Source organism: Chinchilla lanigera, unplaced genomic scaffold (genome assembly GCF_000276665.1).
Source record: "Chinchilla lanigera isolate Chin_1 unplaced genomic scaffold, ChiLan1.0 scaffold00026, whole genome shotgun sequence".
Lineage (NCBI taxonomy): Eukaryota > Metazoa > Chordata > Mammalia > Rodentia > Chinchillidae > Chinchilla > Chinchilla lanigera.
In genome coordinates this window covers 12,915,357-12,983,195 of record NW_004955427.1, presented here as the reverse complement: position 1 = coordinate 12,983,195, position 67,839 = coordinate 12,915,357, and the positions used below count along the sequence as shown (strand labels likewise).

Here is a 67,839-nt window from a genome sequence, read left to right as displayed (position 1 = left end):
AAAAAATCACTGTGCTACATCCTAGTGAGACAGTCCTTGCCTTCAAATTGTCAAGTGTTCCAGGTAGAGGGACAGACTGAAAATGGTGTGCATTGAACACTGGAACCCACAGGTTTTTATAGAAGTGCAGAGAAAGATACCAGTTTTAGTCTTTTGGGGGGAAGGCACATAAAGTTCTTCCAAGTGTTATGACATGACATTTGAGTAGAGTCCTGAAGAGTGAATAAGAATCAGGCAAGCAGACTCACAGTGAAGGGATGAGGCCTTCCAGACGGAACGAATGCTGTAATCATTGATGTCAAGGAATGAGAAAGGAAAATATTCTGTCCCAGCAATGGTGAGAGCTGGTCTGCTGATTAAGCCTGCCAGGCATGGGGAAGCAGAGTGCATGTGGAACAGACCATAAATGTAATGTCCTCATGAGCCTCATTAAGAAGCTAAAATTTAACTTGAGGGCAGTGAGGAAACTGCTGAGGAATTTGAGAAAAGAATGAAATATTGATGTTTAGGAAAATTATAGCAATGACCATTTAGACGGCAGATCAGACTGCATGAGTATGGTAGCTCAAAGAACAGTTGGAAGACTGTGGTAGCCACAGAAGTAAGAGCCAATAGAAAACCGAAGTGTGTGCCCTGCTGTACCTTCTGATTTCATGAAAAATTGGTACAGCTATACTTAATAGGAGAGTCTAACTCTTAATCTCCTCTCTGTGATTAGTCCTCAGCACCTCTGTCTGACACCTAAGTTCTTTTCTATGTTGTTTTGCTGGCCTTTTGCCATGGGCTGGAAGTGTATGACTGCTCTTGGGAGGTATTTCCCCACCATGAACGTTTTAGCTTTGCGGTAGCCATGTTTCATATATTAAAAATAGCCATTTACAGTCAAATTCAAAGACACCAAAAATGGAACAGTCATTAATTGGAGCTTCAGAAAAGGAAGAGGCAAGGAGTTACTGTGTAAGGGGTGCAGAGTTTGCATTTGGGATCATGAAAAAGTCCTGGAGATGGACAGTGGTGATGACTGCACAAAATCAGATACACTTAGTGCCACGGAACTGTACACTTAACAATGATTACATGGTGAATTTTATGTTATATATATATATATATTACCAAAATAGCAATAAAATCACCAAAACTGTGAGGACAAATCAACCCAGAAGCTTAGCCTACTTGGGAACAATTTGGTTTGGTGAGCTGATAAATTCTTTATTGTTTACTCCAGTTAGATGTAGATTTTCTGTTATGTGAATCATGGAACATCCCAATAAAGTCATCTTTAGAAAAAAAAATTAGCTGTTGTTTATGTAAAAAATAACCAGTCATGTTTTTATATATTTAGAAACTTGAGGTTCAAGACGGTCGACAGTTCATGTGAGGAACAAACCTGGGATTTCAGTTTGGGGGAAAATTTCACACTGCCAGTCTCAGGCACAAGCAGTCTCTTCTGTTAAATAAACAGCATCTCCAAATATGGGCACTGTTCTCTAGTCAAGAGTTGTGTTTTCTAATCAAAGCTGTTTCTTTTGACTTTGTCACAATTATTTACTAACATTTACTTGTGCTGACTCTGAGTTTTCCAATAGTTGATGATAGTCTTTTGCCAAAGTCTACTATCACAAGGTTTTTATAAAGAAAGGACATGCTTTTATTTTGCATACTTAACTTTTAAATAAGAATAATATGTACCACTCTGGAATACCACCTGCTTTGTTCAGAATGAATTCTGCTTTAAACTTTTTAAAATTCAATTTTAAAACCATATTGTATTTTATTTTTATTGTGAATTTTTGCAATATGCTTTGGTTGAATACATTTAAGTTATAGCTTAACGTAGCTTTTAAGCAAAACGTTGTATCATTACAAAATAATGTGACTGTTTTTCAAATTAATATCATTAACTCCAAACCAGTTGTCTTTAGAGACTGCAGATGGCAATGTGCAAATTATTCAGTTATTGAAACCTATATGTGGCTTCATTTATTAAAACATCCTATGCCAGAGATTCAAAGAATTTTTGAGATTCCTTTTACATATTTCTCCAAAGCTAGTTAATGAGCCATGCAGGAAACTTATTACTTTATGGTCATCTATTATTTTTTTACCCCAGCCAGAATTAAACAGTTTGATCATCTACCTCAATCAACAGAATTTGCTTCTAGAGATTTCAGACTATGAATGAAAATCAACTCCGATTTCAAAGGTTGAATAATTGACAACAGGAAGATATGCAAAAGATTCTCTTTTTCATGCAGGATATAACTAGTAACAAGGCAGCTTTTGATGCTGACACCCCATTTTAAATGCCACCTTTCTTCCTCCAGTTGCTATCACCTTTCCTTGAGTTATAATTGGTTTTCTTAAATTGCTTATTACTCCCTGACATCTGTCGGTCTCTCCTTGTAGTAGAATGTGATTCCCTCCAGAGCAGACGCTTGATCCATTTTGTCTGTCGTGTATTCCCAATCCTACAATGATGTCCAGCAACTAAGAGGTGATCTATAGACAATTTTGGAATGGATGAATAAAATGAAGATTTATGTTACTGTCCATATAGCATTTTGTATCAATGTTACAAGTGCATCATTTGATGCAAATATAAAGTTGAATTTTGATGTCTGGCAGTGCCATGTCTCCTATTTTCACTATGATTGTTTTATATGGAGAACTAAAGAGACCCGCTGGCTCAACGGTAGTGTAGGTATTTTTTTTTTCTTTTGATCTTTCTTCCTTTAAAGTGGCAGTTCATAGTTGGGTGTCTGTCTGGGGTTTTGTCATTTCTCCTTTTAAGGAGCATATTTGTTTGACACTGATTTACAGTGTTAGGACCTCAACTGCATGCCAAAATGATCAGGATGAAGGCTAATGTAAAATGACTCCATGTTCTCAGAAGCTAAAGATCTGCTTGAGAGAACAAGAACACACACACGTGAAGTACAGAAAGACCCAGCCAACGATGCTCTGCAGATTTGCTTCTCAGATAAAGGCAAATGGTCTGTTTTGGGGTTTCTTGAAGAGCCCACCGAAGGCCTGGACAGCGAACTCATCACGGACGTGTGTGTAAAGACCTGGGACCCAGGAGGTAACGTGGTCCAAGCTATGTGTTTAGTGAAAACCATCACACAGCTCTGTCTTCTCCAGCACACTGGCTGCTCCTTGCTTACCTCCTTTACTCCTCCTCAGCTTCTAAGCATTGCATGCAAGAGGCCTCTTTTCATTTCCGTATATACTACCTCTACTCACACCCACGGGATTTCCTCCAACTTTACCCTTTAAATAGCCTCCCAAATGTATAAATCCGATTTCCATTCTCCTTCAAGTCTGTACTCACGCACCATGCTGTCTCTTGGTCTGAGTACCAGAGTGTCTCCATGAATTTTAAACACATTTGTTCTTTGGCTGGTGATTTATTTTATTTTGAAGAGAAAAGCAGATGAAATAACAACAACAAAGATCAAAACAAAACAACACAAAAATAATTTCTGTTTCTTTGCTCCAAACTGCTCCTCTCGGTTTCATCGTTTAAATACAGGTAGGTCACAAACTGCAGAAAGCAAAACCTCAGATAAGACTGGCGTGGTACAGCAGGCCTGTAATGCTAGCACTTGGAGGCTGAGGCAGGAGGATCATTTTGACTTCAAGGCCAACCAGGGCTACAAAGTGAGCTCAAGGCCAGCCTGAACTGCATAGTGAGACCCTGTCTCAAAAAGACAAAAAAAAAAAAAAAAAAAAAAAAAAAAAAAAAAAAAAAAAAAAAAAAAAAGCCAAAATCTCAGATAAGGAGAGACTACCATATTTTTTTGTTTTTCCTGTCTCTGCAACCACTACCGCATAAGCTCCCTGGGGCCAGCGGATGTTCACTGTTGTATCTCTAGTCACTAAAGCAGTGGCTGGCGTTGAGAAAATCTTGGTGAATGAGTGACTTGCTATCTTGTTTGCTTCACATGTTTTGATGTAAGATGATATTCGGAATTTGTGTAATCAAAACCTAAAATGCTCAGTTAGTACAGAGAAGCAACGAAAGAAACAGGATGAGCCTGTCTAAAAGGACAGGTGTAGGAGGCAGAGCCAAAGAAGGGACTGGAAAAATGAGGATGACTGGACATTCGGGCAGTCGAACACGTCCAGCCAGACAGAGAATCTGGGACTCTCATGAACTCTAGAGCCAACAGAACATTTCAAGCCAGCTCACCAAGGTGCCATGCAGTTACTGCCGTGGGGATTCTGTGTGAAGCCTACTCCAGGAACGAAGGAGGCTTCTCCAACAGGAGTAGACTCTACAACTGGCTGCAGCTGTTGTGGGCACTGAAATTTTACATGAAGAAAAAGCTGGTAGTGCTGCACAGAAAGCAAAATGCCAGCCTTCTCCAATGACCTGTGTATATTCAAGAGTTCTAGGGAAAGATTGCTGGGTTTTCTATCATTCCTAGAACAATGTTTGCACTTTGGAATAAGAAAAAACCAGAAAAGGACTGGATCATCTTCATCTTCTTGGCTGTACCAAAGAGCACAGAGAAAAGTACAACCAGACTGGTCCCCTTCACATGGGTCTGATGTAAATCTCCGTATGTATTAACGTGCCAATGGCTAAGGCTTTGAGACCACTGCTCCTAAACCCAGTATAAATCTCCAACCAGCAAATTCAGATGCCCGCAAGGCTATGCCTCTCTTACAGAATAACAATCAGTAAAAGTCCAAACTTTAAGCCACTGACCTCAGAGGTTTAAAATGAGCCATTAAGTCATTCACAAAACTCCTTCATTTCGCTGAAGACAAGAGCCTTTAAATTTCTCTGGTTATAAGATCGACCTTTTGGCAATTAAACAACCTTCCACCTGGAAATAGATGCCCTCTAGGTTTCTCCGACAAACCTTATAGTAATTATGTGAAGTTTTTAAAAAAGAACGCCCATAACTGTTCTCAATAGTTTTGGCCGTTCTGTCAGATACCTTATTTTTTGAAAGAGTACACATATATTTCAACTTTGGATTGATTAACCATGTGACCTTGCTGACATTCCAAGACCAGTATCAGCTATTTCTTTGGAGCGTGGAACCTTTCCTCTTAACTCCCTGAGCACCCCTAACATCTTGGGTTACTAGGTGTGTGGGACTCTGTCATGTTGCTGCTTCTTTAGTTGGTCCTCCTCCGTGAACACTAAAGAGGAAGAGAGTTTATTATTTGCGCTGCTCACTAGGACTGCACATGGCTAATACTGAACATTAGATTAATGTCTGCAAGTGGAAAGGAGAAGCAGACAGCAATGCCTTAGAGTGAATACTGTGCTGGTGTCTGCCTCCAATGCCATAAAAGGCCACAGAGCAAGAGAGGCGCTTTCCATTGATGGGAAAGCTGAAGTGCTCAGTTAGCCCTTACACCTCTGTTTCTTTTCAATTCCCTTAAGCAAATGATTTTTTCAGGCAATACAGCAGTATTTTGAATTCAGTAACATCCAGTGCTTGTTACTTTGTACAACAAAACGAATTGCACGTGACAGAAACTTTGCTTGCTCTCTGGTGCCTAGCACAGTTTCCCTGTATTTGGGTCTTGGGTCACTTAAGCCCTAGGTCAGTGTGAGTCTGACCACCTAGTGGAACGCTTTCTGGGAGTCTTCTCACATGCACCCCAGCTCTCATCATCTAAGGACCCCCAGCTCCATTTCTGTATAGATTCTCTCTTTTCTTCCCTGGAGCTGCTATGCATCCAGGGTCAAGTCAGCGAAATCTGGAATTAGCATTTCTAAAATCTACTTTAAAATTTAAGGTGTTTTTTTTTTTTTAATTTTCACCTGATTCAACATCAATCTCTCTGTCTCCAAATCTGACCCCAGGTCAGCCCTAAATGACAGTATCTTTCTTGGATTACCCGCCCCCCCCCCAAAAGGAAAGATCTAATGGAGGACTTTTAAATTCAGACCTCTTAAATCACGGACTAGGCGGGGATATAGCTCAGTGGCACAAGCGCCTGCCTGGCAAGAGCAAGGTCCTGAGTTCGATTCCCGGTCCTGTAAAAAAAAAAAATCATAGACTAGAAATTGAGAATCTTTTCCATAAATCATTACAGGCTTCTCCAGAAAAAAGTTGCGAATTTGTTCCCTAATTGTTCTTGTTAAGCTTGTGCTTCCCAGAATTCCTGGCAACAGTGGCGGGGGATAGGGAGGAAGGCTTTTCTGAGTACCCAAGCAAGGGTTTAGGCACTGAGATGGAAAAAGTCTAAACGAACAAGAGGAACCTGGCTTCGGCGTCGCGTTTGGACGTGCGGAAGGAGGCAGAGCAGGGGATGCGCTAGGGAGGGGGGCCGGGTACCGACCTAGGTCCTCCCCTGCATGTGTTCAGCGCGCCATCTAGTGACAGAGATTCACGAAGGGAAGCAAGCAGGCTCCCGGGAAGAGAGACGCGCTGCACTGTATCTCAGGGAGAGAGTGGTTTCCCCTCTAGGTCAACCTCAGATTGCTAAGTAGCTGAGATTTAATCTTCGCAGTGCACAGGTTATTTATGCACACTGTTAGGATGTGCGTGGAAGCATGAAGTATTCAGGAAAAGGATGAACGAGTTTGAGAATCTACTGAGAAAGTCAAAAAGTACAGCTGGGCAGTTACTCAGAAAACAAGACTAAAATGCGTCGGTTGAGCAAATAATGAGACTCTTCTGTGAACATGGGAAGCTCAAAAGGGAATTAAAGGAACAAAATAAAGCAAAGGTGAAGGTAGAAACGAAAGGAAAGAGGACAACATTTTGTCTTGTAGACAGTGCTGAACCGAGGCTCACATGTCAGAGCTACGACTCACCATGTGTGTGAAAATAGGCTATTTATTTAAACTCACCAGGCCTTAGTTTGTTCATCTATTTAGTGAGGATCATCCTACGATCTCCCTGGGATGCTCTAGGGGTTAAATATAAGAATATGCCGAAGTGCCAAAGCCAGAGCTTCGCATGAAAATGCTTGCTAAATGGTAGTTGTTGGTAGGGAGAAGAGAAAAGGAAAAGAAAAAGAAAAGAGAGCAAAAGAAAGGAGAGAAAAAGAAAGGAAGAGTCCCGGTGAGGGATACTGTAGAACACATGAAGGAATAATGAAAGAGGAAGCTACCTGTAGACTGTCCAGTAGAGCACAAGGCTTTGGATCAGTTGAGCAGGTGACTCTTCCCCCTGTATTCCCAAGGTCCTGAGCAGTTACTGCAAGAGGGCTTTCCTCACTGCCCCTTTGGGCTTCTCAACCTTCTGACAAGACTCCGTCCTTTCCATGCCCGGGGCTAGTGTGAGAGAAAGGCAAATGGCCGTGGGGAGATGGGAAGGAAAAAGGGAAGCAACCTGGGGTGGGTGAGGTCTCATCTCGTGAAAGGAGCTATCAGCACGGCCAGGCTTGTAAAGAGGCTTCTGAGAAGCCAGGCTGTCACTGTCAGGGGCAGCTAACTCTGGCTGAGGAGGCTGGAAGAAATGTCTGTGTAACTTGAAGCATCTTCACTCCCGCACTACAAGCTCAGTCTTAATGGCAAACCCAGGAAGAAGGCCAAGCTGCCTCAGTGTCTCCTTTAGAGCCTGAAATGACTACTTCTAAGGATTGTCTAAAGCCAGCCAGATACCTAAAGCCACTGGAACGCAACACACACACACACACACACACACACACACACACACACACGCTCATGCCCCCCAAGGAATCCTTTTGTCTACAATCGCCAGCCAGAGCGTTGGCCATCAGAATGCCCATTCACCGATATAATGTAATAGCAACCACCGTCCCCAGGGACAGCAGCCACTGCCTGAATTTCTAACTTTTTACCAGTTTCTTCCATGCCAGGGAGAAACCAGGATCAAGAACGCAGTAATATGATCCCCCAATTAGCATAATATAAAAACAATCTAGTCATGTTTTCCATGGGCTTTTCCAACCTCGAACAAGCATAAAGCAGGGAGAGAGATAAAAAAATATGTATGTGTGGAGTTATAAATAGATATACACGGTCTGGCAATGCACAGCCAAGCCCCCGACCCAAATGCATGTCTGCCTTGTGGAAAACCAAGCAGCCAGAAGCAGAAATCTGAGAACTTTCCCCTCCCAAAGTGCACTGTGAGAAAGAGACGGGCGGAGAAATTGCCCCATGACTTGGCATGGAGGGGGTTAAGTCCTCAGTCATCCCGTTCTAAAGTGTCTGGATGATGTGTAGAGTTTCAAAACTTTCCCCCGCTCGGGGGTGCAGCCCCCCTCCTCTCCGAGCCCACTCTGGGTGTGCTGAAATGGGAAGGAGGTGTGTTTTGCTGATCTGTTAAATTCTTAGTGAAGTTTCCTTGATTCCTAGTGGCTGAAGCTGTTTAGTTTGGTTTGGAGCAAAACTAAGGTAGTGCTGACATTTCTGGGACCGCATCCAGACAAGAGGAAGAAAAAGAAGGAGAAGGAAGAGAGAAGGAAGGAAAGGTGAGAGAAATGAACGGAGAACAGAAGTGTAGCAAAGAGGAAAAATCCTTTTTCAACATCACATTCCTGCGTTTTCCCTGAGCCTGGAAAACATATTAATCCCAGGGCTTTTACGCCCGGAAACAAAGGGACGAAGCCAAACTGTGGGAGAAAGGGTGATAAGAAGGATCCTGGAACTCTGAAGAGGGAAAGAGCAAGAGTCACACACCGCCAGGACTCCACTCTAGGGAAAGTTCTGTGTAGCCACGAGGGCCGGGCGCACAGACACACGCAAGACCAAGGAGAGACTGCAGACAAATGGAGACACAAAGACTGACAAGGACAGCACCTTTCACCTCTTCCCCCTTGTCCCGAAGGTAAAAAGACACAGCCAGAAGGAGAGGGGTCAGGTCAGCTCTCAGACCAGGACGGGCTGCGATCTGCAGTGCGAACCGGAGCTGCAGCACATCGCTTTGTACTGCTCACCCTCGGCCAGGAGAGAGAGGGTTGGGAAGAAAAGTATTTCATCGAGGAAACTGTCCTGGGGACCACGCTTCAGATTTCTCTCGGAATCCTCTGCATTCCCTCTCTATGAGCCACCACGTAAGTGTGCCAGCCTGTCTGTCTCTGGTGTGTTTGTTTCTTTGTCACTTATTTGAAGAATGAAATGTGAATGTTCTCATAGTTAGCATGCTCAGTTTGTATTTTCACTGGAGCATCCAGAGCGCTAGTGAAACAACGTGAACACCCTGCCTGGGAATCTAAGTTGGATTTCCTGCTTAGTGTTACTGTCTCCGCGGAGCGCTGACAATTAAAGGGGCTTAGAAGCAACAGGATCTCACCCTGTTCTCTGACCTCTCTCCCTTTTCTTCTCCAACCACCCCTTCCCCCTCCCGTTGGCTAAGATAGAGAAAAGACAAGGACCAGCTCTGTTTGCAATGAAATGATTTTCTTTCTTTTTCCTTCTCTCCCTTTTCTGTCTTCCGACCTCTCAGCACCCCAAAGCAAATTACACAATGACGTGGAGAATGGGACCAGGTTTGGCCATGCTGCTGGCAGTGTGGCTGGTGTGTGGATCAGAACCCCACCCCCCTGTCACCCATAGAGCCAGCCACGGAGGGCGGAAAGTGCGCTTGGTCTCCCCAGTGAGTGGTCGGCCAGCTCGGTTGCTGAGGCACGCAGGGAGGTCCCGCGGAACTGACAAAGCTACTTTGGAAGAAGCAAACCCTCAGCCCCTCCAAAGAAGGAGGAATGTGCCAGTGTTGAGACTAGATCGCCCCACGGTGCTGCCCGCCCCTTTGGGCATCAACAGGGCTCCCGTGAGACCTCAGCTGAGACCCACAGCCAGAAGCTCTCCGCGTGACATGGTTCGAGATGAGGGGTCTTCTGCTCGGTCCAGAGTGTTGCGTTTCCCCTCTGGGTCCAGCTCCCCCAACATCCTGGCCGGCTTTGCAGGGAAGAACAGGGTGTGGGTCATCTCGGCCCCTCATGCCTCAGAAGGCTACTACCGCCTCATGATGAGCCTCCTGAAGGCTGATGTGTACTGTGAACTGGCAGAAAGGCACATCCAGCAGATTGTGCTGTTCCACCAGGCCGGCGAGGAAGGGGGCCAGGTGCGGAGGATCACCAGCGAGGGCCAGATCCTGGAGCAGCCCCTGGACCCCAGCCTCATCCCGAAGCTGATGAGTTTCCTGAAGCTGGAGAAGGGCAAGTTTGGCATGGTGCTGCTGAAGAAGACCCTGCAGGTGGAGGAGCGCTACCCTTACCCAGTCAGGCTGGAGGCCATGTACGAGGTCATCGACCAGGGCCCCATCCGCAGGATAGAGAAGCTCAGGCAGAAGGGTTTTGTCCAAAAGTGTAAGGCCGCGGGCGTAGAGGGCCAGGTGGTGAAAGAGGGGAACAAGAGTGGAGGAGCAGCAGGAAGGCCAGGCCTGGGCAGTGAGGCGAAGAAAGAGAACTCAAGGAGAGCACAGGTCTCCCCAACCAGAGAGACTAGGGTAAAGGTGATGAGAAAACTGCCCACCACCACAGCGGCTCCTCCCTCTCCTCCCCCAACCCCGCGGGCTACGACCCTTCCTCCTGCCCCAGCCGCAACAACCGCGCAGGCCACGGCCAGGGTGGTAACAGTGGCTGCAAGACCTATGTCCACCACAACCTTTCCAGCCACCCAGAGGCCCTGGACTCCCTGGGTGCACCCCTCCCCAGCCTCCCACAAGCCCCCTGCAACAACAGCTAAGGTGACCACTGACAGGGGCTCCTCAGTCTCAGAGAATCTCTACCCTCCACCCAGAAAGGAGCAGCAGAGGGAGAGGCCACAAGCCACTAGGAGGCCTAACAAGGCCGCCGGCTTTGACAGCTTCACAGTCACCCCTCCCACCTCCACCTCGGAACCCAGCACGAGGGCTGCAGGCCCAGGCCGTTTCCGGGACAACCGCACAGACAGACGGGAACATGGCCATCGGGACCCAAATGTGGTGCCAGGTCCTCACAAGCCAGCAAAAGGAAAACTTCCTAAAAAGAAGGCCCAAGACAAAATTCTTAGCAATGAGTATGAGGATAAGTATGAGCTCGGCCGGCCTACTGCCTCTCAGCTGGAGGAGGAGCTGCAGGTGGGGAACACTCCCTCCCAAAATGCAAAGGAATCTAAAAAGCACGAGAAGCCTGAGAAACCCGAGAAAGAGAAGAAAAAGAAGGCAAAGAATGAGAAACCAGACAAGTTATTCAAGAGTGAAAAGCAAATAAAGAAGGCTGAGAAAAAGAACAAGCAGGAGAAAGAGAAGAATAAGAAGAAAAAAGCAGGGAAAGCTGAGCAGGACGGGTATCAGAAACCCAGTGGGAAACACCTCCCTCAGAATCCCAAGAAGTCAGTGACTGACCTGCTGGGGTCCTTTGAAGGCAAACGAAGGCTCCTCGTAAGTAGTCTTCTTGGCTCTCTTCTATGGGCAGAGGCAGGGCATAGTTGTGTTTGTCTTGGGAGTCTTGTAGATGCCAGATTGGAGTTTAGGAAGTTTGACAGGAAGGACAGCCAAGCCAGGCACTCTCTTTGGTGTAGATGCTCTGTGAACCTCTAGCTAACTCATGACTGTACAGTGTGGTCTGTCCCTAGATGTGAAACCAGGGAAGCACCTAGACTCATCTTCTTCCAGGACTGAGAACCATGCTTGTCCTTCTCTCTTCCATGGTACATTTTGGGACATAGTTTCCTTTACCAAGTTCAAATAAGAAAAGAAGAATGGTAGGGGCTGGGGATTTAGCTCAGTGGCAAAGCGCCTGCCTGGCAAGCGCAAGGTCTTGAGTTCGATTCCTGGTACCGGAAGAAAAACAAAAACAAAACAAAACAAACAAAGAAAGAAGAATGGAGTTTCCTAAATGGATATGCCTTGATTCTAGTCACAACCTAAGATAAGCACGTCTCTCTGCTAGAACTTAGAAACTAGAAGGTACGGGTAACATGGCAGTTTCTTTTCTCTTCCTGATTAGGTATTCCTCAATATTAGAAGCCTCAGAAGGGAAAACAGATTGGGTGAGAGTGGATTTGACTGAAAGTAAAGAAGCTCTTTACTGGTGTGACCTTACAAATACTTTTAAAAGCCACTGGCATAAATCTTCTCTGAGTAAAGACTGTCTCCTCCATCACTGCCTGATTACAGTAAGAGCCTATGGGACAGGATGTAGGGAACCGGGTCAGTGCTTCAATATCCGGCACTCTAGAAATATGCGTAGATTTAGGGTCCAGATGTTGGTTTTTCTTGAGGCTCTATAAAATGAGTGTGTGTGTGCACACGTGTGTGTGCCTATAAGTGTGGGAAGAAGGAGATAAGAATTCCCTACTTCCACTTTACCTGTGGTCCCGAGTGCCACTAATATTGAGCAAGATTCATTTTAAAATCCTCTTTTTTGATCGTGGTTGCCACTATCCATAGAATGATATCACAGTCTAGTTAAGTCTAAGGAAGGCTTTGGGCAGGAATACGCCCATCTTACAGCTAAGAACAATTCTTGGCAGTGATACAAAAATGACTTCATTTCCCCTTCATGTCTCCCGTCTCATGCTTCTTGGGGTCCTCCCTGACTTCGTAGGGCCATCATATTACTGCAGCATATCAAGGAGGAAAACTAACAATTAACTCAGAGTAAAAGGCTAATAAGTTAATGCTGGATAATATAAGTCAGCAATGGTGTTCCTCGCACACCTGGATGAGGGAGGCGTCTCCTGCCGCTGTGACAGCACCCATCCTGCTGACTACACAAGCTGGCTATGTGCACTGCATTCACCCAGCGAAGGGATTAGGAGCTGTTCTCTAAGCGCATTCATTCTCAGAGGGCCTTTTCGTTTTGCCAGTCTGGCCTAAATTCAGATTAATGGTCTGATCTAGGAAGGGGGACTCTGGTAACCGATTATCTTTGTTGGTTTCAAAAAGTTTCCATGTACATTTGAAAAGTTCATTGGAGCAGAGGTCTTCACAATGTTTGCCTGGGTGGAGCATGTCCCAAATTCCCTTATTTGTTTCCATCAATAGTGAACTATATAGATCAGAACAATCTCTGGTTAAGTGTGTGTGTGTCTGTGTGGGCCTAACTGTGTGCTTTTTGTATGTTTTTATAATTTTTAATCAGAGCCTTAAAGTACTTATACAGACTTGCATTATTAGATGACAGGTGTTAAGGAGTTTAACAGTTGCATGGGTATTCCCAGACTCCACAAGCTTAAATAGGAACATTACAGTTAGAATTAAAAGAATCACTGATGTCAGAGTACAACTCTATCTGGTATGTGAGTGTTTGTTAGGGGGCCTGGGAAGACAAATGGCTCTCTTTGGGCTGTGGGAAAGCATTCAGGGTGTGCTCCATTGCTCTCCCCCTGGACATCTGGGACTTTGTCCAGCCCACTAAAGCACATCCCCCAACCCTGTCCCTTTAGCTGATAAGGCATGTGAAGTGTTCCTCACGGTCAGGTTTTAACTGAGGGAAAAATAACCAGGGATAATATGTCAGGATTGTAACCGTGCACCCACACAGCCAATACTTCCATGACCTCTAGTTTGTGAGTTAAAAGAAAGGGGTTTTCATACTGAATCTTTGATCTTACTCTTGCTTTTGATTGTTCGCTCTTTCTCTCCTTTCCCTTAGTTAGGGATCTGAAAGCCCAGCTGGGTCTTTTCTGCTCTTAACACTCTCCCGGGTCATAAATTCTGAGCAAATGAAACTCAAAGGACAGCTTCTGCTGATGTCACTTGAGGCAAAACAGAAACTAGCTGGAATTGCTCCTGGCAGCTTTGACTCTGAAACTAGCAAGAGAATCAGGTTTGTTATTAGAAAGAAAATACTAACAGGAGGCGTTGCAGTCTTTCAATCCTCCCTGTGCCCGCTTGGTGATTGTATCAGATGTGTGTTTTCTGAAGAGCCAATGATGTGTGAAGTAAGAATGGATTAGAAAAGATCAGATAAAATTGACATGATACAAAAACAAAAGATGGAAAGAAGAGTTTTACCGGACAGGGAGGCGGCAACCAGTGTTTCTGGGTGAAAGACATTATTGTTGTCATTAAGCCTTTTTCCACTCATTTTTTTCCATCAAACTCTTCTGTTATCCATGAAGCTCAGTGGCTCAACTAATATGCCTTAAGGCTTAGCACTCTCTAACTACCTCAGTATGGCTGAGAGCAATTACATCCAACTGGCCTCAGAGAAACATGCTCAACTGAGAGCAGATTTGCGTTCCAAGGAACAGTGCAGGCCTCTGAGCTCCACGCCCCAGTTTTTCAGTAGCCTGATGCTTCAGTTATAATGTATTGTAAACCCCCAGTGCTTTTCATTATTCTCCAGATGGGAAAACATCACATAACTGCTACTTGAGCTTATTGCTTATGCAGACAAACCTTGACAAAAATGGTATAGGTTAAGGTTGCACAAGTGGCATCTTAGAAGACTTCAAAGGCATTGTAGATGGAGCCAGGAGCCGTAGTCCTAGGCTGGAGTTTAATGCTTCACCACCCCTTGCCTCTCAGGCTGTCTAGAGAATAGAGCACACCCTGCAAGTGGTTTTGCCTAGTCTGTGTGGTTCAGTTTTCACAACAATCCCACAAGTAATGATTTCTTAATAGATTTCTTAATCCCACAAGCAATGATTTCTTTATAGATGAGAAAGCAAAAGTTTCACGAGGTTGGAAGGTGCCCAAGGTATATAGCTAACATGGGGCAAAGCCAGAATTAGAACTCAAAGCTCAAGCCAGGCCTCTATTTTCTTCCTGGGGATATGAGTTTTCCATGGCATAGGCCATTAATTGAGAGGAAAATGAAATAATTGTCCTGGTAGTTAATAAATATGTACATTTTAAATTCATTTTGAACTTTCAGTTACCCAAATAAGTGGTAGACATAAAAATCATCAACATTTGGTGCTGAGCGTAAGTGCAAAGTTTCTACCTGTAATTCCCAGCTCATGTTCTGCACTGACCTCTCTGGTATTCCAGCAGTCAAGAGTCGTAGATAAAAACCCGTTCGACCTAATCCTTCAGGTTGCTTATTGTCAGTGTGGGATTAATGACAGTGAGAATGCAGGTAAGCTATCACTAAAACACTGGACTACATGAAATATAGTTGACAAGCCATCACTTGCTACTGTGAAATCTACCTACTTGTCGGTGAACAAGGGCCCTGCATATGCTAAATCATGTGAGTGTAAGTGCAAGTTTAAGTTTTCTTCAGCAAATGAGTCTCCTGCGGGTTAATATTTTCAATCTTCAGAGATCTGGATGTTGAGGACAGCAACCTACTTATTTGGTTTAAATTTAGAAAAGGATTTATAGGCTCTGCTTTACAAGGCAGCTTACTAGCTTGAAAGTTATTTTTCAGAATCTTATAAAAATCTAGTGTCTTGAGCATAATATGGTTTTTAGAATAATCTGAGGCTTGAAATATCCTCTCCCTAGCATCTTCCCATTCCTATTTGCTCACTTTACTTATCCAAACAGGTTTCCTCCTCTTCCCTGAGACCCGTTGAACCAACACACAAGTTGGAACCATAACACAATTTTAAATCCGTGACACATGCCTTGATTTATTGCCACTGAACTGGAAACAGCACAAATGACAGACGGTAATGTTTACTGAGGAATTCTAGGATGCTCTTTTTTAGAAAGAAGAGAGTGGAAATAGTGTTCCATTTTAAATACTGTTTAAAATTCTGTCAAGCTGGGTTTGGTGGCACATGTCTGTAATCCCAGCACTTGAGAGGCTGAGGCAGGAGGGTTGTTTCGAGTTCCAGGCTAGCCTGGGCTACAAAGCCCAGCCTGAACTGTGTAGCCCTGTTTCAAAAAGAAAGAAAAATGCCGTCAAACTGGAAAATGCATGTGATGGAAATGTCGGTGTACAGGGAGAGTCTCTGAAAAGTGTCTCAAAAACAAGAACAGAGCAACAGATACATATGTGCTCAGGTGCACACAGCCTATTTCTCCACTTTCACAACTTTATGAGATTGGCACAGAAGTTGTTCCATGGTAAAGATGACAGAGCTGAGGTTCATAAGATTGTTTGTTTTTTGTTTTTTTCCGGTACCGGGAATCAAACTCACGACCTTGCACTTGCCAGGCGAGTGCTGTGCCACTGTGCTAAATCCCCAGCCCTGGGGTTCATAAGGTTAAGTGGACTTGTTAAGGGTACAGCCTAGCAGAGGGCTTAACTAGGACCAAAGTGCTAGCCCTCTAGCTTTGGCTGTAGCCTTTTTCTGTGCCATTCTGCCCAAGACTCCTTTCATTTCATAAGAATATTCGCACTCCTTTCATTTCAGACTAATCGGGATCCTGGTGGTAAAGAGGTCATTTAAGGGAGGGATAGGAGGAACCTTAGCAAGAGAGAGGCTGGAACCAGATCCTGGAGGGCCAGAAGCCAGGAAATGAGTCATGTGAAATGAATGCCGCCTCACTGGTGGGTTAAGGCATCCTTGGTCAAAGGCTCGAGGGAACTATAAGACTCAGAGATTTTTATTTATTTGAGATTGCTGCTGATTGCCGCTGATTGCCACTGGATATTCACAGCCTAACATTACTGTGTGCAGAGCTGTTTGGGAGAAAGAGTTTCTCTATGATTACATATTGTCTGAAATTCCTAATTGTGTACACCCACATAGAGAAGACGCTTCAAGAACTTTTAAAACCCATTCATACCATGGTCTGTCTGTGGATCGTCAGGGTCCATAGCAAACTGTGAGAGGAATGAAATGAAGTCTTTGTGCATAGTTGAAGCTACAGAGGCAGGTAATTATCACTTACCTAGCATCTGGCCAGCTACGTGTAGGCACCACTCTAATTATAATCTGGGTACAGGCTTATTCTCAACTAAGGTTAAGGAGTCCAAAATCATTAACAGTAAATCTCTTTCTGTTACCTTTGCTTTCACAATTTTATGCTCTCAGAAGTTCATTTTGTATATTTCAAAATATACAAAATACATGTTTTTGTATACTATAATATATATTATACAATATAAATGTGTTTTTATGAGCAAAGAGTCAGAAAGAAAAAACTAAGACAGGTCAAATTAAAATAAAACTCCAAGATTCAAACTATTATCTAAAATCCCCCATAGCTCATTAAAGCACACTAGCAAACTAAATGTATCATCATACCTTTTTAGAGGCACTAAAAAGATAAGAGTTAATGAATAAGCTTAGAGAAATTTTATCACTTTTCCCCTTGTGAAATTACACTACTCAAACAACATTTCCTAGCCACCTAAACCATCATACAAGCATAAGTAAAAAATGAACTGGAGTGTGTCTACTTATAAGTAAATAATAATCTGAAAGAAGAAAAAAACCTTTATTTCTGACAAGCTTTTTAAGTGTTTCACTCAAAAATGCTTTTGAACATCTTTTAATTTTTAAGAGAGAGTATTTTGTCATGCATAGCGAATTTGTAGCAGGAAAGCCTGCAGATATCAATGAGCACAGCTGACAGAGAAAAATCGAATTCCAGGTCAAGGTAAGATCAAATTTCTTGCCCATTTCTGATAAAATATTTGAAGAAGTTAACACCATGTTGACTCCCCCTGAGAAAAATGCCAAGTAAATAGCCACAAACTTCAGGCACGGTTTGTAATCCTGGGTGGGTAAGGAGAAAAGTGGCTGAGAGATATCTGAATAAGGTCAAATGCAAGAAATCATCTACAAAAATTATTTTATAGAGGCGGTCTCCTAGCTCAGTGCCGAGTCAACTGTGAGTACCTGGTGTTCACTGCAGACACCTCACCCCAGATGAGGGACTTGGGGTCAAGGACATCAACCAGGACCTGGTCACTATCAAAATAAAATTTTATGGACTTCTGCTTCCAGAATGAACAGGTTGATGTTGGCCAGTTTGTGAAGTGTAGCAAAGAGTTTCGATGTCTGATTAGTCAGTTAAGATAATAGAGATCAAAGTGAGAGAAGGCAGAAACATGTTGAACCGTGGTTGCATGCCAGGGCATCAAGTGATACTTAAGACAGACTTGCAAAATAAGTCTTCACGTGCAGAGTTCATGGATTAGAAAACCGAGACACAAGGAATGATGAAAGTAAATAATGGAAGTGAGCAGAACTATCTAAGATGCATGGATTCATTTAAAACAAAAGAGGCCTGTTCAAATGGCCCCTTTTGGCCTTTGTTATGCCAACTAAGAGCTGTCTGTAGTGTAGGTAGTCTGTAGTCACTACCTGCCCCCTATTCCAAATAATGTCGTTGGATTTTGCCCAGCAAAGCTAATGCTATGAAGTAATATTTGCTCCTTCTCACCACCTCCAGCTGATCACTGCTCCCAAGGCTGAGAACAACATGTACGTGCAGCAGCGAGATGAATATCTGGAGAATTTCTGCAAGATGGCCACCCGAAAAATGTCGGTCATCACCATCTTCGGCCCTGTCAGTAACAGCTCCATGAAAATCGACCACTTCCAGCTAGGTTCTCTTAAGTATTTTCATCGTATTTTGTTTTTCTCAGATATAGGGTGGGACGCACGTTATGGGAGGGGCTTTGAGGGGGTCCAAAGGAACAGTCTGATGTCTGGAGATCTCTTTGTTCATGACAGTGCAAGTCTGTTGGCCTCCTTACTTGCATCACCATTTCAGGCAGGTTCTGGCTGATGTTTTCAGCACTTGAAAGTAAAAAATACGCAAGCACTGCATTCCATCTGAAAGTCAGTAGGGTAGAGGAGATGAGAAAAGGAGCGCAGTGTAGGGAGAAGCTGAGCAACACCCAGCCCCGTTCTTCTGGATCCTGCCTTGTTGCCTAATCCGCCCGCAGACTTTAAACCTCAGGTTACTCATTGCAGTGAGGACCAGCCAGAGCCCTGGAAGTGCCTGACTTTGGCAAGCCTGAGAGGGAAGTAACCAGAGCTGAGTGAGGCTATTAAGCCAAATGAAAAGTCACCAAAAATATGGACTGAACTGTTCCCAAGTCTTTTTGGAAAGCACAAGAATTTGGCTGAGTTTAGAGTTTTCACAATTTTTCATATTAATGGTGCCTATGAGATTCATGAGGCGCACAGCTCGGCACAGACAGCTCCGACCTAACTCACTGCAGTTCTCACGGGAATGTGGAAGACTTCTGTAGTTAGTTAAGCCTCACACTTAGAAGGTCAAAATCTGACCCACCCATTTCTTGCATAATTATTATATCTCTGAAAATTTATTTCTAAAAAACTATTTTTTGCAATCATTCTCAACTTTGCTGTTATTTGGTTACAATCAAAATCCTTCAGATTTCATATTTTATCATTTATATATCCTGCCTTTTTTTTCATAAAATGATCTATGGAAAATATCTGAAACAGTATAAAAATATTTTTCCTAAACTGGGCATGGTAGCACACACTTGTAATCCCAACACTTCAGAGGCTGTGGCAGGAGGACAACTACAAGTTTAAGGGCAGCCTGAGCTATGTAGTGAGTTCCTAGGCCAGCCTGAACTACATAGCAAGACCCTGTTTCATGAAACAAAACAAAACAACACTCTCTCTCTCTTTCTCTCTCCGTCTCTCCTTCTCCCTCTGTCTCCTTCCCTTTCTCCTTTACTACGTATATACATACACATATATATCCTATTAATATTTAAATTCAATACATATGACACTAGCTCAGATTTTTCTGGTATATAACCTTGGAAAAAATAAGCATAATAGTCATAATTATATCATGGTAATGTCAACTTGAATTGAATGTATTTTAGCTTTCTTTATTATGCTATGACTTTATTTTTTTATTGTGGTAAAACATTTAAGATGAGGTTGCCTTCCTGACAATTTTTAAGTTCGAAATATAGTATTACTAACCATAGGCACAGTGTTGTACAGCAGAACTCTAGAATTTATGCAGGTATTAGTTTTCAGTTATGTATTCTGTATGTTTTTTAACTTACCTTCCTGTGAAATGACTACAAAGGAAAATTAAATAGCTTATTTCCCCATGTCCCATTATAAATCATTGTGGATTAGTGATTGACTTATGGACATTTATTCCTGTGTGTGCATGTCTGAGAGGAAGATGAAAAAAAGGATATTCTTTAATCAAAAACATAACAAAATCATACAAATAAAAGACACAAAGAAGTAGATCTGAAAGCACACAGATTCAAGCCCAGCTTCAAAAATGTAGTTGTTGTGTGAGCTTGGCAAGTTACCCCTTACATCTTATTTTAGAAGAGAAAAACATCTATTTCACAGGCTATGGTGAGGATTAAGTAAGAAATGTATACAAAACCCCATCTGACAGTAGACACTATTGCTATGGGGTGATTATCACCACTGTTTGATCTGACAGTCATCTGGAAGTTCAGTGAGCCGTTACAGCTGTCACGAAGGCACTTGCAACTGCAAAATAATTGTAATTTTTTTTCTGCTAGTATCCAGTGGTGGTGCGTGAGGCTTCACAAATGCTCTTCCAGGTCAGACTGCATTGCTGCTCTTGGTAATACAAGTGCAGCCCAAGAGACTAATACCGTGAAGCCACATTTTTAGTGGTTAACAAGGATTCAACCATTTGTTTCCTGGTGTTCCACATAGCAGCGTGAGCCAGTGGCTTAACTCTATTCCAGATGTCTAGAGAGGAAGTTGGTATTCAGTCCTGAAGAGACTGGTGCTAGCTGGGGATGAGAGTCTGCCTCGGCCAGGTGTTCCCAGTGTTAAGTGTGCTACCACCAACTCCTCCACGAAGTATTTCCATTCTTTACTTCACGGAAGTTTGGAAAAGCCATTATATCTTCCACCTCAGCCTCTGTATGGTCCTATTGTAAGCATCTGGTGCTGCCTTGGCAGATTTTTAGCACAACATTGCTGTTTTCTAAACATCTGGATCGAATATGAACTGTAGGGAGGCTGAGGCTTTCTTTTCTGCATTACTGGGACTCAGGTATTATGATTTGGGTGTTTGCCTCACTGAACGGCAGCCTGGAACTGATATGGAGTGGGCGTGAACTTTACTGTGATCCTACTCTGATTCCTGGAAGGCCTTTTTCTCCTCATGTGGTGTCCCAGGTTACCCTTATGGGAAGGGCTGTAGCGCTTGCAGCCAGGACTGGGAGTTAGCCATGGGAAAATAAGAATTGGCATGAGCCGTGTTCTCAGTGAACCAAACCCCAACCTTGTCTGATTTTCAGCTGGAAATCTATCTGATGGCCTTACTTTTCCTCACAAATCAGGCACTCCCTACTTTTCCAGATTTTTTTAAATGGATTTTGAAAATAGATGCTTACATCCAGCTACAGTGTGAGAAATACTCATCAGCTGGTCCATCTCATTAAAAGTATTTGGGTCACTGATGATGATGAACCTGCAAATACCAGGAAGTCCGCCTTAAGACTTCAAGCATTAGCTGGGTGTGGTGGCTCATGCCTATAATACCAGCACTCCGGAGGCTGAGGCAGGAGAATCGTTGTGAGTTCAAGACCAGCCTCGGCTACAAAGTGAGCTCAAGGCCAGCCTGAACTGCATAGCAAGACCCTGTTTCAAAAAGAAAAAAAAAAAGAGAGAAAAGAAAGAAAGACTTCAAGAATTAGTCTAGATAAAGTTATTTATGCTTGAGCAGACTCCAGTGTCCATCTGGTTTTGTTAGAATGGAGTATATTAAAATTACATAACACATAGTGGCATTCATTATTGTTAATGCTATTTAAAAAATCAGCCTAGCAAAGATTATACTGATGTGTATGTGATGTAGATGGATCATAGACAAAGTTGTCAGAGAGGAATGAGATGCTGGCTAGCAGCACTTTGTTGTAGAACGAAAGTGAGGATGACATAAGCAGGCTTTTTTCTAGCAAAATACAGAGATGAGAAATTTGACACTGGCAGTTCATTACCGAATTTTAAGACCTATAACACACGTTATTTTATGTGGTAAAGGAAATGCTTTGATAATTTCTTTTGAAGGAAGGAGAGTTTGAGGGTAATTGGTAACAAAAGAGGTAGAAAATCTGATGGAGTTGGAGTTGATAAAAAGTGGAGGATAGAATAACAAGAATGGACTAGTATTGATTTCTTATATGGAAGGAATTCACAGGTGAATTAAAAATCCTTTATGAATAAAAATGGTAGAATCCACTCCAGTCCAAAATATTATGTCTTTGACTCTTTGTAAAAAATTATTCTATATGGAGAAGCTTCCCAACCAGCAGAATCCGTAACAATCCAAAAAGGCTGCTTTTCCCAGGACTGAAGAATTGACCCTTCCCCCCCAGCTCTTCTTCTTGTGACGGTGCCTGACTCGTGCCTTCTTTGAATCCTGCCACTCTGAGCTGGGAGAAGCTGGGTGAGCGCTCAGATCTCCATGTAGTGGCTGGAAGCCCACCCCCATGTTTACCCAGTCTTTGACTATCACTCATTCTGTGCCCTAAAGGCCAAAAAACCTGTCTCCCAGCTCCTTCAGGCATCCCGTTCCACTGCCCTTGCGGCCTGTGACATCAAGCGTATCAGTGTCAAGATCAACTTTGACAATCAAAGAGTGAAATGTACCTAAGTCAAGTGTATACATCAAGTATTTGAAGAATGCGATAGAGAGATAAGTTCTTCCAATGGCTGTCATTGTTACAGAAGATACTGGAAAAAATTTTGAACAGGGAGTTGATTTAATAGAGAAGCCTTGAAAAGTGAGTAGCATGTTTGGGGGGTAGGTGACAATATTAGGAAGTTATTTTTGATTTTATTTAACTTTTTAAAGAGATGACACCTGTTCTGGATTTGAAAGTCAAAAATGTGTGCAGTGTTTTATCCTGTGAGACAGTAACTCTCTGTCGTTAGAGTGCATAATAATCATGTAGGAACCACAAATGCAGATCCCTGGGCCTCCTACCAGTGCTTCTGATTAATTGGTATGGATGCAAGGATTGTAACCTAACAAGTATTCCAGATGATTATGATGGAGGTAGATGGTGAATCATACTTTGATAAGGAGTTTCTGAAGCAATAGGGGAGGCTGGGGTGCTCTAGGTATGGACAGAATGGCTTCAACTTAAGAAATAAGTTAAAAGGAAGGGAGAAAAAAAGCATAGGTGTCACAGAGAAGTAGCAGCATGGATAGAAGTTTTGAACTAAATTCCTGGTACACAATTGTCTGATATCTTATAACTGGAGCTAAATTTTTCTGCAGTCTCATTTCTGTCTGTAGTCAGTTATGGAGAAACAAATGCATGGAGAAATTTACCACCACTGGAATTTGGGTACTGACATTTAGGGTTGGGCTTTAAAGGGTGAGGACCTAGTCAACTTCAGGGATAGTCCTACCAGCACAGAAGAAAGTTCACCTTCTCATCCTTATCTTCCATCTCTTCAATAAACTTAGATGCAAATATCATAAAATGTTTGGATCTGTGAATCATTTTAGCTGGGTTAGAAGCCGGTGGACAATTTATAGGCTGTTTCTTAAAGAATTTTTCCTTCTAATTCCTGCAATGGTTGCTAAGGACTTGATTTAGGATAAACTTAAGGAGCTGCCTCCTCGATGTTGCCTTCCAAGATGGGGGAGAATCACCCGTTTAGCCAGCTCTGATTTATACAGAATGTAGAGCGTACCAGAGACCAGTGACCAAAGAAGGCAGCTGAAGACAGGAGTTGGCTTCACATGTACCAGCCGCAGAACTTGGCCTGTAGTGGAATCTGTCTTGTTGTAGAGTTTCCCTATTTAAGTTGGGTCCAATATAAGACAGAGCTTTCGCTGTTGTTGTTAGATTTCCCTATTCAGTGCGAACAGTAGTGTGGGAATGCAGAATTTTTTTCTAATGTTTGGTTGCAATACTTCAGAAAACATTTTTGTTGAAAGAAATGAGACTGTGAAATCGTCTTCTTGCTGTATACTACCAGAACAAAGTTGGCTTGAAGCTTGGTTCTGGATCTTCCTTACCCTCCAGTGTGAGGCATTTTTGTACAGGAGAAAAAATACTGGACAGGAGTGAAATATACTGAGTCTTCACCTTTATTTTATTATTCATTACCAATGTGCATTTGACTGAGTCACTGCTCTTCTCAGAGTCTGTGATAAAATGCTCCCTCAAAAACGGATCTTGCATCTCTGAGCTTTGCACATAAGAAGTTAGTGGGGTATATTCTTACTATCTATGAGAGGAGAGGGATGCAAGATTAGATAGATGGTGACTTTGAACTTCAGTGATTTTGGTCTTTTGGGGTTGTTCACTTTGAGGCAAGGGAGACAGGTTTTATATCTAACCCTTTCCCCTACTGCACTAATCATCAAATGGAGGTGTGTTCTGGTAGGGCTATGATTTGGGGAAAGGCAGTTGTCTTTTAAGAAGAGCACTTTTGGCCAGGTGTGGTGGTGCACACCTGTAATCCCAGCACTTGGGAGGCTGAGGCAGGAGGATCGTTGCAAGTTTGAGAGCAGCGTGGGCTACAAAGTGAGCTCAAGGCCAGCTTGAACTGCATAGTGAGACCCTGTCCCAAAAAGACAAAGAAAAAAAAAAAGAGCACTTTCCAAGGAGGGATCCAGCTCCTAATATTCACAGCAAACTTATTTCTGAATAGTATGGTATAGGGACCTGTTTGAGACAGTAGAAGTAAATATGGATGCTCTTTAGCTTATGATGGAGTTACACCCTGGGGAATCCATTGTAAATCGGAAATATTCAGAGTAAAAATGCACTTAATAAACCCAACCCACCCATAAGCTAAGCTCCAATGTGTCAATTGCTCATCCTCAGGATCACATGATTGACAGCTGGGGGTTACTGCTGCTGTCCCCCATCATGAATGAATATTGGGAAAAGACCAGAAATTCAAGATTTAAAGTATAGCTTCTACTAAGTGATATCACATTCTCACTATTACAGAGTTGAAAATCTGGTAACTCTAACCATTGTCAGTTGGAGAGACAGTCTTTTGCAAAGCTATCTTGTCCTTGGAAATGTTAAAGATTTTTCCAGATATACAAGTTGCCGTATAAACCAGATACTTCAATTTGCATTTCCTGTTACTCAGTGACACCTTCAGGAACCATACTGAATTATACAGATTTCTTTCTGGGGTCTGATGATTGAGAAAGCACATAATGGCTTAAAATTTCCATAGATTCAGTCACATTCTGCTTAAAATCATAACATCTTTAAAAAATTGTATTAGGAATAGCCTGAGTTTTTTGCAGCCAAAAGGAACCTGTAACTATATTTGAAAATATACATCTTTTTCTCTATAGCTATGGCATGTTCACTAAATTCCAGAATTAATTATATACTACAAAAGAGTTGCAGATACAAGTTTCATATGCAAATTTATGTTTAGTGGAAATAAAACAGCAGAAGTGTCTGGGTCCAGGGTGAAGGGTGAAGACCCATTTTCTGAGGGCACTGGCTGTCTTCTTCTAAGCATGGTTCAGCAGCCTTCTGTTCATTTTTCCATTTCTGATTTACTATGACAGGGTGGGCAGAGATGGAGCCTTTCATCTTCCTTTCATCATCGTTAGAAGAATGACTTTCAAAATTAGCGTATTCATTTGGGTCAATAGTTACTAACCCCTCTGGAACGTTTGTTTATACACAGTGTGAGTTGAATATGTAAAACTAACACAGGCTTGTCTGATTAGAGGCGAATGGAGGCTCAGACCCCACTCAATTACTTCCACGCTCATATTTACTCACGTTTCATTTGCCTTAAGATAATGAGAAACCCATGCGAGTGGTGGATGATGAAGACTTGGTAGACCAGCATCTCATCGGTGAGCTGCGGAAGGAGTATGGGATGACCTACAATGACTTCTTCATGGTGCTGACAGATGTTGATCTGAGAGTCAAGGTACAGGTTCTTCTGATGGATGATGCAATGCAACCCTTTAGAATAGCAACTGAGAATTTTTGTTAAAGAGTCTATTACGTGTACGAGTGAGCACAAGTTACTTCAGAATTGAAAAAAGTTTTGAAGTGGCCCAAACAGCTCACATTGTCTTATGAATTTGTATTCAGAACTGTTCACTCCAGAAGAAAATGGCTTGGACTGACCTGCAATGGCCCAGCTATTTGAGTCTGACTAAATTCTTCTCTAAAAGCAATGTTGTGCTTTCATCAGACACTTGTTGAATAGTTGGGGTGTTCCAAGCCCTCAGGATAAAAAGCAAAGAGTGCTTTCCGTCTTCAAGAAACCTGGATTTAACACACAGGTTTTTTGGAAGGGTCTGGAAGTTTAACTTCTGAGCCAACCTGGAGAAGACTTTAGTATTTCACACTGATTTTCTTCTTATGCTTAGGACACAGATTTTGAACCATGAAAACCTATGCTACATAGTCAAAAGAATAACAAAAATTGCTCACTTTATCAAGGGCTTTCATTCTGTCAGGAATTCTCCTCAATACTTTGCAACTGTTCTCTCAAACTTCCAAGATAAACACCAGCATTATTTTTGTTTCACAGAGAAAACAAGTTTCAGAATGGATAAGTAACTTGCCCAAGACTACCCAGTTAGTGTTGAACTTCCATAACCACATAGGCTGGCTCCAGAATCCGCTATAATTTCAAAATATTGGCATTAAACATGCTTACATAAGAATCTTTAGGGAAAAAGGCTTTTGGAGTTGTCAGAATAGCTGACTTAACTTGCAGCTGGGTTTTTCTGGATCTGGGGAGAGATTGCTTTATTAATTCATTCCACACATGTGAAACTCCATCACTAATGTGAGACACTGAACTACCTGGTCTCTAAGGTGAATTCCTATTGGACATAGAACTCTAAGCCACATCCGGACTGTTCTCTAGCATATAGTGGTTATGCTAATCCAGCCCCGGAATCTGTCTCAGGTTCTTTTTATAAGTCCAGACAACTATGACTCAGGAAACTAAATTTCACTATCTTGAAGTTAGATCCCAATTTATTTCTGAAAACGTCAGCAAACATGACTTAATATCAAGTGCTATTCGCTCCATGAAATCATTGCTGGGCCTGGAGAACAGGCGTTGGTATAAAACTACTATGCTATGGCATTCCATTGGGTCTCCTGTACTGCATACAGTGTTTTTTTCACTTTTCATTTTTCTTCCAGTACCAGGAATCAAACTCACGACCTTGCGCTTGCCAGGCAGGCGCTGTGCCGCTGAGCTAAATCCCCAGCCCCCACTTTTCAACAGTGAACAGGAATCAGCTCAGTACTAAAAGCAGAGAAGTGAACCTAGGATTTGTATGATGAGGAAGACATGGGCCCTTTCTAATAAAAGGTGCAGTTAAAAAGAATGTAAAAGCAGCAGTTGTTTCATGGATTCTGAACTTCAAAACATCAGCAGAGAGCACTATTTCAGCGTTGTAAGCCAGTGAGCCCACCAGGCTGTGTTTTAAAATATTTTCCCAGAAGTCCCCTGAATCCTCCCAGATTCTCTGAACAGAGAGAAGAAATGCACTTACATGACATTTGCTTTCTGTGCTTTTTAAAACAGCAATACTACGAGGTGCCGATTGCAATGAAGTCTGTGTTTGATCTGATTGATACATTCCAGTCCCGAATCAAAGATATGGAGAAGCAGAAGAAGGAGGGCATTGTATGCAAAGAGGACAAGAAGCAGTCCCTGGAGAACTTCCTATCCAGGTACATCATTCTTCCAGTCTTGAAAGGGGCAAGCGCAAATTTGTTTGGGGTGAGCGACTGAAAATGCCAAAGAGACAGAGAACCGAACGTGGGTACAGAGAATGGTCCTGTTTGGAGAAAGGCTTGCGAGTCTCTGGGACTCCGGCCACAGGCTTGCCTTGTTCTGTTGGGGGTAACTGCTTGGGAGGCTGACCCGGCTCCGCTTTGTGAGTAAACGCGGATTTGGTGATTTTGGACAGGTCTTTTCTCGCCTTTCTGCTCCTTCTTTGGAACAGAATTTTGAACTCTGAACTTCTTTGAGGATTGATTCATCCAGTCAGTGAATTTAGAATGGTCTGTGTATGACACTTTTGTTTTACATATTTATTTATTAGGCTCCTTCTAGTCCCAAACAGGATTTGGCACACTACGCTTGATTTTCCGCTTCCTTGCAACTTCGCAGAAAACAACAAAGGCCCCACTAAGACCTCAGAAGGAGACAGCCTCTTGACCCAGCTCTCTGATCCTCCAGGGGGTGTCACTTATTCAAAGCCATTTCACAGTAATCTCAGTTCGGTGGGGGAAGGAATATACCCAGACAAGAGTGCAAAACAAACAAAAAAAAATCCAAATTTCTCCTTCTCCTTTCCTTCCTTGATGTTAAAAGAAAAATTCTCCAGGGACTTTGGGGCCTTAGGAAGTGCAAAATTATAAAAATTACCCACAACAAATCCACAAAATAAACACTACCCCAGTCGTACTTATTGCGTGACTGAGGGGCATCAGAAATGTAGCATTTGCCTGGAGGCTCAGGGTTAAATGTGTATCACTTAGGCTAAATCTTGACTCATGTCTACAAAAGCACAGCCCCCACGTGTGAGTCAGGGTATCAAAAACTGCATAATTAGCAAGTGGATAATCTGCATCCTTACAGATGCAGGAGGCTTGAGTCTTAGCACATAACACTCACGGTATCTAAAGAACAGAGACTGTATTACTCATTCAAGTTTTGGGTCTGCAACTTACCAGCTGTGTTGACTCTATAGTGCTCAGTTAAACAGATTTAAATATCTCTCAGGCATTAGATGAAGAGAATGGTAGGAAGCCTCTCTGCTCCCATCTCAGCCTTGCTGTGATCACTTTCTGTGTGCTTATACCTGTGCTGTGCACTCCACCTTCAATCCCTGGTTTAATCCTCTGGACAGCCCCGTGGGCTAAGTACTTATCTGTAGGTGCGTTGCAGGACAGACAACCAAGGCTAATGGGGATTAAGTAGCTTCCTCTTATCACTGGGCTAGTGTCGGTTCCAGAAGACAGTGGCCTAACAACAGTCTGACTCCCAAAGTTTACCATTTTGAGCTCATTTTGAAAATGAAAGATTAATTATTTTAAATTCTGGACTCAAAGGCCCAGAGTTTGACATAAAAAATGACACTCTAAAAATTGCAGGATTTCAGAACCAACGGGAAACTGAGACACTGTCTTCAGCCAGAATCTCAATGTAATGCAAGTATCCAATATAGAAATGGGAGATGGACACTTTCTAAGGTTTTACATTCAACTAAGCCCGAAGGACGCTAAGCCAAGAAAGAGTTCTGGGTGGCACCAGGCAAATGACTTTAACCATTCCTATGGACACTAAAACACCAACTTATTTTTCTCGTTATTTGGTTTGTTTTTTAAAGTACATGGGATTGAACCCAGGTCCTGCACATTGAGCTACATTCCCCTGCCCCATTTTATTTTTAGACAGCATCTCACCAAGTTACTAAATGGCCCAGGCTGTCCTCAAACTTGCAATTCTCCTGTCTCAATCTTTCCAGAATGCTGGGATTACAGGTGTGCATCACCACACTCAGTTTTAAAACACCAACTTCCGTTGCCCTTAAAATGACACAGATTGCTGATAAGTTTTTCACTTCCCTCAAGGTATATGTCTGTTCTTTTTTAAGGTAGAAAAGATTCTTTTGAAGTTTGTTTTTGACTCTAACAATTAGTGTTAAACATATTAAGTCAGAAATTTCAGGCTTCTCTTTCAAATTAGGTTTATGGATTTTATTTTTCAATTTGTAACTTAGCAAATTTCAGCTATCACTTTTAAGAGGGCTTTGAAGAATTTTTCATCTTACTTACAAACTATTAAGCAACTTTATCATTTTATGTAATCAGTATATGTTTCATATATTTACTTTAGTTGTTTGAAATAACCAAAACCCGAGTACTTATATGATCTCTAAGTTTAATAAATTAACCTTTTTTTGGTACTGGGAATTGAACTGACAACCTTTGGCCTGCCAGGCAGGCACTGTGTCACTGAGCTACATGCCCGGCCTGATAAATTAATTTTATAAATACAGTGAATCTAAAGTTCTCTTGGGTGTTCCAAAAACTGCATACACTTAGTAAGACTGCAATTTAAAGGACACATTTAAGCCAATTACTCAGTTATACATTCTGATTTGGAATTTGAAGGTTGTTATTTTATTAGGCCAAATTCAAGTTTCATAGGAATATAAATTATTCTTATATAAAGAAAACTAGAGTTTTCTTAAAATATATATAGTGATATTCTACGGCCCTATTTTCTTCTTTTTTATTTATGTTTTATTCGTACGTGTCTGCATCATGCAGTTTACAATCATCTTCCCCCTCCTTTCATTTCCCATTCCCCATTGTTATTCTTGTTGGTATTTTTAATCTTAATTTATGCTTATGGCGTATAATATTTATATTCATTGTGGTTCTTAGGTTCCTGTTAGGCAAAATAAATCAGACACACAAGCTTCGATATTTCATGGTTTCTCTTCTACGAGAAATTCAAAGTATAAAGAGCAAAGTAAATTAAAAGAAGCTTTTTATTTTACTGTTTTCTCTTGTCCTCCCCCTCACCCTTTTCCTTAGTCTCTCTTCCCATTTGCAATGCAATGTTTTCTCCTTAACTCTAAATCTTCCAGGACAAAAGATGCCTACTTTCTGAACCACCCTGGTGAATTCAGGTCGTTCATCCTCTAAAACAGACAGTTAGCATTCAGTTCACTGATACTGCTTAAAACAAGAGAGCTGGGCCAGCTGTGAGACCTACGGCTACAGATATCCTGAGGGCTTCTCACCATCCCCAGGGAGAGTGTCTTTTAAAAACATTTTTATCAGTACGTGTTTGTAGTACATAATGATTACATTCATTGTGGAGAGTTGGTACCTGTACATAACATATACGAGTTCTTTTTACATCCCTTCCTCTCCCTCTTCCTCCCCTTCCTTCCATCTCTTGGTCTTCCGCCCATTTCCAAAAGATCTATCTCCCTGTTTCTTATTGTCTACCTGCTGCAAAGGACAGATTTGAGTCATGGGTAGGAAAATGGATGCACTGAGACCATAACGTGAGGCAAAATAAATCAGACACACAAGCTGAAATATTTCATGGTTTCTCTTCTACAAGAAACTCAAAGTATAAAGAACAAAATAAAATGAATCTTTTTATAATCACTATGTCATAGATTTCAAAATTTGAAAGGAAAATCTGACATTATCTCAGTTTTGTTCACTCACAAAAGCTGCATCCATGTTGATCATCGGTTTGAATCTGGCGTTCATTTGATTCTGAAGACATGTCCAAATATTTTTCATCTGAAGTCTGTTGAACTGGATAGGGCCATGAGGTATTTAAATGCATTTTCCATCTAATGTAAGAACCTTATGGGCTCTGATATTTGTTACTCTTTCTGGAACATATGCCTTTTTTGGACACTCCAAGAGGTCTATAATTTGGTGGTTTACAGTGACTACAATTTAGATATTCATGTCTGTGGCTGGCTTGTAGTCACAACTCATGAAATCATTGGGCTGATTATGATCATTGATTTGAAAAATTAAAATGTAATAATATACTACTTAAAGGTGTGAGAAAGACAGCCTTGAGTTTGAATCCTGCTTTTCCACTTACTGTGTGACACAAGGCTAAATACTTTACTTCAGAATTCAGTTTTCTCACTTGCAGAATGGTAGGAATAAGTATATCTCTTTTTACAATTATTGTGAAGGGTAAACTTAATACTAAAGGTAATGATAGCTCAGGACATAGCACAAAATAAGTAATCGATATGTACTAGCTATCAAAGAAGAGGTGAGATCTGTTTATTAAACACTTCAGAACTGAAACTCAGGCAAAGAGAAATGGAAATGAAAAACAGTTCTATGACTAAACCAGTATCCAAATAGGAATTTTCCTTCAATTTGCTGACTTAGTGCTGGGTCTGCAGAGCCTGGTTTCAGCTGACCAGACCCCGAAGGCCGTCTGGCCTTTAGCAATTTGGTTCAGGCTATAATTACCTTTCCCTGAAACAGAAGCACGAAAGTGTGTGAAAATGCATGCTAATTTGGGAATGCCAGTTAAGGGAATGTCAGTTATGCAATATTTTTATTTACTGAGAAGCTAAAGTGACACAAAAACAATTTGTCAAAGAAAAGATCTGGGTCAAGCGCATGCCTTTGGTTCCGTGTGTTAGAAGTTATTTCCTTCATTAGTGTAAGCGAAGTCCTTGTATCTTCCTGTGAAGGTCTGTGGGAAGGTGAATTACGGCGGAGGGGAAATGACCTTCTCTCTGCTGTGTCTGGGCCCTGGATTCTCGGGTCCCACCCTCCCCAGTCAGGACTCAGGGGTGCACACAGGTAAACAAGCCAAAATAGACCTCACCCAAAATAACTCTTCCAGGACACCCTTCCGCTCCGTGCAGCAGGCAGGCTGGCCTGGTTGGGATCCCGGCGGAGGCCTGGGCTGGTCTGGCACACATCCTAAGAAAGCAGGAAAGTACAGGAGACCGTGTTTGTGATCCGACAACCATCATGGTTCCCTTTCCCGGGAAACCCCGGACAGTCTCAGATGCTCCTTTCCCTCCTCAGTGCCAGACACATTCATCTCCTTATCCTCAGTGGAGATTTTAGTTTTTCTTTCCCTTTGAAGAAAAACAAGCAGAGGAAGTGAACGTAATGTCACAGCAAGCCATTCTTGGCAAACCTTACAACAGGCGGCCATTCAGAGGTTGTATTTCATCACACTATCATTTTCTGCCATTCGCCCAAACCGCTGTTCCCCAAGAGGCCATTTTCTTCGGGGTGAAAACTCTCATGTTCACTCTGAAGCTACAAGAAGCACAGGAGGAGAAGCCATGAATAAAATGAGCTGGCTGCCATCATGTGGGTAACTCACAGGGTTGGGTTCTAGAGCTGAATCCTTGTAATCCGCCTTCAAAGTAGACATGCTGCTTTCACTTCTGGAGGTAAGGACTGAGACTGGTGAATTGAGTGACACGCCCAAGGACGTTCAAAAATTAGTAGGGACAAAACTTGCACCCAGATTTCCCAACAATAAAAGTTGTAACAGCAGAAGCAAAATTTATTATATTTTCTAAAATTCCATGGCTCAAGGTTTAACAACTTTGAACTTCACAGGGATACTCTGTGTTGCTTCTTGTTAGAATTTTAGAACGTAACATTTACCTCTGGAATATACCATTGAGTCCTGAAGCAGGTATACAGAGTTTTGTTCTTCTAAGAACCCTCTGTGACCCTTTGAGCACTTTCCCATTTTCCTGTCACAGTCATCTCCTTAAAAGTTTGGTTGTATTTTTCCCTCTATTTCTTGTCTGTATCCCTCTCCAAACCATGAGGGGAACTCTACTAGGACTTGAGTTTTCTTCTGAGTTCCTTATTTCTGATGCTATAGCATAAGGAACAATTTTGGCCAGTCTTCATTACATCTGAGAGCTTTGTCTCTGCATAAATGACCTCATCGGGCATGGCGACCTCAGACTCATACCTGATACATCGTGCAAACACCAAAGTTGGCAGACTGTGAAGTAACAATAGACAAGGTACTAAAGTGTAAAAATGCAGCTCTGTTACTTTGAGGAGCTGTGGGAGAGCACCACAGGTCAATGCTTTTTTATTTTTGGCATTGGAAAGATGGCAGCTAAAATGACTCTGCTTTCTGACAGAGGGCTTTATTGTTTGAAGTAGCAGTACTAACGTCCTTCTGGTCCTTTTTCAGGTTCCGATGGAGGAGGCGGTTGCTGGTGATCTCTGCTCCTAATGATGAAGACTGGGCCTATTCACAACAGCTCTCTGCCCTCAGCGGTCAGGCGTGCAATTTTGGTGAGTGGGAACTCTCCTCATTTCTGCTTTCCCATACCATTTTCTTCCTGGGGAACTCTAAAATGAAACATAGATACCTAGAACATCTAACTATTCCCTGGTCCAGACTGGAGATTCCCAGACACATTTCCTGTTGTATTGAAAATAAAATTGCTTTCAAACCATAGCTTTAGTCAACTATGGATTTTTTTTCTATCTTATATCCTACCATGTTCTTCACTGACATGTTTGAAAACATGTACAGCTTTACTTTTAATGATCTCTATTATTTGTCTTCTGTTTGGTTTTGTAAAAACCTGTCTCACAATGATAAAACAGGTATTATCATTTACTTAGGTGATACTTAGTCACTTGACAGCAAGATCTGTGTAAATTGAACCTTGTTTTTAACATGTTCTTGCTGGCTTGAACCAGTGGTGGCACACACGATACTCCCATCGGGTGGCTTGTACCACCCAATGGGACTGTGCTGTGTCACCCGATGGGACAGTCAGGCATGTAGCATTTGTGGTTCAAGCCAGTGGGAATGTCACACACAAATCAGAGTTTCCTAGTAGCAAGATATATAAATTATGGCCCTGTCGTGAATGTGTTTTGAGCCAAACAGGTCAAAGAGAAAAAGGTTTATTACTTTTTGTCATGAATTTCTCAGTATTTTGAAAACTAACATATATGGTAGTTACTAAATATCATTATTTGAATGGGCTGGAAGAACTAGTATCATTTTGAATATATATAGAGTAAATTTTCATCATACCTAGAGCTTACTATGGCCAATGGTGAACCAAGAAGATATTGAACCAAGAAGCACTACTGAACTCTTTTATGAGCTATGCATCTGCAGAGGGAGAATTTTGAGTGCTTAGGGCCATGGAAGGAAGGGGAAGTAGCTAAGGTCCACAGATGTTAAAAGAAAATAGATGAATCAGCATTACTTTGGTACTTCAGATAGGAAGAAGAATCATCTATTCTTTATAAAACTGTATTTGATTTTTAAAAGGATGAAAAGAGGTATGATTTGTGAAGTATAATCAATACCTAGTTCCTTGGTAGGAGTCAGTACCTATAAATTCTACATTTTAATTTTAAGATTTGAAGTAACTCAAAAGAACACAGAAAACGAGTTTGAAATGATAATACATGTCATCAATTTTTACTCATTTGTTAAAACTAATGATTTAAGATTTTATAGCAACATGTATAGATTTGATTGTACCGATGTTGTTAGGCACATTTTAAATTATGTTTGGTCATCAATGGTTTAATGTAAGAGAATAGTTCTTAGAGTAGTTATTACCCATCACAGTAGGAATATAATATAATCATGATCTGTGAATTTTCTAAAGAAATTTTTGCAGCAGCTATTAGGTGCTTTTTAAATTAATTTTTAATCTCAGCATACAAAGCCTATATCACAATAGTGTAAGCACACCCTTCTGCAAACATTTTTTTTTTTTTTGGTACCGAGAATTGAACTCAGGACCTTGCACTTGCCAGGCAGGCGCTTGGGCCACTGAGCTACATCCCCGGCCCTAACCCTTTTATAATATAGAGAAAGTATAAACAAATCATGTTTTGTAGGACTAATTAAATTCATGATCTTTCCCCTTGAAAATATGACTCACCAATATTTAGGACAGAATATTTCATTTCTCTGGGAAAGTACAAAAAAAAATGTGGGAAATAGCATTTTGCCTTGATTTTGCTTCTCCTTAAAAGAGCCATCCCATAGTAACTTTTAATTTCCCACAGACAACAAATATTATCAGTAATACTTTTATTTCCAACGTATTATCCTGATTGGACTGGGGTTTTGTCAAAAACCATGATTTTTTTGTAATAATTTTTAATTTATTTTTAAAAATTAGATATTTTACATTATAATTATTAGCACACATTAGTTGAGCAAAATAATGGGTTTCATTGTGACATTTTTGTAAATGTATAAACCTGAAATCTTCATATGATGACAGCCTCTTTTTCTCCCTATTTCTTTTTTTCTAAATCTTTCATCTAAATACTTCATCTTCAAAAGAATTCCAACAAGCTACCAAGCCATGACCTTCCCGTTTTCCCGAAACTTGAGCTGAGGATGTGAAAGCAAGCTGAGTGTGCCTGTGTTTTCCCTTTGGGTCCCCTAAATAAATGATAAGAAGCTGCTGGTTAAGCCAACAAATTATTGTGCAAGCAGCAGAAATAATTCTTTAGCTGCTGCCACAGTAAAGGTCTGCACTTTTCAGAGTTAAAGCTGTTAAGACACCAGTCAGCTTCTCCACTATTTTAATGTTCCAATGGTGGCTTCTTCTCCTTTACCTTTGTCTTGTCTTCCTTTTTTGTTTTTGTCATTTAATAGTGAGAATGACAGTTTAAGAACAGATTCGTCTATTTCAATTTACAAAAATACCAACAACCCCCCCCCCCGCGAAACACACCTCGTTAGTCTTAAAATCTGCAGTTGTTCTTATTCAAGGTATTAAAAATGTTTTCTCTCTTTATGGAAAAATTTAAACATGGGTTATTCAACTTAGGTTATGTATTCACACGTTTTGTAACTTTAAGAGATTTTCAATGGTTAGTTATCAGTTCTTGAAGGTAAAAGATGTCTTAGAGTCCTTTCTTCTGATTCTTGGCTTTTTTTTTTTCAGGTCTGCGTCACATAACTATCCTAAAGCTTCTGGGCATTGGAGAGGAAATTGGGGGAGTTTTAGAACTGTTTCCAATTAATGGTAATACGTTGTTATTTTAAAATAGCATGAATTAGTGTTAACCTCAGTTAAAATTGTAATAAGCAATGGGCATACTGCAAAGGTGGAGAAGGATCACTGACTTCCTCCCTCACCGTGTGTGTATGTGCCATTGTATGTGGATGCCAGGATGGGTATAGGATGGAGTGGAACGACTGATAGTTTTTAATATGAAATCATGGAAGGTAACAGTAAAAACATCTGCTTTCTCAACGAAGGTAAGGGCTTTCTGTCTGTAGAGGGCTTTCTGGGTGACAGAGCATTTTCTCCTATGTTATCTCATTTAGTTCTCACAATAGTTTTATGGGACATGTGTAAGTCATATCTCAATGATTCCCTGTCAATAGATAAGGAAATACACAAAAAAGCTCAGCAAAGCTGAAATAAAATGATTGACAAGGTTTCTGAAACCAAACTGAGTTCTTTCTAAGCCTGAGGTATTTAAATGAGATGATGTCTATAAAATACCTGGCACAGTGCCAGGCAGAGCTGACTTCCTCAGAAAATACCAGCTCCTTTTCTCTTCTTTCTTCTTTTCCCTTGTCTCCACAGTTTAAATCCATTTATCTAGATCTTAACATAATTGGTATTTGTCACCTTTGACAATGACATAAGCTTTTTGTTTAGAAGAAAAGTATCAAAAGGGAAACATAATCGCAAAGAAGTAACTAAACTGTTTTTTTTTTTTTTTTTTTTTTTGGTTTTTCTCCGGTACCGGGAACCGAACTCACGACCTTGCGCTTGCCAGGCAGGCGCTTTGCCGTTGAGCTAAATCCCCAGCCCCAAGTAACTAAACTAATTTGAAATAAACTTGGGAATATGAACAGTCATCCTTGTTCTTGGCAAATTTTAAAGAAGTGGGTCTTGCTGGGACTAAACTAAGGGACTGGTTTTATATTTTGTAACATTCCTACAAGGAATATCATGTGCCTCTAAGTTTTACACTACAAATGTGGTAGAAGAGCAGGGATATTTAATTTCTAGTGGAAAAGAAAACTAAAAACCAACCATGACAAAAACTCCAGTGAACCTTTCATTGGATTCTGAACAGTTTCATGGGGCCGCTTACTGTTCTCCCAGTGGTTTCGTCTCACTTTGGTGTTTTGTGAACTCTGACTCTTTAATCCACTAACAGTTATTTCAATTCTATTCCAGGGAGCTCTGTTGTTGAGAGAGAAGATATACCCGCCCACTTGGTGAAAGATATACGCAACTATTTTCAAGTGAGCCCAGAGTACTTTTCCATGCTTCTAGTTGGAAAAGACGGAAACGTCAAATCCTGGTATCCTTCTCCCATGTGGTCCATGGCGATTGTGTATGATTTGATTGATTCGATGCAGCTTCGGAGACAAGAAATGGCCATTCAGCAGTCGCTGGGAATGCGCTGCCCGGAGGATGAGTATGCAGGCTATGGTTACCATAATTACCACCAAGGATACCAGGATGGTTACCAGGATGACTACCGTCATCATGAGGGTTACCACCATGGGTACCCTTACTGAACAGAAATATATAACCTTAGTCCCAGCCAGTTTCCCCTGCAGCTGCTAAAGCCACATGTGGCCAGCTACACAGGGGCGTTCTTCCATCCTGTCTCCACTTCCTGTCTTTCTCTTTCAGAGTTCTTTTAAGATTAAATAAATAGCAAAGTTTTGCCTATTCATGAGTTGTTATTGAAATTTTAAATCACAAAGACATTTGTTTGTTTCTCTAACTGGAAACAATCTGGTGCTAAGCCATGGTACTTAAAATGAATGTTATTTCCCTTGTTTATACAAAGGACATAATTTTGCATGTAAAATTCTGTAAGTATTTATAGCTTTTTCTTATTTTTGTATTAATTGGTAAGTGAAAACTATGACTGCTAAAGAAAATTAAGGATCACAGCATGTGCTCAGGTAACACCTTGACAGATCATTGATAATTTCTTAGCACTTTTTGAGATGTTAGTTTAAAAATATTTTAGATTGGCTCTGTAGGAATTTCTTTTGTGAAGCTTGATACCAAATGGCAGAAAAAGTACCAAACCTAATTTTATTGTAACTGCCACTTCCAGCCCTGCTTCTTTTATCTTTAGTGTCTTTTTTTTTTTTTTTCCCCGTCTTTTTCAGGCCGGGTCTCGTTATGCAGTTCAGGCTGGTCTTCAGCTCACTTTGTAGCCCAGGCTGGCCTTGACCTCCAAACGATCCTCCTGCCTCAGCCTCCCCAGTGCTGGGATTACAGGTGTGCACCACCACGCCCAGCAGTTTTTGGTGTCTTTTCAGAGACAGATCAATGGGCTGGGAAATCTTCACCAGGCTCCAGCACTATAGCCAGACGTGATCTTCCAGAGTTCTGGCAGGTTGCTGTGGAATTCTAGGTCTGGCTTGCTGGACCCTTCCCACTTGAGCACTGTACTTAACTTACTAAGGAGCCTATTACTGTATTGGTATCTTATTTTAAAAAATACAAAGAAGGATATTACATTCAGGGGTTCTTTTACTTTTAAAGGCAAAAGTTGTCCAGTTATAGCTTATTAAAATGCAGCTGGATTGCAAAATGGTGTAATTCTTGTCTTTGAGAAACAGCATTTGTTTCATATGTAGCTTACCAAAGTATACTCTTCATCTTTCTCCCTCCTTTCCTTGCTTCTTTTCTACTTTTTTTTTTCAATAACTATTTACAAAGTAATATTATTCAATAGTATTTATGAGCTTGCCCTCAGACAAGAATTTAGCATCCTGGTGAAACCATCCTCTGTCAATAACGGGAACCTTTTGGCACTGGTACTAATAACTAATTTCCCAAATCATCTATGGCACTGGTTACTGACTGTACTAGTCACATATATTAACGATGCACTCAAGCCATGTGTGAATATTTGCTCTTAGTTTACCTGTGCCAACTGCAGGGACAGGTCATTTTTATATCATCTGAACTTTGTTATACATGATAATAAAACTGGAATTGTAACTCAATGAGAAATCACTTGTCCTACCTCTCTTTCCCCATAAAGACTATCCATTCTTCCTGGTTTTAGAGACAATTGAGGCATGGAAAGCGCAAGTGACTTTAGAACACCGTTCTTTAATGTGTAAATTATGTTCCCACCTCCCCACGCTGCCATGGCGGACAGCCTTCCTGTTATCTCTTGGACAGTCCACACCAGCTGCTTGAGATGAACAGGTGAAGAGCCAGGTGAATGTGTATTGTTCTTAATATTTTGCCAAGGTGAAGCACAACTAAAAATGTCAATAAAAATGGATTTCCTCACCATTCCTTCTGAAATTGTGCACATACTTTCTAAGGGGTCCACGTCATCCCAATTTGGAGAGATAAGGGAAAGGCAGGCAGAGGGGGGAGGGGAGAAAGAGCTCTTGAAAGGGGCCCAGACAAGACATTTCCTTCCAGCCATAACCCCAGGGCCTCGCGTCTTCCGAGCAGCAGGCCCCACCATGTACAGTTGCCACCACCTCACGACGTCATCAAGTCACTGATCCATCAATGGATCAACTCACAGAGGCGGCTACGGCCTTCATGGTCCAATCACCTCCCTAAAGGCCACCTCTGACCCCTGCTACATTGACAGCCAAGCCTTGAACACACGAGCCTTTTGGGGACATTTCCGATCCAAATGTAACAGAACCCCGGATCATCCCCTCACAGCCAGACTGGAGCTTCTAAGGATACTCAGGCTGCGAGGACTGTGAACTTTCTGAACACCAGAGCCACTCTTAGAAAGGATATCCTTGTTTTTCAAGTGTTTTCTGGTGTGATGACAACATATATGTCACATTTCTGATGTCCTAAAATGTAGACTGGGCATCCTGTGAGCAAACTGCAGAGACCTTAAATATTAGCACTTTGCTTCTATAAAGCAAAAAAAAAAAAAGATACTCTATTCCCTATGAACCACTGGAGCTGGGTGAAGAATTTGTCTGATTTTAAATAGCTGAGACTGTCTCTTCTAGCCCCTCCCTTCTACCTGTCTCTTTCCCACGATCCATTCTGACTCTCAGATGGTTACTACTGACTAGATCCAGGTGTGATCAAAATATAGATATATATTATTTATATGAAAATATTGATATATTTTATATGTAATTTTATATAATCTAAAATAGACTTAATTTTACATATTTTATATATAAATGTAAAACACTGTTAAATGTATATACAAATATAGACTATGTATTACTTAATATAAAATACTAAAAATTCAAATAGCCACTTTCTCAGTTATAAGGAAAGCGGGTGTGTTGGCTTCAAGGCACTTCATTTTCATCTGACTGCTCACGGAAGCGGGGCCTTAATCCCAAACAGGACAACAGAGTAAAAACCAAGCGCCAACCCTCTCTGCGCATACAGTAGACGGTAGTGTCCAATCCACAGAACTGGCTCCTAAAGCAGCATTTTCAGTTAATACAGAGGAAAAGCACACAGGTGCTTGGTTCCCTCACGGTACATTTCTGCGGCTCTGCTTCCCTTCCGTCTCCTTGAAGCAGCTTCTAGCCCTTCCGTGTAAGTTCAGCGATGACCTTCCGTGTCCAGGTAAGGAGGGACTGGGAGGGAGTTTCTAGCTACATTATTTTGTGGTAAATTCACAGGCCTGACTGGAAAGTTAAAATTTAAGATGAGTACACAGAAACCTTAAGAACCTATAAAAAAGGCATTCAAGTACTCAGGCTTAAAATATAGCTCACCTACATCGAAAAAAAACCCAACAACATATATATGTAAACACAAACTCATATATACATTTATACTGCAGGGTATAGATATGTATATATACATATATATCATTCATATATCTATACATTTCTCTCTCTCTATATATATAATCTTCTCAGAAAGTTTATCAGCCAAGTACTCTTTCAGGAAAGAAAAATCTATTTTAAGACAGTTTCTTATTGAGATGAATTAGCATTAAAAAGCTACGAGTGAGGAGGTCATGTGTATTAGATAGGGTTCCCCAGAGGAACAGACTTAATATAAAATATACATATAGTCATACAAAGGGATTATTACGTAGGCTTACGAGATTGGAAGCCAAAAGGTGCTGGTGGCCTTTTGCCAGATCAGTGGTGGAAGAGTGCACCATGGTCTTCTCTGCACTGGAGGGCAGAAGGAGCCACTCAAACGAAGGTGGAAGGCCTGGAAGCTCACTGTGTCCAATGCAAGCCTGGGTCAGAAAGCCGAAGGTTCTGCAGCGGAAAGCTGAAGAGTCTGCACTGAAGTCTAAAGGAACTGGAGAGGAAGGTCCGAAGGCAATGGAGAAGACCAGAGCTCTTCCCGAGAAAACAGGGACTTCCTCCTTTCCCTTTTTATTCCATTCAGGCTACAAACCTATTGGCTGGTGTCTTCCTTCCCCATTTTGTGGCCTACGTGGGAATCACGCGGACACACTCAGTTTTGCTCCTCTGTGAGGCCGTTGGTACCCAAGTCAAATTGACACATGAGAGTATCATCATAAAAATTAACTTTAACTGACTGTGATAATCGCGATTACAAATTAAAAGGCCAACAAACTATCCTTTAAATAAAAGGTACATAATAAAAATTTTTAAACATCCAAGTTTCACCAAATTTATGAAAACATAACCCTAAGGCACTGCTATTTTATGCTCTAAGTATACTACCAATTAAAGCTGCCTTTTTAATGACAGAGTTTTATTTCATATTTATTTACTTTCTACAGACATTTATCATGTATTGCTCTTTAAAAAGAAAACTGAAATTAAATAAATTAAGCTATGCCAAAAACTTCTCATTTCAAGCCCAAATATTTTGAGTCATTTGGATGAATAAAGTAGCTGTCTCAGACCACCCCACATAGTTCTGCGTCTTTGACAGAAATGATGATGCATCTTGTTTTAGGAGAGATTCTCTGCTGTTTCCAGGATCTTCTTCCAAACCACTGACACCCACTCAGTAAAATCTAAAGCTGCGGTGTTCTCGACTGTACCAGCAGCATCAATGGAAAGGTTTTAGACAAGAGCCAAACCATTCTCTCCTGAAGGGGTCCTTAAGTGGTCTGCTGATCAGAAAGTCAAGAAGCATCACTATGTCCGTAAGTGTCACTGTGCAATCAAATGGGACATCTACCCATGCAGGCAAAGACAACTTTACCGTTACTACCACTAGGCTGCAGCTTTTTCAATCTACCACCATCTAAAACTCCCAGGGTCAGAGAGGAGAAGGTGAAAACACATGAGCTTCTAACAGATGAGATATACTGTAACAGACCTGGGTAAAACTCCCGGCGCGTATCAGAGAAAGTGGTAGTTAGGAGGAAACACATTGTCCTTTCTCATCTTCAGTGGAAAAAAAATCAATGACTATTTTTTAATTTCTTAAATTGATAAATTTATAAAGTTCTAAATTTTGTTCTTAAAATTTAAAGACAGGCACTAGTAATAAAAGAGTAGAAATGTAATAAATTTCAAGTATTTTAAGAAACTCTCAGACTGGTTCAAAATATTAAGCCAATACTACCTTTCTCAAAAGAAGTTTATTGTATGCTAAAGAACAAGAAAAGTGACAATAATTCAATCAAAGCATGCAAATAATATATATTAATGTGCAAATAATTATCGGTTGTAATATTAACATATACAATGTAATGTTATATATTAATATGCAAATAATTATCAGTAATGTTAACATTGCTACAACTATATTATAACAGTAATATCATTAATATATTTCATATTTATGTTATGAAACATTATTAGTAATAACACATACCAATCAATTAAAAAGTATCAAAGGAGAAAAACGGTACCTTTTCAATTAAGGGCATATATAAATCAGTTAAACTGTAACTGGCATGTACCTTTCTGCAGTAAAAATGCAAAAATGAATGATATAAAATAAAAATTGCCAGGTGTGGTAGTAGACATCCGTAATCTCAGCTACTTGGGAGGCTGAGGCAGGAGGAATGCCAAATTCTTAGGCAACTCTGTGAGCCCATCTCAAAGTAGAAAGGGCTGTGGACATAGTTTAGTGACAAAGCACCGCTGGATTTGATTCCTGCCACAATAAACAAACAACTGTCAAAAAGACAAACGGAAAGAGACAGATACTCGGCAATAAATATTATACTAACAGAGTGTACCTTTGCTTAAATGCCCATGAAACATGCATGCAAATGCGTAAAGTATTCAAAAATTCTACTAGAAAAGAATATAGATCTCATTTTCTCATCAAATGTGTGAAAACCATAAATTAACAAAACAGGAAGAAAAACCTCCATCACATTACGCTTGACTCAGACTAGAATTAGAAAACAATGACAACGACAACACTCTGTCTTTGTGAAATGACTGAAGGTGTATGTACTCCAAGTGATGTTTTTATACAGCTATTAACATATTCAGTAACAAATCAAAGAGGGAATAAATGTTTTTCAACTAGATAAGATGCAAAAAGAACAAAAATCAAACCCCAAGAAAAATAAAACATACAGTAACTTTTAATAAAGTAAAATTTAACTAGAAGAGGATTTTGGTGAAGTAACTAGGAAGCACCAAGAATCTGCTTCTCCACCTTGACAACAATTGCAGAATCGGTTGCACGTAACTATTCTGGAGCTCTGGAGTCCAGTGAAAGCTTGCAATTTCCAGAGGAAGCCCTTAAGTGCACACTGCAGTTTATTTTGGTGAACTTGTGCTCTTAGCCCAATAGCAAATGCCTACCCCTGACCTCTCAGCCCCGAGGCAGGCAGCTGTGTTCACATTCTTTAGACAGACTCCATAGAGCAGGACCTAGGGTGAGCCAAAAGGCCCTGTTCTTTAAATACTGAGGAGCTGTGCTCTGATCAGGAGTAGCTGCTTCTGACCACTGTCATACAGACAAACAGGTGGCAGCCAATGTGGTTATATTTTACTCAGTTGTTGCAAAATCCTCCCTTTGTCATGGTTAATTTTAGGTGTCAACTTGATTGGACTAAAGAATAGCTAGAGAAATGGTGAAGCAGTGTTTCTGGGTGTGTCTGTGAGGGTTTTTCAAAGGAGACTGTCATGTAAGCAGTGAACTGAGTGAGGATCCACTCTAGGTATGAGCAAGGGGCACTGTCCAGTTAGCTGCAGGACTGAACAGAATAGAACAGGCAAAAGAAAAGTGACTTCCTCTCTGTTCTGAGGCTGGGAGAACCTCCTACTGCCTGTAAATATCAAGACTCCAGGCTCTCTGGCCTCTGTACTCCAGGACTCACACCACTAGCTTCTTAGTTTCTAGCTTCTTAGGCTTTTGAGCAGAGACTAAGAGTTATACCTTCAGCTTCCATGCTTCCGAAGCCTTTGGACTTGTAGTCTGCAATGCTATGAGCATCCCTACAGCATACACTGTCAACCCAGGAAGAGTGTGATGACTCTTTTGTTAAATATCTCTATGGTATCTACAAAGAAAATAAGAATATATACAAAAGGAAGTGAAAATTAAACATTTCATTATAAAAATCAACTATAAAGGATGACAGTAATGCAAGAAATAGGATAATAAAGCTGTAAGGTAAATAAACAGCAAAAAGGATAAAAGAAAGTCCCTCCTATCAGAAATTATTTATATATAATGTCATCAAATTATGATCTCTTCAATGGATTATTGCACTGATGAAGTTAGAGCCCTTGTGATCAAATCACCTTTCAGAACCGCCACCTCTGAAAATGAGCCCTTTGGGGGATATTTTAGATCTAAACCGTAACACTTTCAATCAAAAGACAGTGGTTAGTGGAATGAATTTTAAAAATGCACAATCCAAACACTGTAGACGGTATCATCAAGAGACTCATTTTAGACCTAATAAGTTAAAAATGAAGATAAAAAAGGAGATCTTATGTAAAACAGAAAACATCATATTCAGTGGTGAAAACCAGAAGACCTTTGCTTCTGAGATCAAAAATAAACAAGTATGCCCACTTCTATTCAATATAATTCTAAAAGTTGTACCCCGAATTAGGTTAGAAAAAAAAATAAAAGTCATACAAATAACAAAAGTTAAAATTACTGCTGCCTATAAATAATATGATTTTATACAGAAAATCCTAACAATCCCTCAAAACATTAGGGTGAATAAACAAATTCAACAAAATAGGAAGATACAAATCACCACATAAAAATAAGCTGCATTTTTATACTGAAAATCACAAATCTAAACAGGAAATTATAATACCAAAAATAAAAGTCTTAGGAAATTTTGTAGCCAATATACTAAAGGAATTATAAAATGAAAATTACAATATATTTCTGAAAGAAATTAAAGAGGCAAATAAACTGAAAGATAGCTCATGTTCACGAGTTGGACTTAATGTCAATTCTACCCAAAGTGATCTACAGATTTAATGTCATTTCTATAAAAAATCCCACTGATATTCTGTAGACATTAAAAACCCACAATAAAATTCACATGGAATCTCGTGGGACCCTTAATAGCCAAAGCAGTTCTGAAAAAAAGAACAAGCTGGAGGAATTACACTTTCAGACTGTAAAATTTATTACCAAACTACAGTAATCAAAACAGTATGGCACTAGTATAAAGGAAGGCATACAGACTGCTGGAATAAAACAGAAAACTTAAAATTAAACCCTCATGTATTTGGTCAAATGATTTTCAACAAGGGTGCCAAGACCATTCATGGAAAAGATCCTATAGATCCTATTTGTTGAAGGGCAGTATTTGCTCATAAAATCAGATACCCACATACCAAAGAGTGAGTTGACTTTTACCTAATACTATATAAAAAATAAGGGGCTGGGGATTCAGCTCAGCAGCAAAAGCGCCTGCCTGGCAAGCGCAAGGTCGTGAGTTCGATTCCTGGTACCGGAAAAAAAACAAAAAAACTAAAAAACAAAAAAACAAAAAAAAAATAACTCAGAATGGATCCATGAAACTTAAATGTAAGACCTAAAACTATAAAAATCTTAAAAGAAAACACAGGGTTAAATTTTACTTTATTAGAGTTGGCAATGATTTCTGGGATATGATACCAAAAGTAGAGGCAATAAAAGAAAAATAAATGGACAAAGCTGATTTTTAAACATTGTGTATCCAAAGATAAAGTATATAAAAAGATACTGCCAAACGAGTAAAAAGGCAATCCACAGACCAGAAGAAAATATTTGCAAAATGTGCAACTGGTAAGAGATTAATATTCAGAATGTACAGAATACTCCCAACAATGGCAATTACAAAATAATCCCATTCAAAAATGGGAAGAAATTAAACTGTAAGGAAACATCATCTCACACTCACTGAGGGGTCTACTCTGAAAGCAAAACAAAGATCAAGTGTCGGTAAGGATGCAGAGAGATGGGACCCTGGTCTGCTGGGTGGGAATGGAAATGGATTGGCCCATGTGGAAAATAATGTGGTGGTTCCTCAAAGTATGAAAAACAGGATAATCATATAATGTAGCAATTCTAAGTCTAAACTAAAAAGAACTGAAAACAGAGTCTAAGGAGACACTCATATGCTCATGTTCATAGCTGGGTTACAACAGCTAAATCATGGAAGCAACCCAAGTGTCCATCAATGGACGAACAGTTAAGAAACATGTGGTATACACACATGTAATGGAGTATTATACGGCCTTAAGAAACAAGAAGATTCTGATATGCTACAGCATCGATGAGCCCTTAGAACACTGAACTAAGTGAAATGAGCCATTTACAAAAAATGAATACTGCATGATTCTAATTATATGAGGTACTAAAGAGTAATCAGTATCAGAGAAACTAGAAATAATGGTTGGCAAGGGCTGAGGGGAAAGGAAATAAACAGCTATTGTTTAATGGATACAAAGTTTTAATCTTGTAAGAAGAAAAGTTCTAGAGATGGATGGTGAGTACATGAAATGAATATTGTACTTAGCACTCCTGAAGTATACACTTAAAAATGGTCAAGATAGTAAAATTTTTCTACTTATTTTGTCACAATAAAAATCCGTACAAAAATTAACTACAAGTAGCTAACCTATTTTTTAAAAAACAGAGAAACCATTCATATACAAAATTAAGAATGAAAACAGAATTACAGGTCACAGGAAATTAAAAGAATTAGAGAATGCTTCAAAAATTCCTATGGAAATAATTTTTAAAATATGAACGTTTAACTTCACAAAATATAAATTAAGAAGAAAAGAAAGAGCAAGAGAAGGCTATGGGGAGAAACAAGTACTAAAAAAAAATGTTAGGCAATTTTACTAGTGAGCTTTTTGAGTTTGAGGGAACATGTAAAGCTAATGTTTAAAACAATTTTCCAGGGCACCAAAGCCAGTGGGAATTTAGTCTGAGCCATGCCAAATCCATGGGGGACTGAGAGAGACACGGGCTGACAAATCACTACAGGCTTCAATTTACCACTGGCAGTATCAGCAGGTCTCAGTTATCTCGGCACACAAATGATGGTACTTGGAGCAACTAAAACAGCAAGTGAGGACAGACGTTCTAAAGGGTAGCGTGGGGTCTACCACAAATCAATCTGACCAAAACACCATTTGTGTATTAAATTCGTATTTGAATTTGAAACTTACTGGTTTTATACCTGTATTTTTTACTTTATAAATGTCTTAGATTTTCCCATAAAAAGTGTAGGCAAAGTTTCTACTTCATATTTTAAGTTACAGTACACAGTGAGACAGGCATGGTAGTGCATGCCTATAAATGCAGCATTTGAGAGGCCAAGGTAGGAGAATTGCACGTTCAAGGCCAGCCTGGGTTACACAGCAAGATGCTGTCTCAACAAAACAAAACAAAAACAAGCAAATAACAAATAAACAAAAAGCACCTCCCAAAAAGTAAAGTAGGATAAGGTCCATGTTGAGATTTGTGGAATTTTTCTTTCCTTTGAAGAAGAAATACATATTATTTAACTTTAAAAACTGCTCTAGGTTTTTTTTTTTTTTTTCTTTTTTTCCCGGTACCAGGAATTGAACTCATGACCTTGAGCTTGCCAGGCAGGCGCTGTGCCACTGAGCTAAATCCCCAGCCCCTTGCTCTAGGTTTTAGAAGGGGAAATTACTCCCTTTCCATTGAGTTTATTGCTCTCTGCTTCTGCCCATCAGAATATCAGAGTCCATCAATAAAATCAAGACATAGGTAAAGGGGAAAGGAGCAAAGAGGTTGAGGACAGTTGGTTCACACAGCGTGTTGGGCCTGTAAAGAGTGAAAGGACTTCCTGCAATAGTGGTGATTATGAACTCTGAAGTCGAGTTCTCCTTATAAGTGACAAGGGCTTCCACACAGGGGCTCAGGGGAACAAAAATGCCTTAGTTGTCACACACACCGAGTGACTCTGCCCTCAGTGTCCCTCTGTAAGTGGGTCCTGAAAGTCTATGGAGCAGGGAAAGCTAGCAGGGGTGCTGGATCTTGGTCTAAGCCACTTTTTCTTCTATAACCAACAGCTACATTCCTGGCCCCCTGACCCCCAGGATTAGGCCTGTTCCTGGTTCGCAGATCAGTTTAGCACCAGTAACCAGCCCAGGTCATTCATTGCAGGTTACACTTGTGATCCAATGAAAGGGTATTCAGACACTATAGAGTAGAATCAGTATACTAATTATAGGTCATAAGTGCTTAGAAAAAATTCTAAAATATAGAAAGGGACTTCAGAAATCACTTAGTCTAATGTCTATGGCAGTGAAGGACTCTTGTCTAAAACATCCTGATGATACAGTCTTAAAAACCTCAGTGATAATTAGTATTACTCTCTACTCTTCAGGGAGACCTCTTGTACTGCTGAAAAGTACATTTATTGGAAGAGACTTTTTGTAATGTAAGAATAACAACCGTATCACTATCAATGCAGTTTTGTTCTCCGAATAGAAAAGATGTCTACTTTTTCCGAGTGACAACTGTTCTTTCCAGGTTATACTAACTCTTGATTCCAAGAGCTCTTTTGGTTGATATGATTTACAGACCTTGCACTTTCAAATTACTCCCCTCCCTAAAACAGTGACGCCCTAGAGTACTCTACCTCAGAACCTCACACTTCAGTTCCCGCTCGCTTTCTCTCGCGAGAGTTAACGTAAGTAAACCTCACTTTGGGCAACAAATGCTTCCAAAAAGGGGTAGAAAAAAAAAGTAAAGATAAATAAGAAAAATGAACCTCTGTACACTACTGAAATCTCTAATTTAATGCATTCTTTGGGCAATACTTCTGTAGGAAGTATTTTTGTAACTTTGTTCTGCACGATAAAAATGTTTTGTATGCTTTTTCTTAAAAGTGAGATCTTATACCTTATCTTCTTGACCTTTAAAATGAATTGCTACAATAGATGTAATCTTGCTGTTTCATATAAATGGTAGAAGAATGCCTATGAGAAGGCAAATAGCTTGCTGTTCTTAGATGTTAAAACTGCCTTGCTAGGTGTTTTGGCGCATGCCTATAATCCCAGTGGTCAGGGAAGTGGAGGATCTTAAATTTGTGCCCAGCCTGGGAAACTTAGCCAGACTCTGTCACAAACAAATAAACAAACAGAGGATGAGGACTCAACCCCCAGTATCAAAAATAAATAAATAAATAAACATAAACTCAAAGAGAAAATTTTAAAAGTTGAGTTTCTGCCTCACTTCCTTTTTTGAAATAAAAATACTCCACATCTCACCTCAGATACGTTTAATGATTACTCTAATTATAATATCAATTCTTGAGTCATAGAAGTCTATGTAGCATGGGTGAATTATATAACATTATTACTTTATATACATCTGCATGAGATTTAGAGGAAAAAAGAGAACATATATATATAGGCTGTACGAAATCCTGTAGCTGTCACAGCATTGGACTTTGTAAACGTATAGCTTTGTCAGCTACACCTGCTCTTCTATCACTATCCAGCTGCCTGACCTTGGACAGATCACTATTTTCTCATTTTTAAGTGATGTCACCAAACTGTGCTACATGATAGCCATTGGCTGCATGCAAAAGTACCTTAAAAATACTATGGACTTGTAGGTGTCAACTAATACTATGAAGTGGCTTACTGATGACTGCCTGCCTACTATGAGTATACTATTCATATAAAAGTCAACATTTATTTGCAAAAGGAACCTTTTAAAAGTAACTCTTAGGCATTAGTCTCACTAACAATCTCCTATGACTATGAAACCAGTGTTCTGACTTTGGGAATAGTATATGATAAAGATATATAACAGTCACCAGTTTTAACTAGTAAGTAATGAAATAAAATGCCTTGTTATTATTTTTCCGAAACACAATAATCCAGAAGTAATGATCCCAGTACTTTGTGCTATATAAACTAAAGAGGAAAAAATTCCACAATGGCTAAAGTATCATAGTCCCTTTCACCTACATGAAGCTTATTTGTATAGAAGACATTAAAAGATAATTACTAAACAAAATTTCCCATGAATTCCTAAAAGTTAAAATTGTAAAATATTGTTTCTGAAAAATTGATTCTTCAACAAAACACTTACCATAGACTATGTTACCCTAAATCTACGGCACAGTCAGACATTTTGGTCCATCTATCAAAATTTTTAGATAGTTTTACTGCCCTGTCATTTCAAAATGACTATCTCTAGGGCCTTAGCATTTGAGGCAACTTAGATGAGGTTTTTAATGATAAAAAGGGAAGACTGTAGCATGCAGTCCAGAACCACATAATTATGAATACCTTGCAAACTCATCTCTTGTATAATTGCAGGGCCTAACTAACATGATTACTGCAAGTTTTTTGGAACCAGTGAGGACAAGGAAAATAATTTGCATATTATCTTGTTGACTTCTCAATTACTGGGCTATTAATATAGTCTCTATGTCATTATTTCTATGTTGATTCTTTAGAAATCTGTCACCCTTTGTGTACTCTAAACCATGAATGGAACCATTTAGGGAGTGGTCAGATATGTACCGTGGAATACAACAGGACACCCTTGGTTTATCAAAGTGAAAAGGTAAATATTACAAATGTTGGTTTGTGAGACCTGCCAACTATTCTGGTATCAATTTAGAAAGTGTCTTCATCTGACTCATCGCTCTTGGGTTTGGTAAGTCTTTCCAGTTCTTCTCCATCCTAAAAGGAAACATATGAAATAAGTAATTCATTTACAAAAATAGAAAAGTTACATTTTAACAGTTACTAAGGGACAACTTTATGAAATGTATGTCAGGAATCATACTCATTAAATCATGGGTTTCATTTCATTAAACTGCAAATGTAATATGGTCAAATTAAATAAATACTTGGTAAATTAACTTTAGTATAATGAGATGATTAAAAAATGAAACATACTCAAGCCAGTCTTAATTCAAAGTTAAAAACATGAACAAAGTAAATAGCTCCATCTGCTGGTCTTGGGAGGAAATCATTACAGGCTGGAGAAATGAATAGGCCTGCCTACTTAAACTGACTTGACTACTTAAAAATTGGGGAAACTGTCAGCCCATCAGAAAAGAACACTTCTGAATGTACACTAAGGCTGAGATCCGGGTGTTTGAGATGTAAGCTTCTGACCTTTCCATCTTCAGACGGGTTATCTCAGTGCCCCACAGCCCTGACACCTAGGGAAGGTCTGCCATGAACTCTAAGCATCAGATTTTCCTGAAAAGTGAAATGGGTTCATTGTGTGAAACCATTCATATTCTGTGTAGTCATGAAAATTGTAAATCTAATGAAAACAGTCCATTCCCTTTTCATTTAAATGTATTTAATTTCTTAAATGGATCTCTAATAGATATTTTATTTTACTTAACTTTAGAGTTTAATTTAGTGGTACTAGGGATTGAATTTAGGGCCTGCACAGCACTGAGCTATATCCCCAGCCTTTTTTTGAGACAGAGTCTTGCCAAGTTGCCCAGGCTGGGTTTGACTTTTAATCCTCCTGCCTCAGCTTCCCAAAGTGCTGGGATACACACACATACCCTCTACTCAGCTACCAAAACATTTTTAATTTATTCATGACATGATTAAAACAACTGTAAGCAACTTATATTCAGAATAACTGCATAAGCTGTATTCTAGAAGATATTTCTCTCTTATTTGTAAAGATTCTTTTGAAAACTACCTTTTTAGTGAAATAAATCCTGCCCTTCTGCCACACTGTAGTTTATAAATAACTAGAGAGACAATTAAGGAGCCAGGTCAAGATTTACCAATGTGAAATACCAACTTCTTTTAAAATGAGACTTACTTTTTCAACTATCGAGCAGTGGAAATATCAAGGGACTAGAGTCAGATATATGAGTCTAGTACTTAGTACCCATAAGCTATCCCATTTCCTTAGTCACAAAATTAGGGAGACTGACAAGATAACCTGAGTCATCATCTAGGTTTGTGGTTCTGTAATAGTCTATGATACAATTAACATATAGTATTTTCGAGAGGCTCTGACTTAAACTTTTTCTCTACCAGCATTTATCATGTCCAGTGAATGGCTTTGGATGGATTTTTAAAAGCCATAGAGATCTAGCACATTCTTTGATAAATAAATACTAATCTTTTTTTTTTTTTTCTTGTTTGGAATTTGGGAATAACAGTCAAAAAGCACTATGCTCACAAACTTACCCCACTCGACCGCTCCCAAAGACTTCCACTCAGATCTCGGATCCGTTCTTGCCTGGGTGCACATTCTAGACTCTGAGGTTTGCTGGCATTATAAATAAATATGGCAAGAAGGACGGAAGGGGCTTCCAAAAAAAACTCCAAGGAGGGCCTGAAGTCAAAGACCAGGACGGACACTGTGGTGATGATGACAGTGGTAACCTGGGCCATTAAGACGTGGAACATGTTATCCAGGAACTTCAGAATGAAAGCCACTGAAAGGCCCTGAAATGCAGTTACAAAAATGAGGGCTACTGAAAACGCATTGTGACCATAAAAAAATCCACAGTTCTTAATCTGATCACGGTTACTGTTCTGAAGGCCCAGCGTCAGCCCATTAAAAAGGATGCCAAAGAAATAGAGTTTGCTGTTCTGTAGGAAGATGCTTTCTGTGAGATGGTTCCCTTCTTTCAGTATCTTTTCGTTATAGATATTGGCCATCGAAGAAATAAAACACTGTACTATGATCAGTATATGGCCCAAGCCAAGACGGATGTGACTGAAAACTCTGGCTGTGGTATTATTCCATTTAGCTTCAGGAAAAGTCCACTCCTTTGTTGTGCAATTTTTTCCAGGACATTCACTTCTGAAATGAAGGCAGGAATTGGATGGGCTGAAGAAGGCATCGTGATGAAATCCATGCCCTGCCAGGTTGTGCTGTGAAGTTTTAGTCCCAGTAGTTAGGGCCACGATAGAAAAAAATAAAATCAGGAGGGAAGCCCACTGTATCCAGTTCAGATGCCGCCTGTCCAAAGACAAAACGTAATATTTTACTCTTTTTCCTCCCTCTATCAATTCACTCTACTAAAAATTCTAAAATTCGAGTACCTGGTAGAATACACCACACCCAGTTTTTGCTAGCCGTCCTCACACCTCAAGTTCAAAGGAAGCTCGTTGGTAGCACCTCTGCGCTCCTACTTGCCATTTTATTCATTTTTATGCCTGTCCCTTAAAGTCATTCCATCATTTCTCTTTGTAGGTTTCCTTTTAACCTGCAGATTTAACCAACCTCCTCCCTATTTCTACAGCTATCTTGGACCTGTTGGCACAAGTATTTGCTGTGCTATAATGTAAGTCATAGCAGTGATTCTTAGGCTGGTGTCCAAGAACCAGCAAGAATGCAGATGAGCCTCAGACATCTTCTTCTTCTATATAGCTTAATTTGCTCCTACAAAAGATATCAAATCTTCACAGGTTTAACCCACAAACTTTTGAGGGAGTTAGTTCCCCGATCAAAGGCCTAATCATAATGCATTATATTGCAAACTGCTGACTGATAAGGCACAGAAAAATGGTATTATGGGTAGTTTTTCAGCTTTTAATATCCTAACAGTAGTTCTTGTATTTACTTATTTTGCTTATCAATGAAACTGTGAGATATAGAGGACATACAGTACTCCATTTTGCTGATTCATTCAGTTCAACAGAAATTACTAAGCAGCTTTTGTGTGCTAGCATATGGGGACATAAAGAAGATCTTCCTTCTTGGGAGAATTTATGCTTTAATAAGGAGAGGGCCATGAAATTACGACAGTGGGATGTGTGAGAAGTGGTACATGGAACAACTACAGTACACGGAGGAAACACTTGAATAAAGTCAGGTCCTGTTTCAAAGAGGAAATAGCACGAGTTGAAAGATGAAAAATAAATTGAATAAATAAGTAAACTGAAGTTTCCTATGTAAAAGGCTAGTCATACATCCAGGCAATAAGAAGAATCTATGCAAAGGTAACAAGGATCTACAATATTCAGAAAAGAGGGATATGTGCCCAGATTGGAGTAGTCTGGGAGGTCTCTGGACAGAACAAAATCTGGACGTTTGAAGATCTACTGGTCAGGTGAAAATGGGAAAAGCCAAAAAAAGTGAGTAACACAAATAAGGGCAGCAGTACAAAGCTACGGGTAAGAACCAGAAGTTACAAGAAACCGGGTACCATTTGCACACTTGAGCACTTACTATAGGGTTAAACAATTCCTGCTCTGAGAGAGGAAAGCTGAGACGTGAAGTGACTTCTCTAAGGTTATGTATTATAAAAGAGCAAGGAAGGAATTTGAGCCATCATTTTTATGTCTTCCTCTTAGATCATCACACCTTTTAAGAACACTTCTGAACTCCTGGGAAATATAGGAAAATATATAGGAAATACAGGAAACATACAGGAAAATGTTTCTGACTTCACTAATACTTCTATAGACCTTTATGTTTCCATCCATGAAATGTATATAGCCAGTAGCATACCTCTGCATGCTTCTCATTATGCAAGTTTCAAATAACTAGATCTGAACTCACCAAGAAGGCTCGTCATAGCCCTATGCCATGCAACCCAAAACCATCAACTAGTCACTTAAGTTTCTGAAAAGACAAGCAGGTCCATATTGAGTAGCAGAAAGTGAACAGAATGAAAACAGAAAAAAGAGAGATGAAAAATGGATGCCCAATTTATGAAAAATCATTATGTAATCAATGACTGGACATTAAAGAGAGGAGGTGATAATCTATAGGGCCTTTAGAAGTTTTCAATTTTAGCAAATACATATTTTCCATAATACTGACACTAAGAATAAAAATATCTAAAGAATCTGTAAACAAACTAAACAGTATCTGGTACAAACAATTACTTATTCAAGGTAATATTTTTAGGGAAGGTAAAAACTATGAAGAATTAGGCTGCAAGTGGTAGATATTTGAGAAACGAATGTAGCGCTTAATAAATTAGCCTGTAAAGTCAACTAAAGAATGTGTACTTATAAATGACCGATTCTGCACGGCAGAGTTTATTCCTCAGCTTCATCAGTGCAGCACAACAGAAGCTGGCTCAACAGCCCTTTTCATAGCCCCAGTAAAGATCAGTGACGGATGCTCAGGCCTGAACGCTTCTTTTCCACAGCCTCTGTTTCCCATGCACACTGTTGCTCCCGGGGTCTCTGTTCCTAAGTGTGTTTGTTACCCATGACCTCACTGTTGTCATTAGATAACAATGACAAAATGATAAATGATGAAAAGGATTGCTAGTTTTTTATTTTTAAAGATAAACAATAAAAATACAGAATTTCAAAACAAGATAAGAAATTAACAATGGTTATTACATTGCATATTGTTGTCTTCAAAGTAGTTGCTCAGATTACCAGACACAGGCATTTAAGACTGACCAAACAATATAAGCACTAAGTGTTCCTTTGAATGAACTAATAGAAATCAGTAGTACAATTCTCTTAACTATTTTGTGTGTGTGTGTGATGCAGACCACTATGAAGCAACCCTGAGCAGAACTTAAATTAACCAATTGGCTTTTTATGTTTTACTTGTCAATCTGTCCAAAGTCCAGGCCGCTTGTCTGGAAGTGGACGAGAGACTCATAGTAAGTGAACCTCTATGAGTCACTAATCCCTACTAAAACCTGTAATAGCGGATTAAGCTGGAAAGCCTCAAAAAAGTACAAGATCACAGCCAAGATCACAACAGAACCCATCTCAACTAGATAAAGACTACAGCCTCAGGCATGCAGATTAATCCTGGGTGGATTAATTTAATCTTCATTAAGGATTAATTTAATACCTTACTTGAAGAAGTCCTTGAGTAATTCTGCCCTTCTTGAGTACTCCCCTCCCTTCTTCTGATAACCAAATAAATATGGGTCACCCAGAGAAGGTCTTGGTCTTAGCCCCAGGAGAATCTCAAATTCTGTGAGAGGGCTTTGATTCTCCTGGAGCCCTGAAATCATTCCATTTGCCTCTTTTTATTTAGCCTTTGCTGTACACTTGTTCTGTGATTGTGGATGTGATCAGCCTGTAATAATTAAGAGATTTTATTAACCTGATTGTGTGTGTGTGTATATGTGTGTGTGTGTGTGTGTGTGTATCACTGCTATTTTTATGAAAACTAAGTTGAAGGCTTTGGGAAAACTATCTAAAAGTAAATAACTTATGATAAAATCTGGCTGCAAATTACCTACGTGAGCTAACTATAACAGGTTATGGAAAGAAGAGAAATCTAGACAAGTTCTATTTTAAAAGTATTTTCAAAGACTTGCTGCATTTTATGGTAACTGAAACCAGAATCTTAGATGACGTATAATGACTACAGTTTCGCATAAGAAAGAAATCAAAGAATTCCAATCCACAAACCCCATCTACCTAAAGGAAAGGCCTTATATCAATATCAAAAGAATAAACAGATACACATTTATATACTTTAGGTTAAAATACATTGTTTAAACTTACACCCACGCACCTATCTTCCTCTTTATCCACAGTTTGCTTCTTATTCAAATCCAGAAATATTACATAATGATTTTTAGAAGAGAACAATTCATCAGTTTTAAATTGTGAATCAGCTCTTTAGGACCGTGTATCCACACTGCATGTTACCCGTGCGTAGGATACTTTGCGGTTGTCAAGATGACTGTTATCAGACTGACCATTATAGTATCACAGTGCTAGTGCTCATATAGCCCTTATTCTACTTAATAAAGGTTCCACATGCAAAAGTAATGATCCATTTCAAATATGTGAAAGAGATGCTATAAAGTGCTCCTTTCAGTGAAAAGGTGAAAGTTCTTTTTTTTTTTTTTTTTTTTTTTTTGTTTTTCTCTGGTACCGGGAACCGAACTCACGACCTTGCGCTTTGCCAGGCAGGCGCTTTTGCCGCTGAGCTAAATCCCCAGCCCCCTGAAAGTTCTTAATAGTAAAAACAAAACAAACAAAACAAACCCCAGGGTATTGAGGTTGGTAAGTTCTACGGGTAAGAATGAACTGCCTATGCATGAAATTAAGGAAAATAAAACTTGTGTTACTTTTGCTGTCACACTGTCAAACTGGGGTTGAGCCATAGTTTCAGGGAGCCATTGGAGGTCTTTAAATACACCACCCATGGAAAAAGGGAGTATCTGCCATTGGCTCTCTATCTTCATGAGCTCTGTGTTGTGTATCCACCACCAATTCTGGATTGGATACATTTGAAAAAGAAATTTTTACATCGAACCACGTATATGTGTCTTTATCCCCTAAACAAAAACTATGTAACATTCACGTTGTATTATGTAATGTAACTTAGAGATGATTTAAAGTATATGAAAGGATGTAGAAGGTTACATGAAAACATTATACCTAGGGATGACTATATGCAATAATTCTTATTATGGTTTATTTACTATCTGAACAATTAGGTTCAAATCATGTCAGGTCACAGTAATTATACTACAGTTCTACCATATTTGGTGATAGTAAGCTAAGGTAGAGCTTGAAAATAATTAAGTGGAAAGATTCACACAATCATTTTCTCAAAAGACTGTACAGAATACATTTCCTAAGAGCAGAGAATGTCTAGAGGTAGATTTTTAATGAGAAATTCAAGTTATATCAAGTAAATGATTTTGGAGAAAATGTATTGAATGGTACTTTTCTTTATTCTTCTGATTTGTACAGTAACTTAACAATGTCACAACTTTCAACATCCAAGGTATGTTTCAATGTGCTTTTCTAATAATCTTTTTCCATAACTTATCTCTGAGAAAGGCAGAGAAACATACACATATTCTGTGGCTATAAGTAAATGCTGTTATGGCTTATATTGAGCACCAAAATCTTACTGTTATTTGTCAAGGAGGAATCAAAATTATGCACCTTTGCTAAGATGTCAGAGCAAACCAGTAAGGCAAGCTTTGAGGCATAATGCTTTTTTTTTTTTTGGGTACTGGGAATCAAACTCATGACCATATGCTTGCCATACAGGTGCTGTGCCACTGAGTTAAATCCCTGGCAAGGCATAATGCTTGACACTAGTTCTTATTTGGAACCAGTGGGATACTTCAAAGAAGAAATCTATATTCACATAGGCCTTCTCAGAAAGACAATAGAATGGTTAAATGGTAAGTTTTTTCCACTTTTAGATTCCTTCAAATTATCAGTAAGTTAGTCACTAGACTTACTTTTCAGGGGTGCTGGATGGAAAAGGTATTTGATGTTTTGTTAGAATCTAATACCAAACAACAATTCTAATTTTTAAATAAATGAATGAAGAGCAAGCAAACTAAGAATATGAGATAAAAGAACTCTTGAATTGCTATTCCTAGGTCATAATTTCATCGCCAAGGGCAAAGAGACCATCAGATGATTCACAAAGTGTAGTATTAACAATGAAGAAAGAAATAATATACACAAATGATGACAAAAAGATGACAGTAAAAGTTAATTTGATCATTAAATGCAAGACTAGGATTATACACATATGCTAGATTATTAGGTTTAAAAAGGAAATCCTATCCCATGCTACAACACAGGTGAAGCTTGAGGACAATATGCTAAGTAAAAGAAGACAGTTACAAAAAGATAGTGCTTGATTTCACTGATCTGAGGTACTTCTGGTCAGTTTCCTAGAAATGCAGGTAGAACAGCGGTTATCAAGAGTGAGGTGGGAGAGGGGTAAAGGAGAGTCATGTAGTGGTTTTAGAGTTCAAATCTTTGAGATGAAAATCAAAATCTGTTGCTGAACAATGAGAATATGCTCAACACTACTGAACTGTACACTTAAACATGGTTAAATTGGCGAATCTTACTATGTTTTATTTTCATTACAGATTATAGTAAGAGTTAAAAATGTAGTGAAAGATGACACATAAAAGGCATTCTCAGAAAGAGTGGTGTACTACCTCCAAAGGAGCAAGCAGAGCACACTAGAGGAGCAGTGCCCCTCCCCCAAGAGAACAAGTGGACCCTTACATCCTCTCCAGAGGAGCCCTCGACCCCACCCCGACCCCACGAGCAAGTACATCTGCACTGGACAAGTGATGCCTTCCAGGAGCAGTGCCATTCCCCTCCACCTGCAGGCAAGCAGAGCCAGTCGAGAAGTGTCCCTCCACCAGGGGAGCATGGCGCAGGGCAATGGAAGCAAGGAATAACTAACCAACCTGATCCAGGAGGAGAACACCCAGGCAGAAAAGGGAGCAACCAGACATCATGACTGGGAAGCCTCCCTCTGTGGCCCACCTCCAGCAAAGACTGAAAGGCTGATCACATTTCCCACCAACCAACAAGTAAAACATCGTATCTTGGCGCTGAAGGTAACCACAGTCTGGGGGGAAATGAACAGAGGGCTCTCTAGTGCAAGGACGGCACTTCAAAAACCAATAGGCCCTAGAGAGAAGCATAGAGAGTTGTGACTGGTTGGATCCCAAGACAGCAGATCTTGGAGAAAACCACTCATTCAGTAACACTAAAAGTTTTTGACTTCAGTCTTTTTTTGATTTTTCTATGTGTATTACCGATAACTTTTCTTTACCACATTTTTTGTGGGTTGGGGGCTTTTCCTCCTCTCTTTTCTCTCCTGTTCCATCAACTTTTCTCTCTTCCTCTTTATCTTTCTTTTATCTTGTACTTCTGTTTTCTACTTTTACTTTTTATTTGTTCTTTTCAGCAAATGTTCTCTATCACCATTTATTTCCTTTTATTCCTAAATAGGACCCCCATCTTACTTTTCTCACCTCCTTATATTCTACCAGTTTTTCAAATTTTGAGTTTTTTATTCTCTAGTTCCCCATACCTCCACCTTTACTATTATTACTACTATAGTAACTTTACACTATTGCTGTTGAATGTGTAATTGTTAGTGGAGGTAAAGTTGTTCCATTCAATAGATATTTCCTAGAGCCCAATAGGAGCTCAATATTTGGATTATTTTACAATATGGAGGTCCTTTCTATGTGTAAGATTGGTACTTTATTGGTTCCTAGGATTTGTATTTGATGCTATAATTAAGGCTGATTTTACTACTTTAGCCAAGGTGATGTAGTTGTTGTTATCAACTGGTTTTCTTGAGACACCAACACCTGGATTGCCTTGGGGTCTTTAACAACACTCTGGCCCATCCTTGAAAACTGAATACCGTGCCAAATATGTAGCAAACTCTCATATCAGGTAAATGGAGGTGGTTAGATCCTGGGAGAGAGGCAAAGGTCAGTAGTTAGCCATGCTTAAAGTATATCAGTGAAAAGTAAACATTAACTAAAGCAGTCTCTACACTAGAAACAAAGCTTTCTACTACAATCAACCAACAATCCACACACAAGCAAACACACACACAGATGCATCACACACCCAATAAAATGGCTTCCAACCCCTCCAAAGTTGACCCATGGGGCATGAAAAGGAAAGAAATTGAAAACCACACACCCAAATTATCTGAAATGATAACGAGAGATAATAAAACAGATCAACAAAGCATGTGGCAAGCTCACAGAAGACATTAGTAAAAAGATATGCCAATTAAACAATATGATCAGCACATCTACAAAAAACATGAGTAAAAAGCTAGTAGAGAGGCTGGGATTTAGCTCAGCAGCACAGTGCCTGCCTGGCAAGCACAAGGTCATAAGTTCAATTCCTGGTATCAGAAAAAAAAAACAAAAAAAAAGCTACTAGAACTAAACAAACCATGCAAAACATGTATGAGCAGCACAGACAAGAAACAGGGTCCATAAACTGATACTAAGTAGGAATTCAGGAGATTATAAGCTCTTTTGGAAGTATGGGCATCAGCCGTGATCAGCATGAGGACAAAGTACTAGAAGTAGAAGACAGGGCTGTTGTTGGTGACCAATTAATGAAAGATACCTTAAACACAAGAGAATATGAAAAATTGATACAGCAGCTCCTAGAGAAGAATAAGATTAATTGAAATTAGTGAAAAATCAGAAGATAATGCAAATGGTATAAAAAATCTGTTTATAGAAATAATAGCAGGAAAATTTTGCAAATAAGGTAAAAGAATGTAACATTTAGATAAGTGAGGAATATAGAACACCAAATAGCCACAATTGGAAAAGAATCTCTCTATGACACATCATAGTACAAATCCTAGAAAACCAATAAGAGAACAATATCTTAAAAGCTATTAGTAAAAAGCAACAAATTACTTATAAAAGAAAACTTATTAGAATTAAAGCAGACATCTTAACACAAGTTTAAAAAGCCAGGAGAGCTTGGACTAAAGTGTTTCAAGCTGTAAAAGAAAACAATTTTCAACCCAGGCTGGCATATCATACAAAACTATCTTTCAAAGTGGACAGAGAAACAAGATACTTTTATGATAAAGAGCAGCTAAAGAAATTCATAATCACCAAACCAGCACTCCAAAAAATTGTCAAGGATCCACTAGAAATAGACAATGAAACTAACAAAGAGAAAAAGTGTAATAGAATGAATATACAAGGTAGGCTGAGCAGTTAAGTAGAAGGGAAAAATAGGGAATCAGTAACAGGAAATAAGGCAAGAACAGGAATAAGTCAATACCTATCACTAATAACTCTCAATGTGAATGATCCCAATTCACCAACCAAAAGACACTGACTAGCAGAATGGATCAAGGAACAAAATCCAAAAGAATGCTACATACAAGAAACACATTTAACATCAAAAGAAACTCACAGACTAAAAATCAAAGCACAGAAAACAATATTCCATGCAAAGGGAACTCTCACAAAAAGAGGACAGATATAGCTATCCTATTTTCAGACAAAGTGGAATTCAAGTCAAAACTGATCAAAACAGGCAAAGAGGTCACTACCTATTGCTTAAGGAAAGAAAGACCAACAGAAAGAGATGACAACCTTCAACATAGGCACTGAACAATGAACGGCATACACAATTTCATAAGACAAGTACTACTGGACATAAAAGATCAGGTAAACATAAAAACAATTATAGTGGGGAACCCTCAATACCCCAAAATCACAAATTGTTCAACTAGACCAAAAAGAAAAAACTACAAAGAAATGTCAGAATTAAACAAAACCTGTGAACAAATGGACATAAAAGACAGCTCCAGAGATCCATCCAACAACAGAGTACACATTCTATTCAGCAGTACGTAGAACTTTCTTGAAAATAGATCACATACAGCAAAAGCAAGCTTAACTAAATATAAAAGAACAGAAATTAAGCCAGGTATATTATTAGAGCAAAGCACCATGAAGTTAGAAATCAAGGGCAAAGGAAAACACAGAAATTATGCAAATACATAGAAACTAAACAATATACTCAAGTAAACAATGGGTTACAGTAGAAGTCAAGGAAGAAGTAAGACAGTTTCTAAAGCTAAATGATGCCAGTACAACATACCGGAACTTATAGGATACAATGAAAGCAGTCCTACGAGGAAATAGCTGTGAATGCCCACATCACAAAAACAAAGCAAAGCCAAATAAATCACCTAATGATATACCTCAAGGTCCTAGAAATATGAGAACAAGCCAAATCAAAGCTAGTATGAGAAAGGCAATTACAAAGATCAGAACAGAAATCAATGAAATTGAGACCAAAAAAATACAAAGAATTAGTGAATTGAAGAGTTGGTTCTTCTAAGGAATAAACAGAAGACAAACCCTTACCCAACCTAACCAAAAAAAAAAAAAAAGCAAAGGTCCAAATCAACACAAGAAATGAAAAAAGGTAAAAATTACAACAGGCACAGCTAAAATAAAAAACATCATTAACAACTACTTTGCAAATCTGTATGCCAATAAATTGGAGAATTCAGAAGAAATGGATACATTCCCAGATATACATGAATTACCAAAATTGAACCTAGAAGATTTAAAAACTTTGACTAATCCAAAAAAGGTGATGAAATAGAAGTAGTAATAAGTAAGCTACCAAGTGAGACAAGCCCAAACCCAGATGGGATCACTGCTGAATTCTGCAAAAACTACAGGGAAATTCTAACACAAATACCCCTCAAGCTTTTTAATGAAATTGAAAAAGAGTACTCCTGAAGTCATACCTGGGAGCTACCATTATTCTGATTCCAAAATCAGAAAAAGCTCCAACCAAAAAAGAAAAATTTAGACCAATTTCATTAATAAATATACATGCAAAAATCCTCAACAAGATACTGCCAAATAGAACACAATGAAACATAAAAAAGATCATACATACTGACCAAATTTGCTTTAGCCTATGTATGCAAGGATGGTTTGACACACTCAAATCAATAAATGTAACATATCACATAAAGAGAAGCAAAAACAAAAATCACATGATTATCTCCATAGACAGAGAAAAAGCCTCACAAAATCTAACACGCTTTCATGATAAAAAACACTGATGAAAATAGATATAGAAGGACCTTATCTCAGTCTGATAAAACCCATATATGACAAACCAATGGCCCATATCATATTACATAGGGAAAAACTGAAGCTTTCCCTCTAAAATCAGGAAAAAGACAAGGATGTCTGCTATCACCACTTCTGTCCAACAGAGTACCTGAAACATTATCAAAAGCAACTAGGCAAGAAAAACACACGAAGGAGGTATGTACAAGAAAGGAAGAAGTCAAATTATCACTATTTGTAGATGATATGATCCTCTACAAAGAAGACTCTGCCCAAATCCACAAAGACTCTCACAATTAATAACCAACTTCAGGAATGTAGCAGGATAAAACATCAGTAGTATTTCTGTACAGTAATAATAAATCCAGTGAAAAATTAGAAAAAAATATCATTCACAATAGCACCAAGAATAATTAAATATTTAGGAATGAACCTAACCAAGTGAAAGATGTCTATAATGAAAACTATAGTATTCTGCAAAAGGCAATCAAAGAGGGCTCCAAAAATTTAAAAAAAAAAATCCCCTGTTCCTGGATAGGCAGAACCATTGTAAAAATAATCGTACTTCCAAAATTGATATACAATTCCAATAAAGATCCAACAGCATTCTTCACAATAGTGAAGAAAATGGCCCTCAAATTCATATGGAACCAGATGAGACCCAGAGCAGCAAAAGCAATCCTGGGTTAAAGAGAGCAAAGTGGGAGGCATCACAATCCTAGACCTAAAGTTATACATATTACAAAGCTACTATGATAAAAACAGCATGGTACTAGAACAAAACAGACATGAGATCAATAGAAAAAATACAGGATGCAGGAACAACACCAAGCACATGTGATCTCTGACAAAGGGACCAAAAACAAACACTGGGGGAAAAAAGCCTCTTTAATAAATGGTGTTGGGAAAACAGACTATCCACATGCAGAAGACTGAATCTAGACACATATCTCTCATCATGAACAAAACTAAATGTTAAAACAGAAACACTTAATCTGCTGGAAGACAGAGTAGGTGAAACTCTTGAAATCACAGGCTTTAGGCAAGGACTTTCCAAACAGAACACCAGCTGCACAGAAAACGGTCCCAAGAATCAACAAATGGAATCATATCAAATCAAAAAGATTCTGCACAGCAAAAGAACCACCAATGGAGTGAAAAGAAAACCCACAGAAATGGAAGAAAAATTTGCTAGCCCTTCCTCAGATAGAATGCTCATATCTAGAATATATAAAGAAATAAAAGCATTAGAATCCCCCCCAATAAAAGACTCAGTCAAAAAATAGGCAAGTAAAATGAATAAACACTTCATGGAAGAAGTGCAAATGGCCAATAAATACATGAAGAAAGACTCAACATCACTGGTCATTAAAGAAATACAAATTGAAACAACACTGAGATTCTACCTTATCTTGAAAAGAATGGCCATCATCAGAAATCAAATAACAAATGCTAGAGAAGATGAGAAAAAGGAACTCTCCTACATTTTTGGTAGGAATGTAAACTACTACAACCACTATGGAAATCTACGTGGTGATTCATCAAACAACTGAAACTAGAAATTCCATTTGACCCAGTTCTTCCCCTTCTAGTATTAAAGATATCATAGTTCAGTGATGCATGCATAGCTATGTATATAGCAGCACAATTCATAATAGCTAAATTTTGGAAGCTGTCTGTCCATTAACAGGTGAATGGATAAAGAAAATGTGGTATTTATACAGAGTGGAGTACTACTCTGACATCTGGGAATCAAAACTGGAGGCTTTTGTAGGAAAATGAATGTACTGTGAAACCATAATGTTGAGTAAAATAATGTTAACAAAAGCTTAAATATCACATAAATAAAACAATGTTAACACAAGCTTAAATATCACATGGTTTCTCCTATATGAGAAACTCAAAAGTATAAATACCTCTAAAGAGAAGAATAAAAGACAATAGGAAGCAGGGAGACATCTTTCTCAAAAGGAAAATGGATCAAAAGATGGTGGGAAAGAGATGAAGAGGAAGGGAAAAGGGATGAAAAAAGGAATTAAGATACAGTATCTACATGTCCCAATACCTCACAAGGAATGTAAACATTATTATACTACAACATGCACTGATAAATAAAAAAGGCATTCTCATAAAACACAGTATTAGATTTACTAGTACATTATGGTAGTTCTATAATTCAGAGACACTTCAGGGCTGATTTCTGAATCAGATAAACATAGACACTCTAGAAACAAAGTATACAATTACACAAATAATAAAAATGGAGCATTTTTATTGTTCTTCAGTATAATTATTTCCAAGAATTCATAATAGAGATATGTTAGCAATAAAACAAGCACATTAAAGAATCAATATTGCTCTGAAAATAAGAGGTAAATTAGCTGAAAAAAACTTTTAACTTAGTTCACGTCAATGTTATTACTAATATTAGCAAAATGAAATTATTATAATTAGTAAAATTAAAACTAAACATTTAAAATTTAGAGTATAAATATATTTGAATGTGAATTATTTGAAGTTTTTAAATAATTCATTAAATGTTTAAAATTTAACTAGATTTACTATAACGGACAGCTGAAACTATTAACCAATTTTAAGCCGGGTAATAGATACATGAGTTTATCAGTTTTTAAAAACTGAGTTAATCAGTTTTAATTTAATGTAATTTTACAATAATATTTGTACATTATATAATATCTTGAGTACTGTACTATGTACATTTATGAACTATCAGTTCACAAAAAATTGACTATATTTTAAGAGTCTTATTCCCTTATTAAAAATTGTGCTTTGTTAAAACCAACTTTTTTTCTTCTTGGACGTGCATCTCTAACTCTGTACTAGGAATCAACATAAAAATATTGTTTCTTACACATATATACCCTTAGTAGTCAATTTTTATCCTTAGTTTCACATTGATTTCAAAAACTTCAAAATATGTTTGGAATAGCACTTTTTTAATTTGTTAGTTACAGAACTATTTTAACAATTCACAACTAAAATGAAGAATGAGATACAAAAAGCAAATTCCAATGTACTTTTAACATTTAAAGATAGAGGTGATCGAAAGCCCACAATAGTACCCATGCCATCACCTGAACACAGGACTACCTTGAAATCTATTCAGCTAGATTAATTAGTCCATTGCTCTTAATCTCAGGCACCCTCAAAGCCTCAAATCAGCAGCAAATTATAGACCAATTATCTGCCACAGCATAGCACACATAGCCAACAGTTAATATAAGGTTAATATATTTTTAAATTTTAGAAATCCTATCATCCAATCTTTACTAGCTCCAAGAGGACTACTGAATAGTTTTTCAGAAAATAGGCTGTGCTGCAACTTTTAGAAGGAATATGATACAAAGGCAGAAAGAATATGACCTTACTAGCTTTGATTAGAATCCTCATGCAAACTGCTTGCCAGTTAGACTTTAAAACATATTTATCTCAAGTAATTTAATAAAGAATTTGCCACACCTTATCATTTCCAAACTCCAAAATAGGAATTAAATATCTTAAGAAAATCTTGGTTCCTATTAGTGTATAGATATTGTGGATAAACAGCTCGTGAATTCTGTGTTGAAAGTCTGACACTAAAATTAAAATAACAAGCATAACAGCCAATACCTTATCTTATTTTTGGTTTGCTCAAGACAATTCATAAATCTGATCCCAGAGGATTTAAACAGGCTAGTTTTGGAGCTGCTTTCTAGGTGGGGTAAATAATGTATGCAATACACAAAGTCAATTAGGATCAAAATCTTGGCCTTGGGATTCTGAGGGTTTAGTGCTCTGTAAAAACAGGTTGTGCCATTTTTAAGCATGATCCATGCTTTCACATCAAGTTACTTACTTCAGCACTATCCTGAATAGAAGAGCTGT

General features: G+C 39.3%; 2 protein-coding genes across 9 annotated transcripts in view; one reads left to right on the top strand and one right to left on the bottom strand.

Annotated features, from left to right (window-relative positions):
* The first annotated feature begins 8,175 nt into the window (after positions 1-8,175).
* Ccdc80 (coiled-coil domain containing 80) lies at positions 8,176-37,966 on the top strand. Its single transcript, XM_005386391.2, has 8 exons — positions 8,176-8,994; positions 9,387-11,303; positions 18,171-18,327; positions 25,521-25,657; positions 27,284-27,432; positions 33,458-33,561; positions 36,207-36,287; positions 37,461-37,966. The coding sequence occupies exons 1-8, from the start codon at positions 8,983-8,985 to the stop codon at positions 37,805-37,807; spliced, it is 2,904 nt and encodes a 967-aa protein (XP_005386448.1). The 5' UTR covers positions 8,176-8,982; the 3' UTR covers positions 37,808-37,966.
* A 4,810-nt stretch (positions 37,967-42,776) lies between these two features.
* The window catches only part of Slc35a5 (solute carrier family 35, member A5), a 33,770-nt gene continuing 8,707 nt past the window's right edge, over positions 42,777-67,839 (bottom strand). For 3 of the 8 annotated variants that reach the window (XR_261265.2, XR_261261.2, XR_261266.2), the window contains exons 5-8: positions 67,811-67,839; positions 52,811-53,591; positions 51,158-51,319; positions 42,777-44,682 (exon numbers count right to left, since the gene is read on the bottom strand). The exon at positions 67,811-67,839 is cut by the window's right edge and continues 39 nt beyond it. Coding sequence is in view for 3 of the 8 variants with exons in the window: in XM_005386389.2 (XP_005386446.2) it covers positions 51,254-51,319; positions 52,811-53,591; positions 67,811-67,839 (876 nt within the window). In the remaining 5 variants the exon portion in view is untranslated. Of the gene's footprint in view, positions 44,683-49,884; positions 51,320-52,810; positions 53,592-67,810 lie in introns of those variants that run through there. The other 5 variants (XR_261262.2, XR_261263.2, XM_005386389.2 and 2 more) reach the window with 5 other exon arrangements.

Coding starts and splice junctions, on each gene's coding strand:
- Ccdc80 (XM_005386391.2), top strand. Junction 11,304..18,170: donor AAGGCAAACGAAGGCTCCTC/GTAAGTAGTCTT, acceptor CACCACCTCCAG/CTGATCACTGCTCCCAAGGC. Junction 25,658..27,283: donor ATGTTGATCTGAGAGTCAAG/GTACAGGTTCTT, acceptor TTTTTAAAACAG/CAATACTACGAGGTGCCGAT.